This window comes from Sinohyriopsis cumingii, chromosome 19 (assembly GCF_028554795.1).
Source record: "Sinohyriopsis cumingii isolate HCF-2022 chromosome 19, ASM2855479v2, whole genome shotgun sequence".
In the NCBI taxonomy this organism is placed as follows: Eukaryota; Metazoa; Mollusca; class Bivalvia; order Unionida; family Unionidae; genus Sinohyriopsis; species Sinohyriopsis cumingii.
In genome coordinates, this window is record NC_142979.1 from 38,805,959 (window position 1) to 38,878,047 (window position 72,089).

General features: G+C 35.6%; 2 protein-coding genes across 5 annotated transcripts; one reads left to right on the forward strand and one right to left on the reverse strand.

The window, feature by feature from the left end:
* Positions 1-8,038: 8,038 nt before the first annotated feature.
* On the reverse strand, positions 8,039-38,830 carry LOC149775528 (tubulin delta chain-like). Of its 4 annotated transcripts, XM_089944220.1 has the most exons (7): positions 38,787-38,830; positions 36,975-37,147; positions 28,517-28,781; positions 24,370-24,925; positions 21,319-21,483; positions 15,242-15,362; positions 13,809-13,997 (listed from the first exon to the last, which is right to left on the reverse strand). In XM_089944220.1, the coding sequence occupies exons 3-7, from the start codon at positions 28,745-28,747 to the stop codon at positions 13,955-13,957; spliced, it is 1,116 nt and encodes a 371-aa protein (XP_089800346.1). In that variant the 5' UTR covers positions 28,748-28,781; positions 36,975-37,147; positions 38,787-38,830; the 3' UTR covers positions 13,809-13,954. The 4 variants fall into 4 exon arrangements, with proteins under 4 accessions (XP_089800343.1, XP_089800344.1, XP_089800345.1 ...); XM_089944217.1 differs by lacking the exon at positions 15,242-15,362 and having other exon boundaries at positions 8,039-13,997; XM_089944218.1 differs by lacking the exon at positions 15,242-15,362 and having other exon boundaries at positions 8,039-13,997; positions 38,688-38,791.
* Positions 38,831-38,874: 44 nt separating this feature from the next.
* On the forward strand, positions 38,875-57,550 carry LOC149775529 (uncharacterized). Its single transcript, XM_089943172.1, has 4 exons — positions 38,875-38,995; positions 42,093-42,223; positions 45,297-45,435; positions 57,102-57,550. The coding sequence occupies exons 1-4, from the start codon at positions 38,915-38,917 to the stop codon at positions 57,408-57,410; spliced, it is 660 nt and encodes a 219-aa protein (XP_089799298.1). The 5' UTR covers positions 38,875-38,914; the 3' UTR covers positions 57,411-57,550.
* Positions 57,551-72,089: the final 14,539 nt, after the last annotated feature.

The window sequence follows — 72,089 nt, forward strand, 5'->3', positions numbered from 1 at the left end:
TATAGTGAAATGGATTCGACAAAAGCTTTATTCAGCAGCAATCGTACTTTTGACTGGTGATAACATTCGTGAGTTTTCTGTTGCCACTCATTACTGGATCTGTGAAGAAGCTTTTACCAATAAAATAGTCCGTGACTATTGTCACATCAAAGCACCTACAGAGGAGCCGCACACAATGCATGTAATCTGCAGCTAAAAATTTACTCCAAGAAAACAAAAATCCCTGTAGTGCTTCAAAACCTGCCTGAGTATGATGGTCTCTTAATAATGCAAGCAGTAGTCACAGCATCAAACTCAATAACGAGTGTTATTTCAAGCAACATGGAAAAATACATGACATTTCGGCTGGGACAATTACAGTTCATCGATTTGTTACAGTTTCCTAATTCGTGCTTGGACAGGTTGGTGAGCAATATAATTTAGGAAAACTGCTAAATCACTCCTAGGTATTGTGCCCAGGTGTCAGCGCCTCAGACAGATGCCAGCGCCTCAGACATTGAGTTTTTAAAGGGAAAATTTGTTTATCCATATGAGTACATTAGTGATTGCGACAAATTGCCGAAACTCAGTTTCCACCCATTGAAGCTTTTCATTCATTGGTGTCAGGTGATGGTATTTCAGAAAAAGATTACGAGCACGCATATAAGGCTTGGTCCGCATTCGAATGCAAAACCAGGGTGACCACCACGATCTGTTTCTGCGCACTGATACATTCTCGCTCGAAGATGTGTTTGAGAAATTTCGTAACACTGTGCACGTGGACAAGCTCGATCCTGCGCATTACTTTTTATCACCGAGAGTGGCCAGGGATGCGTTTAGTCCAAAAACAAACTCGAGTTGGAATGGCTCAGCGATATTGACCAACATCTGCTTATTGAGCGATCACTTCGTGGTGGGATTTCTATAGCGAGTCAAAGATATGCGCGTGCAAATAACCCAAATATAGACAGTTATGACTTCACTGCCCCTCCCCAACAGTTACATCATATATCTATATCCCAATAACCTCTATGATCGAGCAATGATGCAACAGTTACCGGCCGGTGAGTTTCGGAAGATTATTCCATGATATATTGACATACAAAAGATGCACCCGATTACAACACCAAGTGACCACGGATTCGTCTTTGAAGTTGATCTAGTATATCTGGAACATTTACATGATGTTCACAACGATTATCCGTCCGCGCCAGAAGCTTTGTCGGTGCAGGGTACGTTTTTTTTGTCCCGGTATCAGTGCACAATCGCTGATGAATCCGGACTTAGATTTATGAATGCACTAAGCTTGTTGCAAGTCTTAGGATGAAACATAATTATATATTACACGTGCGAAATCTGCAGTTGTATCTACGACTGGGAATGCATGTAGGCCTAATCTAGATCCATCGAGAGTTTGACTTTTGCCAGCACGCTTGGATGGCCCGTATCTTGGGACACGAAACAATATTTTTTTCCGTGTCGTAAGAAATAGCCATGTAAAAAAAGTAACTTTCGGTGACCCGACAATTATTAAACTGTTATAAAGTACTATGATTGATTTTGTTATTATTTTGCATGTGCATATTTTCTGATTCTCCAACATGAAGTTAAATAAAGGTAAATACAGACTTCATAATTCGCGGGCCGGTTGAGTTTACCATTGAGACCATACTGAACTATAATGTACAGTACTTACACAGTACTAAGCGTGCATAGTGTCACTTAAATCCTTATTTATTCCCAAACATAGATGCAGATTTTACTTTATTCATTGTTTCGACCAAATTGCATTCTTCCAGATAACATTTCAGCTAGCCCTTAATAGCTGTTTCATTTACGTTGAATCATGCACTCATGAGTTACTCATTTTCAATGATATAAGCGATCCTACAAATTGATGTATTTAAAAAGGTATGCACGTTTATTTGATAACCATCATAATTTACATGTTCGCGAAGAGAGGTAGTACAAAAGGCTAAAATTCTCTCAGAGATCAACTTAGATCAACATCAATCAATTTTAGTTTTGTGTTTTAGCTGAACAAACATATCTTTCCACACAGTGGAAAGCTTGATGTTTCGGTGTCTCCTAAGTAGATAGTCGGCGAATTTATGTCATTTTGCGACAGCAGGATAGGCCAGTTAGTCATTAAAACCCATAAACCGGCTTGTGATAAGCGGGAATTTTGACCGGTAACTATACCAGTTTAACATAGGTATATACGGTATAAAAATGCCATGTGTTCACTCGTGTAAATTTCTTTCGTGGGAATTTTGAGCTATATCATATGCAGTTAGAGTATTCGTAGTGATCATTCTTGGGATTGAAATTAATTGTAGACGATTTTATTTTTCTGGTTTATTTATTTTTTTATTATCGTAGGGGTAAAAAATAACATTGATTTACGTGAATAATGTTTAAACCTAACATTCTATTTAGTGAAGATGCGAAATCTTTATACTAAAAAAATTATTTCGTCACAACAATAATTCACAGGTGATACAACATAACATGTAGGGCTTTCCTTCTATAGAAGAAATGTAAATCGAAGACATAAGGTAATAATCAAGAGTTCTCTGCAAAAATCGGAAGATATTATGAAATCGGGAGGTAGGCGTGGAGCGACCCCAAAAATCGGGATTTTTTTTTTCTTCTCCTCCCGGGGTGAAAGTTGACATGCATGGTGTAAGGTCGCTTACGTCAAACTACAACGCAGCTTTTACGGTATTAGCATAATTTTCGAAGCATTATTTCCGAAACTTTATTATTGTATTTTTGAGATATCATAAAAGTTGAGCACAATTGTACCCATGATTCGACTCCAATGGATGTATTTAATTCAACGCGTAATCAAACCTACAATGTACATGCGGTGGCGCCATTATGGAAATACGTTCATAACCCTAATTGCAAGCGTTGAATCTAACCGTATTGTTTGTTCGTTGTGTTGTCATACTGAGGTTACATTTTAATGAGTTTAGGTATTTACAATTTCAAAGCAAAGTAAAAACGTAATTACCGGGGCACTGATATCAAATGTCCAATACAATAATGCATAAACAAACAAAAATCGAGTCAAAATGGAAAGGTAGTGTTACAGGAACTCGCGATTGCTCAATTCTTGTCATCGTTCGATCAAATTATACACAAATCTAAATTAGGCAGAAAATACGAAAACAGAAAATTAAAAAAAACTTACTTTTCAAACAAGTTTATACCATTTGCACGCCATCCTCGAGATAAGTATACATGTATTTTTTTTTTAAATACTGGTGTGCCTAAATAAATGCATTTAGAACTTACCTCGTGCGTCTTGAGATGCCTCGGAGTTTTAAGTCGGCTTACACGCGGGTCATGCACCTTTTAGTGTTTATACCTGTTTAGTCTGAGGGTCGGTTTATACGCGAACGGGCTTATAAGCGATTATATATGGTACTTTAAAAAAGAAAAAACCTTTTGTCGTCTTCTGATGTACCTGATGGAGTAGTTATAAAATCAAACACAAGAAGAATTTTATATATATACACACGCGCAACTGCTAGAATTTCCACATTGGACATCATATCAAAACCATATTCATTTATGACCAAGTAGACATAAAAAGCCTTTGGTGAAAACCTGATGTCAGTATGACTTTCCATTCAGGTTGAGTAACGATAGGTAGATTTTCAAAATGGCCTCTGCTGCGGTCATAATGGACATCAGATCATTCACGAACATCTAGATATGATAGGAAATCTTTTTTGTTGTTGTGAAAATGGTGATATGACCATCCATTCTGATGAAGTAGCGATAGCAAGGTTTTCAGGATGGCTGCTTTAGTTGATAAACTGGAAGACTCATTTAGAACCCAATATACCATGGAATCAACGTGGGTGAATATTTATGGCAAATATCAAGGTAGTTTAGAAGGAGTAGCGATAACAAACACGACCAAACGGAGTACAAACAACAGAGGAGATATGACCGACATGTGACAAAGGGGCTACATATGAAGGATGACACCGAACCATCACAAACGCTCTTCTAGTCTATAACCAGTAAATCTAAAATCCAATTCAAAAGTTACATAAAAGTTATGGTTACGTGAAATGCCCCCAAAATTGCTACCATTTGTTATGTATATCTTTATTTTTGTGTAACATTTGGTACATAATTGCATCTATTTTGTGTTTCACTTTTAGCAATTAGACTGCCAAGGATCTATAAATCAGTGTTTATGATCCTTATATATATATATATATATATATATATATATATATATATATATATATATATATATATATATATATATTGTTGGGTCAAACAAAACCCAATCCAATTTGATTATGGAGAAATATGACCCATTTATGTCAAAGGGTTCTACATCACTTATTGGAGGCAATGATTCAAAATATTTTAGATCTTGTCACGCTTGTCGAATGGTAGGAAAGCACAATCAAAGATACCTATGGCTCATCTGCAACCTATTCCTGCATTTGACGAACCATTTAGCTGGATAATGGTAGATTATGTCGGTCCCATAACTAAGACTAAGTCCGACAACCAGTACTTTTTGACTATAATGTGTTCATTGTCAAGATATCCAGAGACAGTTCCTTTATGGAACATTAAGACTAAAACCATAGTAAAAAATACCGTCTTAAAGTTTATTTTTACACTGCTTAGCCGTCGCAAATCGTTCCAAACTTATCAAGGTTCAAGTTTTATGCGTAGAATTTGCAATCAAATTAATTTTGAATTAGATATCCAACAATTCAAGTCCTCTGCATACCATCCCGAAAGCCAGGGGGCATTAGAAAGATGTCATCATACTTTGAAGGATATAAATCAGTCATATTGCACTGATACCAGAAAAGATTTGAATGTGGATGTTTATTTACTATTGTTTGTTGCTAGGGAATCAGTTCAAGAGTCATTAGGAATTTGGTCATTTTGAACTAGTTTTTGGACATATTGTAAGTGGACCAATGAAGTCAAAAGAGACTTCTTTCAACAGAGGGTTCAGAGATTAACCTTCTTGATTATGTCTTTGATTTTAAATACAAGCTGTTGAAGTCTTCTGAAGCAGCAAGAAATAATTTTCACTCTACTCAATCGAAAATAAGGTATGAAAAAACAAAAAGAATTTTTCAGCTTGGTGATAAAGTTCTGAATCTACTGCCCATACCTAACAGTCCTCTTCAGGCTGGGTATCACAGTCCTGTACACAGTTAAAAAGAAAAAGATAAACTATATCATCAACACACCTGGGAGGCAGAAGCAGAAACAGCTTCGCCATATAAATAGGTTAGAGTATGTTGATAGAGATAGCTGTGTTAATCATTCAGTCAGTTAAGCTGTACCTGTCCCACACAGTGAGGATTCAAACGATGGCATGCAATGGGACTGTGGCAACTTTTAACCAATCTCCAGAATTTGGAAATATTAGAGAATCTGGACCAGAAACTTTCATATTTTCCCACATGAGAAGAGTGGATTGAAACAGTTGTTTGGTTTTTCATTTTTTAAATATAGGCACTTCTTTCCAGATTATTTTTTCCAGATGTTCCAACCTGAACAAATAAGATCTACCATGATAATGATATCTTAGATTCTATACCTGTAAAACTGCTAACTTAATGGACAAATTCTCTCAAGCAGGATGTTTGAATAAGGTTATTAAATATGTGGCTGAGAATAATTTTATTGAACCAAGTAAAGTAATTGGAGTTTGCCAATACCTTCTGTACCTGCACTGACTACAAAACAGAGTTACCAAATCAGTCTTGTGTTCTATTGTTAATTACGGCTTATCAGCCAATGCAATATCACCTAATGGTAGTATTAAGGTCCAGTTTAAATGAGTCTTTTAATTATTTTATATTGCTATGTCGGATGATAATAGCAGTGTCAATACAATGTCACTTGGTAAGAAAAGCCTAGTCACCACCAACTGTCATGCTTTACTCTTGAATCTGTTACATAATTTTGGCAAGCTGATACGACGTTTTCATCAACTCTGTAATTTCCTGTTTTTAAAATATAAACTCTTTTAAACTGCTATCAAATGTTGTATAGTGAAAACACTGTAATATAATTTTGGTCAACAAGTTGCAAATTTCAAACACTGCAATATAGGGTTTTCAATAACTACTCAATGCTTTGGCTTAGCCATGCAATTTCTTCATCTGTAAAAGTGTTACTGTCCTGCAAAAATATTTATTTCTAGCATGTTTACTTATCTCTATAAGCTAGATAATTAATTCCAGGATGCAATACCTTCATTTGAAATACCACTGTACATGTGCACCTTTTTCATGTTTACAGTGTTTGCCAATTAAATAACTCTGGTTGATAATTATAAGATTCTTGTATATGTCATCATCTATGAATGTCTATTCTGTTATTTAATTTACCTCCATGTCATTTTGATTAACTTGTAAAACTGTGATAGAGAAAATGAAATTGTTAAATATCTGTTCAATCATTATTCAGATTGAACACATCTTGACCTAGTAAAAATGTTGAAGAATAATTTGTTATCAGAGTAAACAAGAAATCTGAAATAATGATTTTATTAACTTTGGAAAGACTTGCATCACAACTGACAGTAGAATATACAATGAAATGTTGCCATCTACACTGCCCAGTTTATCTGATGCTCATGTTATGTGGTTTGTACCTGTTTGTAAATTTATCTCTTTCAAACTGTAACATGTACTTCTCAAAAATGTTTAAATGTTTGTATGTAAAGTAATCTTTTTTACATTTAGTATAATTTTATCCCATTATGTATATTTGATATATCGCCAAGTATGCATGGAGTTCAACCAAATTGCATGACAAGGAAAGGAGGCACTGCTTGCTAGTTGTTTGCTTTCTTATTGATCCTTGCACTAATTAGATCAATGATTTATCCAGTTTTGACATATCTAAAGGTATTATTTTATGCACATTATCCTTTATTTTGGATCATTCAAAAAGCATGTGTGACTTTGGCATAGTTCAGTATAATATTAACTTACACAATGTTCACCTACATGAAGTTGGCTTTTTTACCACATTTACTATGAGTCTCCGCTTTGCTTTCCATATTCACATTGTAATTCTTTATTTCTCTCTGTTTCTAATCTGTTAATTTCTGCTCTGTAATATCTTTTCAATCTCAATGACTTTTTGTGACTTGTCTTTTGAATTTTGCTGTGTTATCTTTTATTTCATTGATTACTTTTTCTTCCTTGCACTGGTGAAATATAATTGGTAATTATGAATTCCTACACAAATAATTACTTACCAAGTTAACATCTGAAAGGACATGCAATAGCATTTCTTTCAGCTCCATATTTAAATCATTTAAAATGTCTGTTGATGCAAGTGATATAGGGGTTGGATTAGTATTGTAATTTTAATTACCATAGTATCATATGTATAGTTGATTAATATGCAAAAGAAGGCCTTGTTGTAAAAATCTTTCTTTTTCTTTATGAAGGGATGTGTTAAGTATATTTGCTTTGTGTGCCTGAACTTTGTAATGAGGGTAGGAGTATGATCCTACCTGTCTATGTCATATTTTTATTGATATTTACTTGAATTTCAGTTCAAGACTTAGCCTTGATTATGATCGTAAAGAAAGATGGCAGGTGGGGGGGGGGGACCTTCCTCATCAGAAGTGTATAAAGAGCATATCTGATTGAATTTTCATTGTTGATAAATACATAAAATTCCTAGGGGTGGGGAGATAATTTGATCTCCAAAGAAAACATGAGGAAATTAGGGAAAAAACATGTACAATATTTCAGTAATTTTCATATATTATATATATGGCAAATATAAGCCAGTTACTAAGATAGCTAGTGCAAAGTGAGCTGTAGCTTAAGTGAGATGCCTTATCAGCTTGATGAGCAAAGCTGGGGACCTGGGGGACCAGACAGATGATGGAAGTACTGTTACTATAGTTTAAATTCTAAATTAGCAGTATATACCATGCTTTTCCATGCAAATGTTTGCTAACTAATAAGAGTATATTAGGATATTAGCCAGTTAACAACAACAACAAAAAGGAAAAAGTAGGCAGAAAAACAATTAATTTTTTAAAAACAATTCAACTTTTCTAGAGAGAACAATTTAGTGCATGAATAGACATTGTACAAAAAAATGATTTTGGTGTCCATGTTTACATAAAACTGGACTAAGAAGATTAATATTAAACACACATTTTATACATTTAACATTTTACCTGAAAATTAAAGGGAAAAAATCTGAAAGGATTTAGTTTACATTTTGATGAAGTAAAAAATAACCATATACAATGCAATCATTCTGAAGAAAGTATGAAATAATCATACCAAAAGCAATCCTACATATTTCAAAGAAAGTAAGAAATAATCATATAAAAAGCAATCATACATATTTCAATAAAAGTAAACATTAATTGTATGAAAAACAATCATATATATTTTGATGAAGGTAACAAATAATTACATGAAAGACAATCTTAAACCCATACATTATATAATTCTGTATTTAACAGATAGACTTGTGAACAGGAAAAAGAAACTGCACCAGCTCAAATGCTTTCACATGACATACAAATGAATTCTGACACAGAGCTCTGAAAATAAATTAATTTACAACTCCTTTATCATTATTTATTATGGTCTGTGAGCTTTAAAAATAAAATTTTATTAGGAATATATCTGATTAAAATCAGCTGATCTTTTAATTATTACATCCTCTTATTCAATCAATCCTCTGCTTACATTATTGTCAAGTGGTAAACAATATAACAATGTATTTTTTTAAACATTCAAACTCAATTTGTGTTATTTCCATAAAAACTGGTTGATTGTTGGGCCTGGGCCAACATGGGGTGTGTGTGCAAATAGGGATATATCCCCAAAGCTTGGGTAGAACAACACTTTTTAATTTATTAAAAGAAATTTTTTGTTTGAAAAAGAACTAGGAGAGGCCCGGTGTTTCTTACCCTGGGTCCCATGATCGCTCTCTATAGCCCTGTTTTGGGCTATCTGTCTCTCTCTCTCTCTCCCAAAACTAAACAAGCACAAGTCAATTATTCTTATGTACATGGTGTAAGGTTTAAATTGTCCAAATGACTAGAAGATTTAGATTTAAAATGTGGAGAGCATGTTAGGCAACATTCTGCAGTGAAAACATCTGAGATGGCTGAAATTTAGTCAAACTTGCCAGGTAAATTGAAGCTGTGAGGTTAAATATAAGAAAAACAAATAAAATTTGTGTTTATAATTATTAATGTCTATCATGAATATGTTGCAGTCACTCAAATGATATCTGACATATCATAAATACATACAGGTTCTAGTTTCCATGTTATAATCAATGTTAAGCAGTAATCAACTCCATCAATCTGTCAATTATCAATATGAGAATTATTTATTCTGTCCCTAAGTGATGATTAGACCACTTTTGTATAAATAAATCTTTAAAGCAAATCCATGCATAAAACTGGGTCCTTCATGGTCAAAGCAAGTCTTTTAAAATTGTCTACATGTAACAAGGAGAAACTTCAGTTTTATCTCAAGTTATTCACTATTCTGATTGATAAATTCACTGATATATACAATCACTGTGTGTGCTTACTAATGCTATCTGCAACTTTTTACATTTTTTTAAATTGCTGCCATCCATAAAAACCCAATTTTATATTCTCCAATCTATCAGCAAGAATCCTTTCTTCTACAACTCTGACTATTAAAAAGTTTCTTACATTTTCATGCAGTAAGAATGATTAGATGAAGTGTCATAAATAAATTATTTGAACTCAACATGGATAAATAAAATGGAATAAATCTCCTAAGTGGAAAGTTTCTGAATGATGAGAAATTACATTATCTATATGAACCAGTAATGTTTAAGCTGCACATGGTAGCTACGGTAACAAGACTTGAAGAAACAACATCTGGGGCATAATTAATCAACGCTGAAATAGAAACCTTGTTTAACTGCCTTTATTGGACCTCACCAGAGTAAAATGGTGAGTTTTGTGACAAGAAGACACCAGTGTGTCTTTCAGGATACATTAATCTTGAGATTACATTTGATTCCATCTGAAACTTGTAGACAAAAAGATATAAATGGTCTACACATGAGTAAATCTATTCTGTGTTCTGACTCAACCATCTTATGTAGCCAAGGTTCTGATATGATAACCCTATCTACACCTTGGCAAACTGAACATATATTTCTGTGCTTTGGATCTGTGAATTTCATTGGATGTGGGTGGCAAGTCACTGCATCCAGTCAAAATTAAGATGTTTAAATTTGAACACTGTTTCAACATGACAAAGACAAGGGGAGCACACAATTTGAATGGACTCATACATAAGCAATTTTCCACTTCAGGTCCATGTTGGTACAAATACCTTTCATTCAAATACACCTATAATGGCCTTCCACTTCTACATAGTCATAATTTCGATGTTAAACTTACAAAGTATCCTTTTTAAGTCAACTGCTTCCATCATTTCTGTACAATACACTACTGTTACAAGCTACTGGTTAGTTGGCATTACATACTAAGGGAGGCAACTCATGAAATCCAATTGATGTCATTAGGACAAAGCACTAAACTACTCGTTCAGTCTGTCAAGGTGTAGAGTTATCATACCAGAACCTTTGCTAGCAGAGATGTAACAGGATCAAATAAAAATATGGAAAACTGCACAGTTTAACAGTTCTTAATGCTTTGTTGATATCTCAGGACCTTTATCTGATGCAAATTCAATAAATGATAACGGACTTCATAATCATCAAATGTATATTTAAATATAAAATATGAACAGAATAAAATAGTCTAGGTCGTCACCTAAATGTTTGACTGCATCAAAGTTTTATACACCCTCAATAAAGTGCAGCATGTTACTAAAACACCAACCCAACAAATATTCAGATTCTAAAAAAGGAAATTGTAAAATAAAAAGCAAATGGCCAAGAATCATGTCTTAAGATCTGTTTGATTAAAGGATTAGAATACTGTTATCACAAAAAAGAATGTTTCATTTTTAATAATATTAAATAAAAATTTAAAATCATATCTTTGAGCCCTGATTAATATGCACACTGGTAAAGAAATTTGTTTTTATTAGGGGTAAAATATACAAGTAGAATGCATTATTATTATGCATTATTGTTTTTATTAGGGGTAAAATATACATGTAGAATGCATTATTATTAGGGGTAAAACATACATGTAGAATGTATCAAAAGTAACTGTACATGTAGAATGCTTCAAGAGTCACTGAGATGTAAGTTCTTCCACACTGCAGAATAAAGAACATAAACAGAGACAAACATATGCACACACACCATGACATTTTTGTAGAACAATATGAAATTAGGTTGTCACACAGAGAAGGAAAGCTATCCAGTATCACATTGAGATTTAAACAGTCTAGAAATGAGTCTATTATCTATGAACAAGGTAAACAAACTTAATATAATATGACCTTTAAGTCACATATCCTGTTGTTGCTATATAATCAGGGCTTGAAATTAATGTTAACCTGTGGTCAATGACTTTGCTGGTGAATGAAAAAACCCAGTCAATCACTGATTTGTTTGGAGCAGTGAAAATCAGCACCCGTTGCTATCATAACAGTTCACAAGTGGTACTGTGTTGGATGTTATCAACTAAAACTTAAGCTGGCATTGCTTGTAATGATTAACTGATCTGTTTATTGTGTTAAATGAGTATCTATCAACATGCTGCACTTGACTAGGTATAATGAGAAATGCACAAGAGTTATATATACATATCAATTACAATTTTGTAATCATTCACAAAATGGTCTTCATGCATGTGGAACTAGCCTAGTCTACTGACACCATGCACTGACTTCTATTCTGTTGATAAGCTAGAATTGGACAATTGGTAAAGGTGTGCTGACTGACCCAAGAAATAATCCAGAATTATAATGAGCAATGTCTTTAAATATTTATATAGTTTTTTTTATAAATATACAATTTGTTGTGAGGTCACCATTGTACACATATGAAAGTATTTGCAAGGGGGCATAGACATAATATAAATAGATGACAAGATCACAATCTAGGGAAGACACTAAGAAAGTGCCATACATGCTGAGCAATTTAGTATGAATTGCTGAAGACTGACACATAATTACAGAAATTAGTATTGTTATTATTATTATGATTATATATTATAAACAGGTCCATACGGGTAATGAGACAAGACTAAGAATAATTCATGAACAACAAAGCAATATAGAGGAATATTTGAATGAGAAACAAAAAGGTCAAATGTTTATGTACTACTGCTCATTTCCATCAACGAGAATGTTTATATCAGTTGCATAAGAAATACGTGTGACAGCTACATTACAGGACATAATACATGGCCGGTCTTCCAAATCAGAAAGGACATAAAGAAGAAGAAAAAAAAAAGCAGAACATCTCCAAAACAATCATCAAAAGTTATTATAGTACCACTGTTTCAAAAGATACCATAAAATGATCTTCAGATGTTAGTACAACTCTGATAAAGCCACCAAGTGGGTAGATTCAGGTTCCTGACTGCCTGTAATAACTACTTCAGACTGATGCTATCTGGGTTGAGTTTGGAAAGTTTTTCTTAAAATCAACTTTACAGGAAAGGCAGAGTGTATATTCGTATCATTTTTAACTTTATTAGAACAAATGAAACTCCTGTTTCTGTGCACTATTACATTTTTGTTCCATATTTTGGTTGTGTAGATTTTAGCATTTTAGTATTGAAAGATAATGTACAGACTGATATGTTTGCTAATTTACCAAAACCAAACCAATATGTTTTATGTCACCTGAGATCTTTACTAACAACTAATATCACCATAATCCATAAGCATCTTTATTCCTTTCCAAATTATTTTGATCTCACACAGTTTAAGCCATCTCCACAACTTCCAAATTTTAACAACAAACTTAGCCATGCCTGCAAAAAGAATCAATTTAATGTTGTTTTATGCTGATTGAGCTCTTTAGTAATCCAATTCTTATCCATTAATGCAGAGGTCTCAAAACTCAAACTACCCTGAGGGCCACATCATGGCATTTTCGATGGCCCATGGGCCATACCAACTTTGTTATCTCTAATGACACTTGTAATGTCAATGTTTTGTGTGCCACATGATACTGCTTGGTGGGCCACATGTTTGAGACCCCTGCATTAATATCTGTTATCCTTTCTGAATTATTACTGATCACACATAATAAAATTCAATGACTGCTTTTAGGTTAACATCAAACAAACTAGCAATTAATGTGTCATGTTTGAAGGGTAAGTCATTTTACATACATATTATCACAGGAAGTCTTTACAATAAATAAAGTACACTAGAAGTGAGATGTAAGAATACAATAAAACATTTCTATCCCTGAATCTTTAAAATAATAATTCTGAGAAAGTGTGAGAATTCAATGAGCAATGAGAGAGATAGGAGATACCCCTCATGTCTGGAGGAAACCCCTCCCAGCCAGAAGGTTCACATATAATACATTTTGATTCCTTTACTTCCTTATTTTCAAAAGAAAGAGAGTCCAAGTAAAAAATTTGAGAAATAAAATCTCACATGTCCACTTTCCTTTTTGTGAGTGAACAAAGGTGTGCTACAAAGTGTTATAGTTGGCCACCACTTGTTCAAGTGTCACAAAACTGTCTAAAAAGTCTTCTTCTGTCAATCCATGTTTGACATACTGATAAACATATGCCCTAGAGGAAAACATATTCCATGCCTTTCCGATCATGTGATTTAGTGAACCAATAGGTGAGCGGCTATTTGTGACTAATGATGCTGATTTTTCATAGTCATTGAATATCCGTGGTTGTTTATACACAGCTAAACCTGTATTTGGAAGAATCCACGAAGGGTATAGTTTGGGATCTGAGAACGCAGATACATCAATTCCATTAAGGTCCTTCCCACGCAGAAATAAGGCATTAGCTAGCGACTGATTATGTCTAATCCCAGAGCCATCTCCAAGATGAACTTGCCAGTCTATTCCTGAACAGATATAAAGTAAAAATGTGTAGGCATTTGAGGCATAAAACTATGAAGAAAAGTTGAGTCAAATCTAAACCAACCCTACTATTTTGGGAGATGACCTGTCATTTTAAACCTCATTCTAAATGCAAGGACTAAGTTTTGTTAATACAAGGAAATGACTTGAGACTTTTGGGACAATTATTTTTTGATGGTCTTCCAAGACATGTTATATATATATTATTTGTTTGCAAGTACAACCTATGAAAACCTTATGTCAGCAGTTTATATCAATAGAAACAAACTACAACAAACAAGTAATGAAACAGAGCATCAATATATAGAAGGTAAAAAAATCATAGTTTTTCTTCCATATCAACTGCTATTTGTTTAGTTCCTTACTGATTAACTTCAAATATATTTCCAACATCTAATATTGTAAAACCTATCAGATCTGTATTGTACTGGAGCTGTGACTTCTCCCTGGTTAAAGCACCGGACTCCTAACCAGAGCAGTGTGGGTTTAATTCCCACTACTGTATCAGCCTTGAGCAAGGTACTTCAATCCCATCATGATATAACTTCAAAGTGTTGATGTGCAAACATACAAGAAATAAAGAATTAAAAACATAATGCATTTGTTTTGAATTTCAAACAAATATGCATTTTTGTGATTCATTGAGTCTTACAATTAGTCAATATCATGATTTACATAACTGGAAAAGAATTGCAATCTCCTGCTCAATTAAAACTTACTAAAGCAGAAATGACAATTTTTGGCTCAGGTAATACATAACTTTTTCAGCATGCATGCAAATGGGTAATTCTGATGTGATATTGTAGACTTTAATAAAAATAATATTTTAGAAATGGTTCCTCCACTTAGAAACCTAAAAATAGCCCTTACAGTATGTCAGAGTCAGCCAAAGATCGTTAAAATTAAGAGCTGTTGTTATTAAACACCTTAAATGAGGATCCACATTCCTATTAGATCCATCTAATGTCTGTGTCTTTAATATGTTTGGTTTTCAATTCATGCATTGAGTAAAAAATGGATTAAACAGTTATTTATTTCCTTAGAAATGAGCCTTTTCAGGTTTTTGATTAACTATTTATATTTCTGCTGGATTATCACTGTAAAAAAAACCCACATAAATGAACATTTTCAGGTTTTTGATTAACTTTTTATATTTCTGCTGCATTATCAATGTAAAAAAACAAACACATAATACTTAACATCTACAAAAGGAATCATCTGATACAACCTTGGGACATTACAAAGGACATCAGGACTGGACATGACAAGGACTGTATTATCGGAGGCATTAAAATGCACATCAGTTTCAGGTGCGTCACTATACTCAGACTTTATGCAGCTCTTCATCCCTTGTTAGATAAAATGAACACTCCTTTATTGAAGAAAAAAAAATGCTCAGCTAATGAACTTTATTTTCCCTATATTATCATTTAAAAAAAGTTTATCCTAATTAAATTCCAGATATGCCCATTCCCTCAATTAAACAGCTGGTGCCACAGAACTTCCAGAAATTAAATTGGTAAAATATTTACATCGGAAAATAAACAAATTCTTAATAAAGAATATGCAAGTATGAGCTCAAATGGTTATTACATAGATATCTGATATGTAACTAAAATGATTGTGTAAGGAATAGTTGGTTTAGTTTATTTTTCAATACCACCTAACCCATACCCAGCCACATCCCACTGTTACATTACCAAGGCATGTAATCAAAACATACATAATTCTGAAAGAAATAATGATTTAATATAATTTAGAAATTTACAATTATGTAATGGCGCTTTAAAATACAATACACCACTTTCAAGTTGCAACTTTTATAACGCAGTTCAATGGTAAAAGCCTGACATCGGCTTTAAATACTTCCTGAAGTATCAATGATTATATCAAATACCATCTAAAATAAAACCTATAAAGATATATTATCTTCAATGAAACAACAGCATTAAAATACCTGCATTAATTTGAGATGTAAGCATTCTTTTACTGATATTAAAATGAAAACTTTAACGTTAGGGAAATGACCTATGACCCCAAACATAATGTAAAAGGTGTTTCATCTAATATTAACGTTAATTTGTATATCTATGCTACAGCCTCAATATAGGAAAAATAATGGGATTTGTTGTTGTCGTTGTTGTTGGGTTTAACGCCATTTTTCAGCACGATAGGCTATACATGGCGGCCAGTATTAATGGTGGAGGAAGAACCCGGAAAACCCCGGAAAGAACCACCGACCCACGAGAAGTTACTGGCAAGCTTTCTCACATGCCCACATTGTCTGAATCTTAGACTCAAACCGCCGCAGACAGAGATGAGATGGCAGTGATCCGTAACGAAGAGCGCTTTAGACCACTCGGCCACTCGGGGCCCCAATGGGATTTGTTATGGACCATTATAACCTTTATAGAATATCCTCCTTTCATATAAAATTAACATGTATTCTGAACCCTCTGGTACAGTAAGGTAATGAGAATGACATCTACAAAGACATGCCCACTTGCAAGACTTAAACTGTACCTCTGGTACAATAAGGTAATGAGAATGGCATCGATAAAAGACATGCCCACTTGCAAGACTTAAATTGGGCCCTCTGATACAGTAAGGTAATGAGAAAGGCATCTATAAAAGACATGCCCACTAGCAAGACTTAAACTGGGCCCTCTGATGCAGTAAGGTAATGAGAATGGCATTTTAAAAGACATGCCCATTTGCAAGGCTTAAACTGGGCCCTCTGATACAGTATGGTAATGAGAATGGCATCGATAAAAGACATGCCACTTGCAAGACTTAAACTGGGCCCTCTGATACAATGGTGGCGCTCACCAGATAATATGTACTTTTGAGAGAGTGATGTATGTAAGGTGAAGTAGTTCGCATTTAAAACATGCACAGTGGAGAGAATGTTTGCATACCTCTATGCTACATTAATGTAATGTGGATGATATTTCTTTTTGATATTGTACTTTTGGAAATTTTACATGATTTAAGCACACTGCTAACTAAAATGACTGCTCCCTTGTGTTAAAAAATCAGTCTGAATTAGTCTAAAGTACACTATACATAGCAGCTATTAAAATAGGGAAAATGAATTTTGCCAGACTAGACAATACCAGCTTCTGAAAGTGCAATGAATGAATTACCAAATATATAAAATGTAAAAAAAGTTATCGGCTCTTTTTTATACAATTGACCTCTGAAGTTCAGGAAGTGAAAATGACCAAGTAGAGCTAGCACTTTTTTGAAAGGTGCACATTTGAAGTAAGGCCAAGCTGTATACTCTATAACCCATAGTACACCCATCAATCATACACCAAAATAAAGGGAATTAAAGGTTCTTTGCAATATACCTAAGATATACAAGGTCTTTTTTAAATAGCCAGTATAACCAGTGAGGAAAGCCGGGGACATTCTTTTTCTTTAAATTCCTAACCCTATGCAAAATGCGAAACTGTATAGCGCCACCAATAAGGTAATGAGAATGGCATCTTAAAAGACATGCCCACTTCCAAGACTTAAACTGGGCCCTCTGATACAGTAAGGTAATGAGAATGGCATCTATAAAAGGCATGCCCACTTGCAAGACTTAAACTGGGCCCTCTGATACAGTAAGGTAATGAGAATGGCATCGATAAAAGACATGCCCATTTGCAAGGCTTAAACTGGGCCCCCTGATACAGTAAAGTAATGAGAATGGCATCTTAAAAGACATGCCCACTTCCAAGACTTAAACTGGGCCCTCTGATACAGTAAGGTAATGAGAATGGCATCTATAAAAGACATGCCCACTTCCAAGACTTAAACTGGGCCCTCTGATACAGTAAGGTAATGAGAATGGCATCTTAAAAGACATGCCCACTTGCAAGACTTAAACTGGGCCCTCTGATACAGTAAGGTAATGAGAATGGCATCTATAAAAGGCATGCCCACTTGCAAGACTTAAACTGGGCCCTCTGATACAGTAAGGTAATGAGAATGGCATCGATAAAAGACATGCCCATTTGCAAGGCTTAAACTGGGCCCCCTGATACAGCAAGGTAATGAGAATGGCATCTTAAAAGACATGCCCACTTGCAAGACTTAAACTGGGCCCTCTGATACAGTAAAGTAATGAGAATGGCATCTATAAAAGACATGCCCACTTCCAAGGCTTAAACTGGGCCCTCTGATACAGTAAGGTAATGAGAAGTGCATATATCAATGACAACCGTGCCTGCTTGCAACACTTAACCTGTTCCCTCTGGTATTTTTCTAAAAGGCATCTTTGATGACAACTGCATACATGAGACAGAACAGAGAGGTCAGCTTTGGACAAATCAGGAGATTGGCAATATTTGTTCTGGAATTTTAGCTTCAAAAGTAGATGAATTTTCAATGAGAATGGCACATTTTTCAAGGCAGCACATCTTTGACTTTCTTATTCTAATTAGGTCATCATGTGAGTAGTTGTCATCCATTTGCATGAGAACTTGTGTGTGATATCCAAGTCAAGGAACATTATATTTGCTAGATCTGAAAAATTATCAGCTACCATAATTGGGCGATTATGTTCAGCTATAATGTTGGCAGTGTCTCAATGTGTGCATCTTTATCCACATTTGATGCAGAATGCAAAGATTTCAGTGACGGCATATTTATTGTTGTGTTTAATATGCTTATATATGCTGCATAATCTCAATTCTTCCCACCATAGCAGATTATGTTGTTGTTGGTGTAGGGTTTAACGCCATTTTTCAGCACATGATAGGCTATACATGGTGGCCAGTATTAATGGTGGAGGCAGAATCCGAGAAACCCCGGAAAGAACCACCGACCCATGAGAAGCTACTGGCAAGCTTTCTCACATACCCACATTGGCTGAATCTGAGACTCGAACTGGTGCAGACAGAGGTGAGATGGCCATGATCCATAACGTAGAGTGCTTTAGACCACTTGAGGCCTCACCATAGCAGATTTTAAAATTTGCTTTACAGGAATGGAAGAATGCACATTCAGACAGTTAAACTTGATTCAAACCACTGACATTCCCGCTTACAACCATGATTGAAATTTGTATGATATTTCTGTCTGTTCTAGATTTTGATGTTTTAGCTTGAGAGATAATGCATGCTTAGACATCTTGACAAAAACTTTAAGCACCCAAGCCAAACTTACCCTGTTTTATGTTGACTGAGCGGTCTAACTAGAATTAATGAATCCCTTTAATCATTTTGGAGCACACAAAGTATAACCCATGTCAACAAACTTCATACACTGAAGACAACCACCCCAGCCAACAGAATCAAAGGAATGGTAAGTACTGTTTGAAATTAGCAAATAAACTGTCTTGCCTGCTTAAGTCTGTTCAGTCACATGAGCACAGACAGTATTACTGTAAATATGCTACACTGAAAGCAAGGTGTGGAAAAAATGGAACTTTTCATAATTTTTCTTAAATGAGATATCAGTGAGTGATGAAATGGGCAGGAGACATCCCTCATCTCTGGAGGAAAATCCTCCTCTCCACATGGTTCAACTATGCCCGCTTGCAACAGTTCCTTTATGATAAAGAGGCTTAATTCTAATTAATGTGGGACCTGCAAGAACCTCTTCAAATTTCATATTTTTTAGAAAAGGTAACTCTGTTGTAATGCTAATCACATATGCTTTAGATTATCATTATTATTCATGAAGGCAATGAAAAGCATATTTATCATATATGTTGGGACACCGTATTTGTTGGGACACCATAAACTAATTGTTAAATTAATATTTTTGTGAACTGGATGTTCTAGGACCCATCATTTGTCAAGTTGTACATTGTGGGACACCTTTTAAATCATTTCAAAATTATATCGGAAATTGCACTCCAACTGAAATTTTATTTTAAAGAATACAAAACTATGTACTTGAGATAAAATTTGTTAATCTACTGCAGCAGCATCTCATCAACATTCTCACTTTGTGAAAGATTACTGTAAGAGGCAACAGTTCTCTTGAAGTAGAAACTTCAAGAACTAAAGTCAAATTTTTTAAAAAATCTGTACCAGTTATGCTAATTTTCACACTTTTAACCCCCATCTTATCGTTAGTCCATCCAGTAATGAGATCAAAGTACACTAGAATTTCATCCATGTTAATGATCATATTGTCAGCAAAGTCATCTTCTTCTCTTCTGGCCTTGACAAATCACATGATCTTATTTTCTCCAAATCTTTTGTGTGATGCTGGGTCGTCGATGTCCGTGCATGAGGCACTATATTTTGTCACTTTAAAAATTGTTCTTTTGTTTCAATTTATTTAAAAAATTCCTGTGAATGCCAGTGGAAAGGAACCACATTTAGCTTACATATCTCACCCATCTTTATATATTCAACAACAACAAAAAGTCGGCACATTAAAAGAATCCAAAATCAGCTTCTGAGGTTGGCTTGCTTTGTAATATAAATATCCTTTGTCTTTGATAACTTGTCTACTTTACTGTCTAGTTTACTGCTCACTATCATTTGTGTTTATTCACCACCCAGGCTGTTATTTGCTTGGCATCTGCAGTTACAATTAATACAAACGGGCATTGATGTCTGCGGGTAAATAGTATACACAACAATAACTTGCTTTAATGATACTTTTTGTAACCCATGCTAGCAAAAAGATTGTCACTTGCACTCAACTGAATGTATTTTCAAATAATGATTTTTATTTGTGAGATACTGTCATACAGTTGACCTGGATATAATTCAATCCTGGTTATTTTGCAAATAACACTGTGTCATGCTTGAAAATCAGTTTGTCTTCATCCAATCAGTTGATTATTCACTCTCGTTTGTGATTTGTCTGGATCCAGTTTTTGTCCGGATAACATTCAAACCTTTGAGTACAACCAACTACGATTTGTTTCTCAATGTTCATGTCAATGAATAATGTGTTGTGTTATTGGACAAAAGTGATACACGCTACCATATGGATGCCTATGCTACATACACAGAGTTTGTGGAAATATTTTATTCTTTAATGCTCATGATAAAAAATGAATAAATAATAAAATAAAAAGGTTAGTTTATTTCATCTTATTATCGAGAATGCATTTTGTTTATCTATTTTATTGCAATGTGCAGTGGGGGGGAACACAAATTCAATTTTTTTAAATAAAGCTTCTTAAGTCTTGGGATGTATGACCGAAGTGAGGAAAAAAAATCACCAAAAGTACTAAGAAAGAATTACTTTTCCAACCTTTCAAGTTAATCAAACATCTGTCAATATGCTCTGTTCACACACAAACATAATTATAATATCACATCTAATTTGGCAGGCGGGTTACTTTACCTTCTTCCATGGATGCATCAGCAATCAACATCTGTCTGAGATGCTTGAGAAGTCCATGCCACTGATAGGTACAGAACTGCTTGGAGGTGTCCGACATCTGGGGAATGTTTTTGATTGTTAGCAGCTTGTAGTCTGGGTGTGAAACCAAGTGTTCGAGCACCTCTCCTACAGATAAGAATCATATACAACACAGACGTTAATGTTGCTTTTAACTTAATGTAAGTGATTAATTGTTATGTCTTCTTTGACTGTCCCATCTGCCCAGGATTTAGCATACATACTTTAATTAATGTTGTTAAATCAAGTTTAGAATCTGACTGTCCAGATAGAGAATCTGCCTTTTGTCATGATGTTACACTATAACTGCAAAAACTGAACTTATTTTTATCTTTTCTTTGTAGGATCGGCTAAGATAATAGTCATTTCGAGACCCCAAGACCAGCCAATCCTAAAACAACCTTCTTTCTCAGCAAGGCAGTCAAAACATTTCGAAAATTTAATAAAATGTAAAACAGTATTGTGTACTTCTATTGTCAGCATCAAAACATGCATTTAAAAAGTTCAAAAGTGTAACACTATATTGTGAATTTCTACTGTCAACATGAAAAAATGAATCTGAAAAGTTCAAAAGTATAATCTGATGCAGCAAAGGTGACATTATGTTCAACCACAATGCTCATAAAATACATTTCAGCTGTAATGTGCTGTGATATGATTTGGATTTTTAATGTAGCTTTAACAATTTTTCTGTCATATCGCTACAATGTCTGCAATGTGGCAGCTTATAGTCATGTCTAGCACTGGGGTATCGTGCTGCAGACATGTAGCATGATGTCCCACCCAGTCACATTTATCCTGACACCAGGTTGACCAGTCCTAACACTAACCTCTTGATGCTGAGTGCCAAGCGAGGCTGCTGTTACTATCATTTTTGTAAGTCTTTGGTAGGACTCAGCCGGGGATCGAACCCACGACCTCCCGCATCCGAGGCACAACCTCTCGCATCCGAGGCAGATGCTTTAACCACCAAGCCACCAAAGCGGTTTCAACTGTAATATCTTCTAGTTCAGTTTCAGAAATGGTGGTTTTAGAGCACATGGATGTCAAAGATTTCTTACTAAATCTCTCAATTCATTTTTTTTTCATGTAGCAGTGATAATCATATTTTTTTCATGTAGCAGCGATGATTGTATCTCCCTTTATGAGCACACTGACAAGATGTCTGATACATGTAATTGGCTCATTTCATGCCTTTTTATCTATGAATGGAATTATCTCAATATTGCTTTCACATTTCTGTGCTGATTGTTTGAACTTTTAAATCGGATGATTGTCCCCTGCACCTTCAACAGTGTTTTGTTTGATGGATGATATTGATAGATGATGTTTTAAAGTATAATTAAATGTTTGATCACGTAAGCATTTTTGCATGAAAAATAAGGGAAGATTAAAGTGTCTGCAGTTTCCTGACAAGTCCACTCTAAGTTCAATAGAAAAACTCAGAAATGGTCAAACCCAGACAAGCCAATATCCAGATTTGACCATGATGAACATATTTTTGTCCTTTGTGCTATTGTTCTGCAAGTCCAGAGTTTAATGGTCATTTCAGTAAGACTATCTGTAAGAATCTTGTCATCAAATCCAAGAGGTCAATTAAGTCAGCAAATCAACTCATCAATTTAGCAGATCAATTAAGTCAGCAAAACACTATTATCAAATCCAAGAGATCAAATAAGTCAGCAAAAATTATCATGAAATCCAAGAGGTCAATTAAGTCAGCAAACCAACTCATCAAATTTATCAGATCAATTAAGTCAGCAAAACATTATCATTAAATCCAAGAGGTCCATTAAGTCAACAAACCAACTCATCAAATTTATCAGATCAATTAAGTCAGCAAAATTTATCATGAAATCCAAGAGATCAATTAAGTCAGCAAAAATTATCATGAAATCCAAGAGGTCAATTAATTCAGCAAACCAACTCATCAAATTTAGGATGTCAATTAAGTCAGCAAAACATTATCATCAAATCCAATCAATTAATTAATTCAGCAAACCAACTCATCAAATTTAGGATATCAATTAAGTCAGCAAAACATTATCATCAAATCCATTAGGTCAATTAAGTCAGCAAACCAACTCATCAAATTTAGGATATCAATTAAGTCCACAAAACATTATCATCAAATCCAAGAGGTCAATTAAGTCAGCAAAAGATTATCATTAAATCCAAGAGGTCAGTTAAGTCAGCAAACCAACTCATCAAATTTAGGTCGATTAAGTTTGTAGAGAACTGTCATCAAATCCAAAAGGTCAAGATAAAGTCCATATAGCACTGGGCAGATGCGGAGTAAATCCAAATATATTTCAATTCTATAATACAATACTGGCAGCTTGCTGCCACCTGCACAAAAATAAAGATTAAGACAGATAGGATAAATATGATAATGATGTCAATCACTGCCCTGGAGGATAATTATAATGAAAGTCTGGAAGGTAAATAAGCATTATAATGAAATAATCTGTTATCATGTAGTACACTAGGCACGCTTATTGGTCAGGGACAGTTGTTAAAAACACGGCTTTTCTCAACAACAAAAATAAATTCCTAATAGAGAATTAGAGGTTCATCACAGTAAGAGACCAACAATTCATTATTCCATTGGTTAGGAATTGATTGTTTGATTTACTGATGTTTAATGCCACATCCGAACTTGAAAGACTATTTAATGCTAATGTTGTTGTTGTTGTTGTTCTCGGGTTTAACGCCATTTGTCAGCACAAGATAGGCTATACATGGCGGCCAGTATAACTGGTGGAGGAAGAAACCTAGAAAACCCAGGGAAGAACCACCAACCCACGAGAAGCTACTGGCAGGCTTTCCCACGTACCCACGCTAGCTGAGCCTTGGATTCGAACCCACGCAGGCTATTTAATGCTAAAGCAATAGAAGTAATGTGTCTTACCCAGGAAAACATCACGATTGCAGACCATCAAACAATTACTGTAAGTCTGGTGTACTAATCGCAGGGTTGTTGCAGCAACTTACCAATAGCATTAGATCTCCTGTGATCAGTAAATTTCTCTGTCACGGCTGGTAACAAAAAGCTGGCAAGCTTATGACATATCACATTATTAATGTCTTTAAACCCAATCTTCTTGATATTCAGAAGCTGTGTACAAATTTTGTGTAGATGATCATTCTCCATCACTAAGACAGCATCAGCACTTTGATATAAGTGAGACAACGTCAAGATTGCATTATAATTTTGTACAATAACTTCCCCTGTGTGGTATGGCCATACAACTTGATTTAGGATAAATGAATTTGGAAATTCATCCCTTAGACACTGAGTTATGTATGCACCGACTCCTGATCCAGTACCCCCAGCCAAGCTTGTTAGAGATAAGAAGCCACCAAGATTGTCACATTTTTCAGCTTCATGCTGAATCATGTTCATTACTTTTTCCTTGACCCTTGGTCCATGCACACAGAATCCATGAGCCCAGTTGTTTCCTGACCCACGCTTTTGGCTGAACTGCTGTTTTTCTGGATACACCCATTTTCCTGTCTTTTTGGCTTCAGTGCATATTTGTGCAATGACCTGAAATATTTGAATACATTCTGTAATAGATAATTTTTTATGAGTTTCTATGGCTCAAAATTACAAAACCACACAAATGAAAAAAGATAATAAAAACTAGAGTTACTTCCATGGCAATCTCCATGCTTTTTGTTATGTACTTTTCCTCCCCTCCTTCACACTCTTCCAACAGCCCATGCCCAGCTACATCACCTCTCCACGCAAGTGTCACTCCTCCTACATACCATGGCACTGATATGTGGACACTAAGCCTAAAATCCATGACCCAGGTATTCTGATAATTTGCTAATAGACCATGGCTCAGTTATCCTGACACTATTCCCAACAGCATATGACCCAGGTATCCTGACATTCCCAACAGACCAAGACCCGGGTATCCTGACACTCCCCAAACAGACCATAACCTAGGTATCCTGACACTCCCCCCCAACAGACCAAGACCCGGATATCCTGACACTCCCCCCAACAGACCATAACCCAGGTATCCTGACACTCCCCCCAACAGACCATAATCCAGGTATCATGACATTCCCCCAACAGCCTATGACCAAGGTATCCTGATACTTCCCCCAACATATCATGACACAAGTATCCTGACATTGCCCCAAAAGACCATGACCCAAGTATCCTGACATTCCCAACAGACCAAGACCCAGGTATCCTGACACTTCCCCCAACAGACCATAACCCAGGTATCCTGATGTTCCCTCCAACAGACCACAACCCAGGTATCCTGACACTCCCCCCAACAGACCATAACCCAGGTATCCTGACATTCCCCCAACAGACCATAACCCAGGTATCCTGACATTCCCCCAACAGACCATAACCCAGGTATCCTGACATTCCCCCAACAGACCATAACCCAGGTATCCTGACATTCCCCCAACAGACCATAACCCAGGTATCTTGACATTCCCCCAACAGACCATAACCCAGGTATCCTGACATTCCCCCAACAGCCTATTACCCAGGTATCCTAATACTTCCCCCAACATATCATGACACAAGTTTCCTGACATTGCCCCAAAAGACCATGACCCAGGTATCCTGACACTCCTCTCAATTAAGAGTTTAACGTTGTTTTTTCTGAGTTTATCGTGGTATAAACTGTCAGTTGCCGTTTCACACAGCAAATAACGCCCAAAGGGCATTATGTAAGCTGTGTGAGTTGGCAACTGACAGTTTATACCACGATAAACTCAGAAAAAACAAAGTTAAACTCTTATAATTGAAATTTCAATTATTCGTTATGTTATTTTGTTTGCATCATTAAAAACAGAAATCTTAATTGAGCGTAGTAATACATGTTTGGAGTTTTCTATTACGTAGCTATTTATAGCACTTGGGCTTGTCCTGCTTGATTGCAATAAGGTCATCATAATACCAGCTACTGGCATTGCAATTATCAGACCATGACCCAAATATTCTGACATTCCCCCAACAGACTATGACCCAGGTATCCTGACACTCCTCTCAACAGACCATGACCCAAGTATTCTGACAGTCCCCCAATGGCCCATGACCTAGTTACTCTGACACTCCCCCCCATTAACAACTATGTGGTCTTAAACTAAGTAACAGAAAGAAGCAAAATTTATGGAAAGCTTTGATTACATTTATGATTTATATCTGCTTCATCACCAGTTTAACTGAATGCCGTTCAAACAAAATAGGGCATCATTTATTTGCCAATGAATTGCAGGTGCTTAAATACACACTCAATAGAACAAGGTTTCTTTGTAGTCATGTATGAGTAGCATTCTGAAGGGAAGTCCTTTTTACAAAATAAGGGTTAAATAATGATAAGGGTTAAATAATGATAATGGTTAAATAATGATAAGGGTTAAATAATGATAAGGATTAAATAATGATATGGGTTAAATAATGATATGGGTTAAATAATGATAAGGGTTAAATAATGATAAGGGTTAATAATGATAAGGATTAAACATTAATTGGTCAGACTCACTTCTAGCCTGTTTACTTACATCTAGCCTTTAGCCATTTTGCTGAATGGTCTGGTTAACCAGAATATCAAAAGAGAAACCATTCTGGGAGTAAATGAAGCACATCACTGAGATGCTTTACAGAGAGAAACAGAATGTCCTTTTAAAATTTCATGTGTATTTGAACTGGAAGCTTTGGTCCATGAGAGCCCTGACAAGATGATGTATCATGCCGCCTCATCACAACAGCCAATCAAAACACTTTTCTTGTGTGGCAGAGATCTGATGAAGCCATGAATGAGGTCTGGTTGAATACAAATCTGCACAGAACTGGAAAACTCAACTTTCTATCATGACGGACCAGAATGTGTGTGTGTGATTTGGATTTTTACGTAGCTTTAACAATTTTTCAGTCATATCGCTAGGATGTCTGCAATGTGGCGGTTTATAGTGAGGTCTAGCACTGGGGCATCATGCCGCAGACATGTAGCATGATGTCCCACCCAGTCACATTATCCTGACACCAGGCCAACCAGTCCTAACGCTAACCTCTTAATGTTGAGCGCCAAGGAAGGCAACTGTTAGTACCATTTTTGTAAGTCTTTGGTTTGACTCAGCCAGGGATCGAACCCACGACATCCTGCATCAAAGGTGTATGCTCTAACCAGTAGGCCACCAGAGCAGTCAGACCAGAATGCATTTTTATCTCGCACATAATAACTTAGCACAAACAAATTTTTTCCTACACAATATTTAAAAAAATTTAAAAAGAGACACACGGATATTTTAAATTTTGGGGCTGACACTCCTAGAATTGGGAGCTTTTCATTGTGAATTGAGTATTTGGGGGACTTTCTAACACAGGCATACAGATGTGGTTTCAAGCCATGTAAATCTTAACACTTGAAATTTTGGTTCTAATTTATTTTCAGCTGTTATAATATGAAAGACAAAAAGAAATTAATATTATAAACTAAAGTTATCAGTAATTATATAATTTTGCTCTTGTTTTGCAGAGTATTTGTCTTTTAAAATAGATGTGGTGGTAGAAATAGCTGTTGTTGTCATGTTCTTGATACTACAGTTCTTCTCTCATGAAAAGACCAAGATAATAAGTTTATCAAAACGTTGGAGGTCAGCGCTTGTTAACAGACAATAGCAGACATAATACTAATTGGTAAACTTTTGGATGACATCAGATAAATAGTACTGTTTACTACCTGTGTGGGGGCCCATGTGACCGAGAGGTCTAAAGTGCTGACCCTTATCGATGGATACCTTGGCACCTCTGTCTATATGGGTTCAAGTCTCAGACCAGTGTGGTTCTGTGAGAAAACTGCCAGTAGCTACTCATGGGATGGTGGTTCTTCTTCTACCAGTTTTTTCTGACCACCATGTATAGTCTTGTGATGAGAAATGGAGTTAAACCCCAAAACAAAATTATTTTGCTCAAGTGTAGCATGTGTTCATCTATGGCGCAAAAAAAGTTCTCAATACTACCTCATTCACTAGACTTTACAAAAGTGTACCAAAGACCAAACATCCTGTGAAATCATCTTGTCCCCTGACAAATCTACTTGCACTTAACATAAACCTTTAATGCTAGAACCTGGTATAAAGAAGAAGAATATAAGTACATGACCTTGGGCTCCATGTCCACCATCACAGCTCTGGCTTGTGGAACATCAAACTTGCCACCCTGTGACTCTGTAGTGAAAAACTTGCTAATAACTTCCTCTGTGTACTGTTCATTTCTTGTTGCCGACACTTGAACATTTGATGGTTTTGCATGAACATCCTTTATGAATGTTGTGAAAAGCTCACCTCCAATCTGATTACCACACTGACCAAGCTGAAGTGTGATTACTGACATGACAGAACTGCTTAATAAGCAAACAATGCAATATCTGAAAAATACAATGACAATGTTATTAGACTTGGGGGGAAAAACATTATGTCATCAAAACTATTTTTCTGCAGTAGTAGTAGTAGGCTGTATAACACTGTAAATTTTTCTGCATTATGCAGAATTGTTATCATAGGGATATACAGATCTATAATCACTGAGTGGATGGGGGGGGGGGCATAACTGAAATTATGTTGCAAAATGTACCATTTCTTTCTAAACAATGGTTAGACCAAACAAAAAATTAATGTGTGTTTCCGGTTATCTAACTGTCCCTTTTTCTCACTGCAGATCCTAGCACTTTATCCCCTCATTGTAAAAAAAATCACAAAATCATTTACATTAAATATGCACAATGTCTAAAAACCATTATAATAATAAACCATCAACCTACCAATCTGTAAAACCAGTGCAATAGGAAAAAAAAAATTCCTTGGTTTCATCTTAAAGACATAACCATGACCTACTGTTTACATCTACACGCAGACAATCTCATCAGGAAGCTGATGAATATAGCCCATAATCTTTATGTTACTGCCCACATCATTAAATGTCTGATATAACTACACAACGCAGCCCTGGTCTTCAGTTACGATTATTTTAAGTAATGGAAAATCAAAGGGAAAAGTGAACCATTTGTACAGCAAATATCACTTTAAAAATTTAAAATATTAAAAGTTTCTATAAACTTCAAGTTTGGATCCAGTATCTATAGTTTCATTACAATGATTCACACTTAAACAAGCTGCTGTTTTCACTGCTATTCAAGTAACCAGGTGATAAGCATCCTGGGTGTGGAAAAATAACTAGCTGACCAGCTCCAAAAGTCTTGATTTTATTTATATTAATTTTTTTTAAAAATCATAGATCATCTAAATTATGTTTAATTTTCATAACTCCATTGTCTCCATGACCCTTCAGATGATCCAGGAAAATGTATGAATAATGGTCAGTACTAAGGGATTTGCATCATTATAATGATTACAGTATAATAACAAAATGTAGCACAAAAGTATCAACTTATCTATATTTCTCTGCATGGATGTATCATGCTGGTACTTGCTGTGTACATGTATGCTTTCATTTGTGCTATAGATTATGATGCTGCTTCAATTCTGGATTTTATTCCAAGCATTCCAAAATGCATCGAGAATGCACAATGATTTAATAGCAACCACCTCTCATGTGATAACCTAATTTTGGGGTGCTCTCATTAGCACAAGCAGAGGGATTTTACCAAAACAAACCAGTTATGCTGGATCACCCAGTACACTTTGGGCTCCATTATCACAAAATTAAATTTCAAACCTAAGCATGGGGGAAAAAAGGAATTGAAATGAAAATGAGGTGGTGCTGTGAGTGGTGACTAAGGTGTGTGTGCGATTTGGATTTTTAATGTAGCTTTAACAATTGTTTACTCATATCGCTATGATGTCTGGAGTATGGCAGTTTATGACTAGCACTGGGGCATCATGCCACAAATATGTAGCATCATGTCTCACCCAGTTACATTATCCTGATATTAGGCTGGCCAGTCCTAACACTAACCTCTTAAAACTGAGTGCCAAGTGAGGCAGCTGCTAGTACCATTTTTATAAGTCTTTGGTATGATGTTGTTGTTGCTGATGTAGGATTTAACGCCATTTTTCAGCACACGATAGGCTATACATGGCAGTCAGTATTAATGGTGGAGGAAGAACCTGGGAAAACCCCAGAAAGAACCACTGACCCAAGAGAAGCTACTGGCAAGCTTTCTCACATACCCACATTAGCCGAATCTTTTGTATGACTCAGCCGGGGTTTGAACTTGCAACCTCCAGCATCAATCTCACACCTTTAAGGTATAAAAAACAGAGGTATCTTGGTATAAAAGCCTTCTGTTATTTGTGATGTCATGTACATTAATACCTTATAATCCCAATGATTTCAATACTTGCTCAAGGAATACAATCAGAATATATGATTTAAAATATCCAAAAGGAGGTGCAGTGTTCACTGTATTGTTACCACAATGACAATCTTATTGAAATCAGATCTCCACAGATCTGATGGACACCTATAAGAGGTAATGTCCAATCTGATGGACACCTATAAGAGGTAATGTCCAATCAGATGGACACATATAAGAGGTCATGTCCAATCTGATGGACACCTATAAGAGGTAATGTCCAATCTGATGGACACCTATAAGAGGTAATGTCCAATCTGATGGACACCTATAAGAGGTAATGTCCAATCTGATGGACACCTATAAGAGGTAATGTCCAATCTGATGGACACCTATAAGAGGTAATGTCCAATCTGATGGACACCTATAAGAGGTAATGTCCAATCTGATGGACACCTATAAGAGGTAATGTCCAATCTGATGGACACCTATAAGAGGTAATGTCCAATCTGATGGACACCTATAAGAGGTAATGTCCAATCAGATGGACACATATAAGAGGTCATGTCCAATCTGATGGACACCTATAAGAGGTAATGTCCAATCTGATGGACACCTATAAGAGGTAATGTCCAATCTGATAGACACATATAAGAGGTCATGTCCTGTTGACTTTGTGGTTCATCAAACCAATCACAATTTTTGAATTTCTGAAAGTGATACATGCCAGTTGGAACATATTATTGCTAAAAATAATTCTCCCCAATGAGACATTCAATGCCTTAGGAGCCATCCAGTTAGGACATATGCATGGAGGTGGATGGGGGTTAACCCAAATGCATATGCTTGCGTATGGATGTGGGGTCTACTGATAATGTATGTACGCAAAGGAAACGGGGGGAGGGTGTGAAACCTCGATAACAATTTGTCCAATACGTAACCTGTTCGACTGGGTTCAGTCAGCATTTGAATTTTCATAGACACTAGACAAACTTTTTAAAGTTACACAGCTTATTTCGTTGATGCAGCCAGACGTTCAATGTCAGTGGACTATCTGTTTTGTTAAACATGTTAATATTATTAATCCTTGATCGTTTCTGCATGTTTTAAATATAGGCTGTTCTATAGAATGGGGGGGGGGCATCAAACGTATGTACGCAGGTGGGGTGTGTAAAAAAAAAAGTATGCATGTGTACAGGGAGGGGGTCATGCTTTGCCAATTTTTGTGTACATACTAAATGGATGGCCCATTATCTGATAAACTACTAAAAATAAGCTAACAGGGAATTCCAAAGGACACCAAAACAATAACTATTATCGACATCTGTCACATTTCCACATAGGACTGTGGAAATCTGATTTGAATCAGATTGTCCAAACTGATATTTATGTGCTAAGTTCTCTATGCAGATACATGGCATGGCCAGCCCTCCATAGCAGTGTATTTTCTAGGAATACAGGTCATTTTCGCCCCAAACCAATTTTGCCTGAATGTTTTGGCCCACTAAGTCAATCAGGAAATTTGGCCCACATATGTGGGTCATTTCAGCAGTTTAATATCGTGCACGTGCAATTTAATATAGACAGCATAGGAAAAGTTCATGGAGATTTAGTAATGTTGATTAAGAACTTTTGTGATGTGCATATGAATAAGAAGTGTTGGTGTTGTTTGTAGTTATATTTTATCTTAATTTCTAATTTTACATTTTGTTCAAAAGTTCTGTATTTATTATGTATTTGTGTTTGTGTGACATATGTATTTATTTAATTTATATGAACAAAAGAGAATCTGACATTTTTCTATTTAAAACTATGCAAATATATGTTTCATTTACACAAAATGTCATCTGTTTCTGCCTTAAACAGAACACTAATTAGCTGCAACCTCTTTAAGTTAATAATATTCAAGGGTTTAGAGTCATTGTCTTCAACATTATTATAAGTCTTAAATACAAATAAAAGAAGACAATGTCACTAATTCATTTAGACAACTGGCTGCCAATATGTAATGCTTGTAATACTTATTGGTTTTTTTTACTAGAGCGTGGAAATGTACTTGCTATTCCAGAATTGGTCCACTACATACAAATATAAGAATGACAAATAGTTATTGCCACTCCTCTGTATTCTGAATTGGTCCACTACATACAAATATATGAATGACAAACAGTTATTGCCACTCCTCTCTATTCCTGAAATGGTCCACTACATACAAATATATGAATGACAAACAGTTATTGCCACTCCTCTGTATTCCTGAATTGGTCCACTACATACAAATATATGAATGACAAACAGTTATTGCCACTCCTCTCTATTCCTGAAATGGTCCACTACATACAAATATATGAATGACAAACAGTTATTGCCACTCCTCTCTATTCCTGAAATGGTCCACTACATACAAATATATGAATGACAAACAGTTATTGCCACTCCTCTCTATTCCTGAAATGGTCCACTACATACAAATATATGAATGACAAACAGTTATTGCCACTCCTCTCTATTCCTGAATTGGTCCACTACATACAAATATATGAATGACAAACAGTTATTGCCACTCCTCTCTATTCCTGAATTGGTCCACTACATACAAATATAAGAATGACAAATAGTTATTGCCACTCCTCTCTATTCCTGAATTGGTCCACTACATACAAATATATGAATGACAAACAGTTATTGCCACTCCTCTCTATTCCTGAATTGGTCCACTACATACAAATATAAGAATGACAAATAGTTATTGCCACTCCTCTCTATTCCTGAATTGGTCCACTACATACAAATATAAGAATGACAAATAGTTATTGCCACTCCTCTGTATTCCTGAACTGGTCCACTACATACAAATATATGAATGACAAACAGTTATTGCCACTCCTCTGTATTCCTGAAATGGTCCACTACATACAAATATATGAATGACAAACAGTTATTGCCACTCCTCTGTATTCCTGAATTGGTCCACTACATACAAATATAAGAATGACAAATAGTTATTGCCACTCCTCTCTATTCCTGAATTGGTCCACTACATACAAATATATGAATGACAAACAGTTATTGCCACTCCTCTCTATTCCTGAACTGGTCCACTACATACAAATATAAGAATGACAAATAGTTATTGCCACTCCTCTCTATTCCTGAACTGGTCCACTACATACAAATATATGAATGACAAACAGTTATTGCCACTCCTCTCTATTCCTGAAATGGTCCACTACATACAAATATATGAATGACAAACAGTTATTGCCACTCCTCTCTATTCCTGAATTGGTCCACTACATACAAATATAAGAATGACAAATAGTTATTGCCACTTCTCTGTATTCCTGAATTGGTCCACTACATACAAATATATGAATGACAAACAGTTATTGCCACTCCTCTCTATTCCTGAATTGGTCCACTACATACAAATATATGAATGACAAATAGTTATTGCCACTCCTCTCTATTCCTGAATTGGTCCACTACATACAAATATATGAATGACAAACAGTTATTGCCACTCCTCTCTATTCCTGAATTGGTCCACTACATACAAATATAAGAATGACAAATAGTTATTGCCGCTCCTCTCTATTCCTGAATTGGTCCACTACATACAAATATATGAATGACAAACAGTTATTGCCGCTCCTCTCTATTCCTGAATTGGTCCACTACATACAAATATATGAATGACAAACAGTTATTGCCACTCCTCTCTATTCCTGAATTGGTCCACAACATACAAATATAAGAATGACAAACAGTTATTGCCACTCCTCTCTATTCCTGAATTGGTCCACTACATACAAATATAAGAATGACAAATAGTTATTGCCACTCCTCTCTATTCCTGAATTGGTCCACTACATACAAATATATGAATGACAAATAGTTATTGCCACTCCTCTCTATTCCTGAATTGGTCCACTACATACAAATATATGAATGACAAATAGTTATTGCCACTCCTCTCTATTCCTGAAATGGTCCACTACATACAAATATATGAATGACAAACAGTTATTGCCACTCCTCTCTATTCCTGAATTGGTCCACTACATACAAATATATGAATGACAAACAGTTATTGCCACTACTCTCTATTCCTGAATTGGTCCACTACATACAAATATAAGAATGACAAACAGTTATTGCCACTCCTCTCTATTCCTGAATTGGTCCACTACATACAAATATATGAATGACAAACAGTTATTGCCACTCCTCTGTATTCCTGAATTGGTCCACTACATACAAATATATGAATGACAAACAGTTATTGCCACTCCTCTCTATTCCTGAATTGGTCCACTACATACAAATATAAGAATGACAAATAGTTATTGCCACTCCTCTGTATTCCTGAATTGGTCCACTACATACAAATATATGAATGACAAATAGTTATTGCCACTCCTCTCTATTCCTGAAATGGTCCACTACATACAAATATATGAATGACAAACAGTTATTGCCACTCCTCTGAACATGCATAAAAAGGTATGCATAAAAAGGAATTGAAAATATCTTTGTTTATGATTAACTTACTCATAATCCATGTGTGATAATGAAAATATTTCAGTAATTTAATACAAACAAACTCAACCCCATTATGTGTTTGCCTGTTAATCAGTTATAATCTGTTTATTCTAATATTCTGGTACTAATTTAATAAACAGTAATTGTTACACATGCTCAATGTGCCCAATAAGGCATCTGAATAACATGATAAAATGTCAGCAATATATATTTTAAAACAGTTGTCCATTTAAAATTTCATGAAAAAAACAGTTGGTTTTTTAATCTCCTTAAACACGGTGTCACGTTCATTAATGTGGGAGTTTTGAAGTTCAGTTTGTAAGAGAAAACAATCGTAAGAGAAAACAATCATAATGCATAAGAAATTTAAATGGGCTGAAAAGAATACAGCAAGAATAAAGCATAGCAAAAATGTGATCTGCTTACGACAGAAGCATTGTATGTGAACATGTAAGTTATATTTCCATGATTTAATTTTATAACAAATAAGCATTAAATTTCTGCTGACCAGTGTGTTTTTACTATCATTAAAGCATTAAATTTCTACATACTGTGTGCCAGTGTATAAACTTAAACTGTAGCATTAAATTTATGGATAGTGTGTGTTATCTGTGATGTCATAGCTTCATTGTGGTTGAGGCTATGAATTGTTCCTATCCCATTCAATCTAGCAAATAAAACTATTGTCAAAGACAAAAAGATAATATGACTTAAAATCTACAACCTAAGTACAATTACGTTCTTCTGGAAGTTTGGCGAATGATAAAGTTATTAAGCCTATATTAGGTAAATTATATTGGTATGTTTACCCTAACAGTATTTTGTCCAATATGACAGATAACAGATCCTCACAGCATTGCATTTTCCAAATAAAGTTTGCTATGCCATATTTGGATATTCTATGATAAATTATTCAATGCATGCTACATTTACTACAATATGTTTGAGGTTAAAAAAAACAGCAATGTCCTTATACGGCACACACAAAAAACTGAGGCTGAACATGAGACAATTCAAAAGAAAATATTGGATAAAGAAGGTAAACTATATTCTACACATATTTCAAAGATGATATGTATCTAGCAATTCTAAAATTAAATAACAGGACTCTTTAATTCCTTTCAGTTTATATCAGGAACATGTTCAAAAGTTTTTACATGTTAAAAAAGCCCCGGGTGTGAATTACACCTGGCTGCTCCATTGATACTAATATTAAGAGCTGTGAACATTTTAGAAAAATTCTACTGAAAAAATCAACCTTAGTGATGGTTACACAAGTACCCAATCAAATGGGTGCAAAAGTGTACATTTTCAGTGGCTGAAGTGTAGTAGTATATTGCAAATCAGATTTCTCAGAAGGAGTGACTTGTTGTTAGTGAGTCAGAGTTGTATTTTGAGAAGAAAAGAGAGAGACAGAGAGAGAGAGAGAGAGAGAGAGAGAGAGAGAGAGAGAGAAAGAGAGAGAGGGTGGGGTGGGGTGGGAAATTAACAATTGTGTAAAACATACATGAATTATTGAGTAGAATATGTTACAAATAAATTAACAACTTGTAATTTATTCTAATTAAATTCAATGAAATCCACCATGTATCCAACATCAATTCCATTTATATGAAAAATCCATGAACTCAATTACAAGACACATAGTAGTATAAAAATAGTTCAGAATAATTTAAATTCATAATACCCCATATGTTAATTCCATGTGTCTTACAAATTAACAACTAAAGTTAAGACCACATTGTATGCTATAAATGTCACCATAAAATGCCATCTGGTACAAAGTCCAAGAATTCATTGTCTGATAAAGTTCCGAAATCCTCCATCATTGTCTAGTAAATCATCATGATCTAGTCATTGTAAATATCTTCAGACTCCCTTTTCTTGGCTTCACTGTCACACGAAGGTGCTTATGTAAAGACTGAGCTTGGGCTCTGTAAAAAACATTTTGATCATACAGTTTGTGAAATCAATTAAAGGTTGGAACTTAACACATGTCAGTTGTGTGGCAAGCTCAAATATTCACCCTCTTTTACTTGCCACAGAAGCCAGTATTATTCGTGGCTTAATCAAAGGGTTATTATGTGAGAAAACAGGATTAGAGATTAAGGTCAAACGTTTACGAGAAGATGAGGAACTCTACTTGGCAAAGAACAAGTACAAGTCTTAGTTTTACAGCACTATCAAAAGGATTGTCAACTTTAAAACAAAGTGAGTACTGCCTTTACAAGCCAAAGGCTTATGGGGCCATGTGCACTTGTTACCCAGGCTATTATTACCCAAGTACCAATTTACAGCTCTACTAATGTAAACTTACTAGGCCTCTGTGTGTGTGAGTGTGTGTATATGCTTTAAATGCAGCATTAAATTTCTGCATAGCGTGTTCTGGCCAGTATGTGTATAATTTAATTATAACATTAATTGCTGCATATTGTGTTGGGCCATGAATGGGAAATTATATTGCAAATTGCACCATTTCTTTAAAAACTCTGTCCAAGACAAGAAGGATATGCTTGCTTCCAGTCGGTCGACTGTCCCTCTTTCCTACTGCCAACTCTAGCACATTTTTCTACCATTAAAAAAATCAATATAATATAATATAATATAATATAATATAATATAATATAATATAATATAACATACCTTAATTTTAAAAGCAGCACAATAAGAAACACATATGGGGAGGGCTTATACTGATGCATAATCCAGTAACAACTAATATTGGTCAACCCTTTTCATTAAAAATAATGTTTAATTTGTTTTTCCTTCATCACTGTGACAATACATCAGCAGTTCATCTGTCACTATCATCACTGGTATTTTATCAGTATTAGTCAACAAATATTGATATGTTAAATGTTAAAATGCTGAAAATATGTTGCATATTTCACTTGTCAGTAATCACAATAATTGGATAGATATTGGTGCAGCGTTTGTACATCAGTAATTGTATAGATATGTACAACGGCATTTGTAAATCAGTAGCTTTTAAAGCTACGTTAAAAATCCAAATCACATACACACACACAAACACAAATATATATAACAGTTGATTATATTAAAGATACATTGAATTTAGCATCATTATAAAAGCAACGCAATATATTTCGATGAAAATATATGTATTCGAATTTCAAGTAACATTCGTTGGCATCCGTTAGTCTCGAGAGACAAGTAACATTAATCTTCTAATAAAGGTTAAGTATTAAGTATGGCAGAAACGTCCAAGCTGAATCAGAGGGGCTCGTTACCAAGAAAATTAAGAGTATCCGTCAATGAAATGAGGGCTGGGTGGGTCCAAACCTAACAATATAAAACCCATCCAGCCTCTATTCATTGACGGATATTCTTAATTTTCTTTATAACGAGTCCCTGTGAACCGAATCGTCCTAACCATAAAGTAGTGTTCGGTTCGAATCGTTCCCATGCCGAACTGCTTTTAGAACGAAATGACCCTGCGCCAATTTCTAGTACCTTCTAAAACAACATTTCAATCCTTTTTATAAAAATGTTGCATTCTATCATTTTTCTAGGGAGAATAAATGTACAAAATAATATCAAAATATTTTCAACCTTTCTCAAGTGTTTTGGGATCAAATGATAAGGGAGACTACTCTTATTGAGCGATGACTGGTTAAAGTACTTTTATTATATAGATCTTTAATAGAAACGATACTCTATGCCAAGTCCAACTATTCGATATGTCTACCTGCATGAAGTGCTTAAGGGCAGTGCAAATTAGCAATTTGCTCGTTAGACCAAACAGTACATGCTATTTCAAGGTATAATAACGAAGAAGTTATTAATTCTCTATTTATTTCTGTGGTAGTATTTCGTTCTTCATTCTACCAATTAAGAATACGTTTGTAATCATTTGACCAACGCACACTCTGTCTCCGTTTTAACTGTTAGGAGTCTGACCTTTTCTCGCGGTGCAAGGGACAGTTTTTATTCTCAAAGTTGATGTTGCATACACCTGCCTCATATAAAAATTAATAAAATAAAATAAAATATATGAGTACGGTCAAAAGGTCCATATAATATCTTTCACTTGGCAGTGGAAACTCAGAAAAAAGTTAATGCACTCTAGTCTTACAATATAAGACCTAGGCCTTGCTATTTATGTTTTGAGCGTTATGTGATACGTCTTACATTTTAGGACTAGATGCACCCTAACCCAGAATTTAATTTGTCATGTTCGAGGGCCATTTTTTTTAGAACATGTGATGCTCACAATGTAAACACAAGCCATTTCTCTAGGTGATAATTTTGAAAAACATTGTGTACTTAATAGCTGGATGCAGTTCAAAATAGTTGTCATCAAGGCAGTTTTATATATATATATATATATATATATATATATATATATATATATATATATATATATATTCTACCTGACTTGCACCAGCGTGTCTACTATTATAAGCTTCCTAACCGACTATTAGTATTTCACAGGCCACATACTAAGCAGTGACTACATGAGGTGTACATGCCTCACATCAGTTTCAAGAAAAACACAAGCCAGAAAGACCAAATTCACATATATATCTATATCTTTAATTATTCCACAGTAATAATTCAAAAAGTCACACATTCAGCGAAGAACATTGGCCAGGGACCAATTTATCAAACTTTCCCATCACCTCAATATAGTAGTACATATAAAGTTATTTCATGTTTTCACATATTTTCGTTGTATTGATAAAACAGTTGATGCCAGTGGCTTTAGTTTATAGCATTTGTGATACAGCAATACTTTTAGCACATTAACACTATGGAAGTTGTTATTGTTGTAGGGTTTAACGCCATTTTTCAGCACATGATAGGCTATACATGGCGGCCAGTATTAATGGTGGAGGAAGAACCTGGGAGAACCCCGGAAAGAACCAACAACCCACGAGAAGCTACTGGCAAGCTTTCTCACATAGCCACATTGGTTGAACCTGAGACTCGAACCCTATGAAAGTGTGTTGATGCATCAGAACATTCAAGATAGGAATTCATTTGGAACAGCGTTGGAATTCAATTGGAACAGTTTATACTTTTGGACATGTGACAGAACTTCTTGAATTATCAGAGATTTAGTTCACAATGCTGTTAAGTTCTTGTTAAATTTTCACTTTGTATCATATGGAAATAAATTATTTGTTGAATTGTATAGTTTGAAGGGTTCCTGCGTAGGTCTAGAATTTTGGAAAAAGTCTTAAATTTGAAAATTGCTGTTCCAGGCCTTGGGGGTATATGTTTTCACTGTCTTCTGAATTCACTTGAAAAAATGTGGGCATATCACAAATTTGTTTAATTCAGTGTACTATAAAAAGTGTTATATTTTTAACATGTTTGCAAATTCCCAAAGTCCAGAAAATTGTAATTTAAATTTTCAATCAGCTTTTGGAATAATATCTTAAAGTTTATGAGTGGAAAAAAAAACAAAAACATATGTAATAATGAGGGTAAATCCAAAAATTTTACAGTTCTCCTTAACAATAAATGATAAATAATACCTTGAGCATATGGCCTTTTAAGTGTTCAGATCAATTTAATAAATAATCTAAAAATAGAATTATGAAGTAAATATATTTATTTGATCAAAATACCATTATTTGAACAAGATTTAAGAAAGTGAAATGTAAGCAGAGCTTATGTTGGTTAAAAATCTTAATTTGGAGCTAAAGTATCGAAAAGACATTACCCATGAGCAGTGAAAAAATGTACATAAACATAAGGAATAGTTTCCAAACTTGTTCCAGCTGGCTAAGTTAGCTATGTAAATGCCCCATCATCATGTGCATATCACCATAGAACAATATTCATATGCTGGTGAGGAACAGATTAACTCAGAAAAATCAACAGATTAATGCGTACGTGAATATGACTAGAAGGAACCTCTTTTAAAGATTTTGGTGTCATTAGGACTATAACAGAGTGTAGCTGGAAGAAAGATAGATGGATATTGTAGTGTTAGGTATATAGTAAACTATGATCATTTCCTTCTCATCCCTCCTTTTTATTCTACTCCCCCTTATTTTCATAACAGTTGGGTACCCCCTCCCCCATTAGGTAAAATCCTGGCAGCATCTCTGAAGTGAAAGCAGTGGAGTTGCAGAAGAAAGTATAGAAGCTAAAGGGCAATGGTAAACATCTAGGTTACAATGACTTTGTTTTTAAATATCATTTTCCTTTCATATTACATTTATTTATTTCTGTCTTGGTTTTGTATTTGTTTCTTGTATTTCAGTTACTAACAACAGCAGAACACTGGATACCAAGAGTAGTCATTGAAAACTGAAAACTTGTCATTGAAAAGTCATTGAATTTCAGCTCTCCTGATCTGTATTAACCCTGTTTCATGAATTATTTCATTAATTAAGTTTGTGTTGTGCTAGTGAGTATTCATTTTAATTTCATTGGATTTTATTTAATTTGACATCTTGGACCGATCCTTTTGTGTACCTGTGTGGACCTGATATTTAAAGAATGCATGGACATTGTGTTTATAAACCTTGTGGGAAGAAGCTGATGACTTAAAGCCTGGATAGAGCCTTCCAAACTTAAAACTAAAGCATCATGTTGGCTGTGCAGGTCAAAAAACTTGCCACATTATTAGGTTTGGAAAATTTTATTCTTTTGGTCTGGAAAAGGTCTTAAATCTTTTTCCAGATTTGTGGCAGGAACCCTGAGTTTGTTAAGTTTTGCTCTTTTCTGATACCATAGAGTCATAACATATCAGTCTCATAATATGGAGCAAGATGACACTCATTGACCGATGTTTGAGCTCTTCTTTTGAAATTCAGTAGATTCCAAAAATTGCTTTACATTTAACATGATCAAATTTTTGTTGAGCTGTGGTATATATCTATTAATACCTTTTTTCTTCAGATTTTAAAAAGAACTGCCTTTTTCAAACGCAAAGAAAAGAAAGAGGAGAAGAAACCAGAGATTAGAAAACCTCAGTTGAAATTTGATGGTCCTCTTGCAAATGATGCTGTACAAATTTTAAAAAAGAGAACGTAAGTCAAAGGATGCTTTGAAATTGTACGCCTCATAGGAAATTTTTATTTCTCTAGATTTTGTAAATACATGGACTGTTTTGGTATGATCGATGAAAGCAAGTGTATTAGACATTATTTCTTATCATTACACATGGACTTGGAAAGGAAAAATGGGAAGTTATATTGCCATTTTTTATCTGGGATACAGATTTTTTGTGATACTCTGCATTCGTCTCAGTGCTTAAAATATTGGATAGACTGTTGCCTGGGTTTCTTTTTTACACAGGGCTGAAATAAGTTGACCGTCAGCCTTGTAAAATAAAGTACACTGTCTCTGATTTGTGCCAGTTTATCTTACAAAATCGTGAGTGACAAATCTTTTCAGAATATTAGAGATAGCTTCAACACTTAAGAATTAAAAGGATAAAATGGTTTTACCTTGAATTCTTGGAAATTCATTTCACCAGTGTCAATCCCTTCGATTGACTCTTGTTAAAAGATTTTTTACCCAAGTTTATGATATTGCATGTGCAGATCTAGTAGGAAGACTTTATATATAACAGAGGTTGAATCGTGACAGCATGGTCTTTGTTTGGTTAGGAGAAATCCTTTGCATGTATACCTGTGACAAGATAAACTATCAGCAGTGTGAATCCAGTTTGCTAGAAGAACACTTGCTTGGGCAAGTTTCTTATACCTCTGCCTGTGGCTGTTATGTTTTCATGTATGAACAAGATCTATATTAGCCATGTAAAAACTTAGAAAACTTGCCTTCTGTTTAAATGATAATAAACCACATAGTACAATTTTTTATTCGAGTTACTACCTTTTTTTTGTTTTTTAAATTAATACAGTGTATGACAGAATCTTATGAATGCAACTGATCTTGAACTTTTCATGGATCTCTGAAACTTTGTACATATGTTCATGACTGAGTATTGTTATAGTTATGGCCCTTTTTAAGTTATAGTTGAATGACAGGTTTTGAATGCCTCCTCATCCAGAAGTCCTTGAATAGTCCTTGTATGAACTCTGGGTCATCATCAGCAGACATGCATGTTAACTGGTCATTTAAAGCTGAGTGGATGTATGAACTCTGGATCATCATCAGTGGATATGCATGGTAACTGGTCATTTATAACTCCCATGACTGTATGATCTCTGGGTCATCATCAGCGGACATGCATGTTAACTGGTAAATTAAAGCCGAGTGGATATGAACTCTGGGTCATCATCAGCGGACATGCATGTTAACTGGTCAGTTAAAGCTGAGTGGATGTATGATCTCTGGCCAAGTAACTTAGAAGCTTAGGTTTTGAATTACCAAGTTGACAAATTGAATTCTCTGATCTTAAACACTGAAAGAATTGCCAAGTAATGGTGTCTTATTAGTGAACACAAGGATGCCAATGGTCAGCTGAAATACAAACTGTTGTCCAGCACCATGAAGATAATGTTTTTTGTTCCACATTCAGATGCAGGTTATGAGAGGGTATTCTCAGTTTTTACGGAAAACCACTAAAAATCCATATCATCTGTGAAAGCAATCCTGCTAATAAAAGTGAAGGGAGGAGACTACTTCAGTAAGGAATTTGACCAGAAGTTTCTTAGAAAATGCAAAACTGCTACATACCAGTCACAATGGTAGTTATATAGAGTAAGTTGGAACTGTAAAGGTTGTTAAATCATTACTTGTTGCAAGTATTTTATATTTTTTGTCCTTACTGAAAATTTGTCCAACATACTGAAAACTATTGACTACCTTACAGAGAATGTCTCCCTAGAATTGGCAAGTCTGTCGCCATAATAGTTCCCTATGCCACAGCCTGAGTTGCTCTACATGTAATAAGAATCATTGTGATCATTCCCACTATACCAATCCCATTGCCAGTCGGTATTGTTCTACAGGTAATCAATATTTGCCTGATCATTCCCACTATACCAATCCCATTGCCACAGTCAGTGTTGTTCTACAGGTAATATTGCCTGATCATTTACACTATACCAGTCCCATTGCCACAGTCAGTGTTGTTCTGCAGGTAATCAGTATTTGTCTGATCATTTACACTATACCAGTCGCATTGCCACAGTCAGTGTTGTTCTGCAGGTAATCAGTATTTGTCTGATCATTTCAACTATACGTCCCATTGTCACAGCCAGAGTTGTTCTGTAGATAATCATTATTTGCCTGACAGTCCTATTGGCACAACCAGAATTCTACATGTAACGAGTATTTTCATGATCATTCTCACCATATTAGTCCCATTGCCACAGCCAGAGTTTTTGTACAGGTAATAGATATGTTCAAAATTATTCTGGCCATACATCATGTAGTTCTCAGTGCCACAGCCTGAGTTTTTGTACAGGTAATAGATAAGTTCAAAATTATTCCAACCATACTACATGTAGTTCCCAGGGCCACATCCTGAGTTATCGCATCCGGAATATCATGACAGTTGTTTTTTAATAGATTATTGGCTCCTTTAAGTGTTTCAGTAGTGTCTTTTATAACTTTACTCCAAAACATTAATGATGTTCTTGTGTTTACAGTACTGTATAAGTCATAAACGGAATAACCATATTAACTCAGACATTCTTGTTTACAGTTAAAAGACATGACAGTTTTAAAGAGATACATTGAAGCTGACACAATCTTTTTTATTATTATTATCATTTCTCTGTTATTTTGTTAGAACTTTAATGTTTCAAATGTCCAAACCTTTCTGCATCCAAACAGTCAACTTCTTCCTTAAGTCTACACTTTTCTTATCTGGCTGGCAAAAGGGGAAAAAACAGTACAATGAACAGAAAACATCTATGGGTATTCCATGCCAACAAAGTAACTTGAATTTTAGGTTTCTGGCCATTGATATAAAGGTATGTGATTTAGACATTGAATGTTTAATGGTGCTTGCATTTTTTAATGGAACCACATGTACATCTGATACTTTACAAAATAAACCTAAAAAAAAAAGCAGGAAAAAAGCTAAGCATGAAGTATAAAAGAATATGTCATTGAGAATAAAGAAGACGGGTATTACTTTCTGTTAAAATTATTGGATAACTAAGCAATTCAAACTTGCCATTTCAGTTCTATAGAGACTGTGAAGGCCTATAATCCTCCAGCTGATGTGGAGTCTAGAGTTCAAAAGGCAGCTATTGATGTGCTGGGTGGAGATAAAAATAACTGGAAGAAAATGCCCCTGGAAGATAGAACTTTGAAATTTAAGGTGACTTAATGTCAAGATTTGGCAGTTTCATTTTGGTTCAAGTCGTGAAGAGCGGTTTGTTATTGTTTTAGTTAAAAGTTTTCATTTGCATACACACTGATGCCTCATCTTACAAACGTTCAGTGAAGAAATGTTTGTGTTAAGACATATGAAAACATTTTCATTGTGCGTAATGAATTTTTGCAACAACTAAAACATCCTAAACTGGTAATGTGTCAATTGCCCTACTTGCCCACCATCACTTGTGCATCCAGTAGCAGTCTTCATACATGTACTTTACTGCATTTGTATACACTACACCAGTGAATCATTGCATATCCTGTTAATTTCAAATTAATTTATTTTGTTTTGGTAAATAATTACACATATGTATATTATATTTTTACCTTCCTTTACCATGATGTATATTCTGTATGTATTATTACAGGACACCTATCTCTAAGTAATGCCTTTGAATTAATAGGAAATTCATTTTCATGTAACTAATTTTCAGTTAAGAAAAGAATTTCAAGGAAAGCTTCCCATTTGTAATAGTGAGGAGTTAGTGCATTACCTAAGTCTATTGATTTCTTCTTCAAATACATTACCTGATCATAATACCTTAGGAGAACTACTACTAGCTCGCAAATCCAGCCCTCCCAGATTAAAATGTTTTAGCTATAAAGCTAAACATTATCAGTCCACCTTGGGGGCATTTAGATAGGGTGATCTCCCCATTACTGGGATTGCACCAAATCCCATGAAATCATCAGTTAATTCTTATTATACCAACTGGTATGATCTCTAATGACAGAGGCCTTGCAAAATTCATAGAAGCAATTTGGAAGTTTACTGACTTAAAACAAGTTGGAGAAGTTTCATCTTCAAAAGGAAGTATCCTTTCTGCTCTTTCTATCATTGATGACAGCGTTTCTAACTTTTCAGTGTCATAACTTTGCTGTCTTCACATGTTTAGGCACCCTTGGAAGTACCTGCATGGGTCACAATGATGTCCCTTCACACTGCCATAACTGTATTAATAAGTGCCGGTCTGGTGCATGATATAGACAAACAGGATTCCCATGCTACTGGAAAATCAGGGGGGAAAATCAGGAGAAAGTATATATTTTTTCCAAAACATGAAAAGCCCTTGAAATTTGCGAATGTTGATAAAAGTCGGGGGAAAACCCCAGGAACATTTTGCCACCAATTGATGACAGAAACAGTTACATAATTGGGCCATGTGATGATGTCTGGACTTAACGGGAGTAAAATGACTGAGTTCTAACCATTATTTAACGAGGCTGTTGTATAGATCATTTGGGTGCTTGCTGTAAACATTTCGTGTAGTCAGTCCAGACACTTAGTCGGTTAGATTCATCAAGTAGATTAGTTCTTCCACAGACAACTTCATGTCTGTATTTAATCTTAAGTAGAAGATATGAAGACAAGTTTAGTGTCACAACAAGCAAACATGTCTGCTGCATGTATCTAGGAAAATTTAAAAGATAAATTATACAGGTTATCATCACCAATTCTGTTTTGACAACTTTGGTTATCAAAAATGTATTGTGATAAAGCTTATTATTTGGTAGTTAATATGGGAACATGGTGTTAAACATTATTTTCAATAGTAACCTCGGCTACATTCTGCCTCTGTGGTGAATTTTAACACCAAACATTGCTAAATATGTAGAAGTCTACCAACATATTCAAACAAAATTATATATTGCACCAGCTGATGACCTTATTTTTGTGGACCAATGAAAGAGCATTATTCCATTCAGTGCATTTCACTCTGCATGATATTGGTAGAAAATTGATTTGTTTCCTGAGAAATTGTGAGTATTATAACCATGGTATCTTTAACCCTCAGCAGACCAGATGAAACTAAAGCATGAAATTTGACCTGGTACTCTCCATTAGGTATTATTTAATTGGTAAATTGTACGAAATGATACAAGTCCACATTGTCAAGGAATTAAGTGCAACTTGTATTCTTACAGCAACAATAACCTCTTATCAAATTGCAGTAAAGAAACAAAACTTAAAATCGTGTTTGGGTTCATTTGTGCAAACGTGTGTGCCTGTGTGCGAGAGAGAGATGAAGCAAAATTTTGTCAATGTACAAGACTGTATTTATTTAGGGCGGTTTTGATTCATAGCTGTTGTAAAGAGAAAAAAGACTATTTTCAGTTACCTGATGATTATGATAATCCTATTGTACTACAACCCTACTATATTCCATCATCAATTAACACTGCTAAATCAACAGTTCATTCTTGTTTTAATTATGATATACATTGTTACAACAACCACATGGCTATGCAGTGTTATTTACACAGTAATTAAACATACTTAGTGCTTTGGTTATTTCAGTTGAAACTAGATAAAGGGCAAGAATCAACAGAAGAGGTCAAAACAGTGAGGATGTCAGTAGTAAAATGAGGCCGTCTTTAGGAAATGAAAGTTTGTCATTGTGCCATTGAATCCATTGTCCATACAGCAGATGTTGTAAGGACAAGTGATCATACGCATTACTTGTTATTCATACTCACCAATATACATAACAATAGAAGGGTATATCATGGAATAGATTTGCAATAAAATGTTAATTATATCCAAGTCAAAACAGTACAAGCACTTAAAAGATAGTATATGTATATATACAAATCAATTTAACATAGTCCATGACTTTCAAATTTACTATAGAAAGTTACAAGGTTTTTATATATTTTGTATGACTATAATGAAATATTAATACTAGTTGGTCTGTGGTCTTCACTTTAGCATGTACTGAGATATAATTTTTGTTGGATAAGAAAACATCAAAGGGTGTCAGAGCTCATTTTAAAATGCATGTGGTGTTTTGTTATGGTGACGGACTTTAAAAGGAGAATTAATTAACGATAATATTTCAAGATACGTTCTGTGAAGGCCTTTGTCCATTTGTTAATAAACACCATTAGATATTGTAATGACAATAAGAGAGCTTATACTGCAATTATTGTATATTCTCACCAAAAGTTATTAATTTTTTTAAAAACAAAATGGCAATACGTCATTTTCGATCTTCCAGTGAATTGGGAAGATATGCCATGATGACATAAGAATACAACAAGTGATTTGGGGTTTTCAATATCACGTTCAGCGCACCTTTGCCCTGAGTTTCTTGTTTTATGCACACAGCACTTTTTGCACTTGGTTGCCAGCCTATGTGCATTCAGTCAGATCTTTCATGCTTTTGGGTTCATAATGGAATGCAACAATGCCATCCATTGTGGAGATGTAGTAATCAATATGGTCTTACAAGAGGCATGACATCACATCACTCACATGGTTTCCAGAAAGTCCTCTGACTTGCGTACATAAACTACTGGCTACAAAGCAGCTGGCAAATTATGTCTTGGATTGATACATGGTATCACTCATTACCCCTCCATATTCTCAGTCTCTTTATCATCAAGGACAACTCCATCCTCCTCCTATCTCAACATTTTGGTCATTTAGGTCTGAAACTTAATATTGAAGTAAACAGAGCACATCATCCCCAGAAATAAGAATTGAATTAGTACAATGGTCGATTCCTTGCCTATACAGAACATTCCACCCACTATGCAGCAGTGGATGTCTTAGTCCAGTTTTGCCTTCTCTGGCTCCTGTTACAATGATTCTGTGGTCCAAATGGAGGCCATATTTTTGACCATTTAACAATGAACACATTATGTGTCTCCATCTCAAAGGTAGGGAAACCTCACTTTACTCTGGCTTGGGATACATCTGCAAGTACAATCTCTGGCAGTCTTGATCTGTATGGATGCAAACATGGATGACTGGGGGGAGCAAGTCTCCTACCATTTCAGGATGCAAGTGGAGTGTGGCCTCATCAAGATCATTATTTACATATCAAGATTCTCAAGATGAAACCATTCCAAAAGCTTTTCATTGATGGCTGAGAACCTACATGGGACTGGACTTCACATCCTGTTTGACATCTTCACTGTGGTGACTTATCTTAGATGTCAAGGATAAACCAAGTTCTCATAACTTCATATTCATGTTTGGGATTTTCTAAAGCAGTGTCCTGAGTGACAAATCCTTGTCCAAGTACAACATAACCTAGGCTCACTAATGTATTGACAGACTGATTGTCCTGCAGGAACCAACTAATGCCAATGGAATGGCCTCTTCATTCCTGTTTTCACTCAGCAGGTGCCCAGTGGATTCGACCTGTGAAGGGCCTATTGGCCACAAGATGGAATGCCAAAATCCCATCCTTTTGTCTCACCGGTCCTGGATCTAGAAGTCCATGGTAATCTTTGCTCTTGTCTAGATTGGAATGAAAACATGTATATCACCTCAGGTTTTGAAGATGATACAGGAAGCAAAATAATCAGTGTCTCCACCTCTTGATTATTCCAAGCAAATGGAAAATCTTGGATCAACAGAATCACCAGGAATTGAGATGTTCCCTCACCAGCCCAGAGTTCCTAAACCTGTATGTCTGGATCTTATTAAAATATGCCCTTACAAACAAACAGTTCTTACAACTGGTGGTGGATAATCAAACAGGAAAGATGGCCTCTCCACTTTAAAGACATACAAAGGCAATGGAATATATTCAGACATGAACATTTTATACCACAGCATGCATCCATACCTCAATAGGTAATTTCCTGTGGTGGGGCTTCGGGTGGCTGAGGGATCTAAAGTGCTTGCCTGCCTTTGTGGATTGCTGCCATCTCTCCTTTGTCCTTATTGGTTAAAGTCTTGTGCATGGCCAATGTGGGTGTGTGAGAAAGTTTGCATGTAGCTTCGCATGGGTCTTTGGTTCTTATAGGGTTTTCCCCCCGTTCTTCCTTCAAAAGTTGTACTTGCTGCCATGTATATCCTATTGGGTGTTGAAAATGGCATTAAACCCACAACAATAACAACAACTAACTTCCTATGACTCTTGAAGAGAAATAATTTAATACCAATCACAATTAAAACCTACCATTCCATGATAACTGATACCCTGCATTGTCTTGGAAGAGAGGATATCAGACAAATCAAAGACCTATCTGGTGTTCTGTTCATTTTGGATTACATGTGTCTAGTGACTTTGGTTACTTGTCTATGTGGAATCTATGATAGGTTGAACAAGACACCATTCGAAATATCTGAAGCTTTATTATGTCACCTCTCGTACAAGTCCTGCAACCTCAGTGCATTGGTGAATGAAAGGCAGAATTAGCTATTAAATGCCCTGTTGGTGGACCCATCTGCATACATTTCTGATAAGATGTGTCAGTATCACTCATTATAGCCTCTAGTGCCATTATCAAGAACAGGCTACCATTCATGTTTAATCAGACTTTGGTATTCAGTTCCTGTATACTTTGGACACTGCATCTCAAGGTAACCTACAGGACTTGTGAGTTTTAAACTGGCACTTAAAGAAGACCAAGCTGTTGTGTTGAGGTAGATCACACCTCTTCTATCCTTCATGGAGGGAAACTATATCAACACAGACACTTCTGTCCTGGATAAGGTGGATTATTCATTGTTCATATCGGAATTAACCCCACACCGATGAATTTGCTTCACATCTTGGCTCACTAAGCTAGGACAGTTGCCACATACATTGCACATGAACAAAACTGTTTTCTAATTTATTTTAGGTGTCATGGGATAGATATGTGAACACACTTTTTGAGTTTTTGTCTCATAGGTCTTTCATCCCAAAAGGCTCAACTTTATTGGGTGAGACCTATAGCCTTGGTGCAGAAGTTACCTTCCTGCTTCATTTGACAGCTTCATAACTACACAGCTTCTTGACTTCTGGATTTGCAGGAGGGAAACATTTTCACTTTTGAAGCCACTCCTCGACATACAGAATCAGTTTTCCACTTCGGTTATCTAGAAGTTGTCTTGCATTCTTTAATGGAGTGGAAATGGTCTCTGAGGTAAGGGGATGTATCACCCTCCACCTCTTAACTATTCTCCTAAAGTATTCTGATTAGGTAGTGTATTTTTATTTGAAAGTTTCTTCCTAGTAAAATATGTGCCTTGGATAATACTGACCGAATTGTAATACACCTACACCCTCCCCACAGTGTCATCCATATAGAAGGCATGCTTTTTGCTCAAGTTGAATCTGATGATTTCACTGGATTTTTTGGCCAATCAAAGTATCAATATGAGATCATTCTAACTGCCACCTAAGTGGGCAGATAGATTTTAGCTCTTTAGCTAAAAGTTTTAATCAGGGAGGGCTGCATTTGCGAGGTAGTAGTAGTTCTCCTAAGGTATTATGAGCATGTAAGTATTATGGAAGAAACACTTTTTGCTAGAAAAAGTAGTAAATTATAATGCCAGTTAATTTCCCAGTTTTCTGTAAAGGTTACAAGTTTCATGGGTTTCATTTTCACTGCAAACAACAAATTGAAAGATCCAAACAAATAGTGATCTTTCTGTGGAAAGAATAGGAAGCCTCCCTAAATTAGTTAACTTAATTATCAATAGAAAATGTCATTTGTTTGCAAAACCACAAAAATAGATATCAGTGAAAATAAGTGAATTCAGAGTAGTTGGTATGAATAGTTTTGAAGCTAATTCATTTTACAACACACTTTCTCACTCTTTTGATAATGGGTTCAAGATCACAGTGATAGAAAATTTGCATTATTCTCTTGTCAGAGTTTCTTCATTTTTAAAATGGTCTTATGTAAGCATGACTTTTGCAGCATACTACAAAATGACTTAATGGTTCCACCTAAGGGTGGGGTGGGGGTGGGGGTACAGAAGGCACAAAGCAATATTGTTTGCTCTACAACCCTAAAAATATCAAGAAAGTTAGCATTCTTTTTGCACCTTAGATTGAGATTAATTTTGATCACTACACAGCTTTCTCCATAACTCATACCGAGATAACCCATTTATGGCATGGGGCTGGTGTGGATTCTGTTTTTGTTTTTTTCTTCTAGAAAATGCCAAAAGAATAACCCATGCTTGTTGAAAGTGAAGAAAGTCACAATAAAATTGGTAAACCAAACCCTGATACACCACTCACTTGATAAATCGTGCCCTGATAACTTGAAAACCCACTTATAATGCAGACTCAGGCATGGATCCTGTATTTTTACCCAGAAAATACCCCAAAATTTTCCTTGTTTATTGAACTTTAAGAAAATTGTGATCAAAATTGGTAACTGAAACTTTGATAGATCACTTGTTTTTTCGTCATAGTTGGTAGATAGGGCCTGAAAATTTTGATCAACGTTATGAAAATATGAACTTTTAATAAGAAGTCATATAATCTGCTACATTATCTTTCCAACTGACATTCTTAGTATACAGCAATTAACGATATTCAAGGAAATTTTGATCAATGAAAATGTTACTTACACCTAGTGGAGGAAGTACTTTATTAAATACCAATTAAATAATTTTGTATCTAGTGAAATTCGTTTTAATTTTATCTTTTAGTTATTTTTATGTGTAATCACCATAAATGCAATGTGTCCTCTTGTATTTAAATGTAACTATGTCAGTTCACCATAACAGCTCTGTCCACAAGCTTTTCCCTTGTTACATCTTAAGACTTTAATAAACAGTAGCAAAGAAAAAGTGAAGACAAGTTTTCTAAAATTTAACAAATAATTTATTTCCCTGGAAAAAAAAACATGTAAAAATGAGGAAAAGAACTTGACGCTTTTAAGAATCAAATCCAAAAGTAATCTAAGAATAATCCAAGAATTATTAAATTAGAAGTCCTAATAACAAAAATGTTCTAATGAATTTGAGTTCCTGTCCCAACAAAAATCTAAAATGGAAGATGATGATGTATGCTATAGCTAGTATAGTGCTGTTGTGTCTTCATTTCTAAGTTGTTCCATAGACAATAATATTCTGGTGCTTGAATTGCAATAAAAGTTAAAGAAATGTTGTCTTTGTCCAAGAATACGGTATGAGCACTAAAATATTTCCAGGAAAACGAATTAATGTTTTAGAATCCAAATAATTTGAATAGAAATTAGATTGTAACTCCAAACTGGTCACAACAAAATGAACACCTTGACATCAAGTGTTTAAATGCACAACTAACTAAATTCTCTTTAGACAAAGGTTTTACAGTAATTTGAGACGCAAAACAGATTCCTGCATTAGGGTCAACCCTCCGGTAAAACCAGAATTTCTAGAACATCGTAGAAGCTATTTACATATCTAAAGTCACGTTTTCCAGTACAGCCTTGATCTCGTTAAATGTATCCCACAATAAAAATAATTTAAAAAAAGTTGTTTACTCAACTGTTACTAATTTTTAATCAAGGTCAGGAACTAGGTCACCATTTAGATACAAAGTTTTATTTTTAGGTGTTGATGACAAAACAGTCAGGTCAGACTAATTTCTGGAAAATGTCAAATTCCAGTAAACAAAATTACATTGCTTTAACTTGTAATAATTTTTTTTTTAAACTACAGACAATTAAATTAAATACAAATTAAATTAAATATACAAAACATTCTGAAAACCTAATTTAGTGCTGACTGTGTTTTGGTAGCTAACTTGTGGAAGTATTTGCTCTATTCTTGCACTGAAGCAAGTTCCAACGTTTGCATTGAAGATTAAAATTCCTGAATTGGCACTCAACGAAGATCAGAATTTTCACTGTTACTTGCACTGAAATCATGGTATCATTAGTTTAGTAATAAAACAGTTTTACAAAATTGAGTTTCACCATTGATGGTTGTTTCTCAAAATAACTGTTTCTAACTTCTGAAAAAAAGGAATCTTTTTTAGTTGAACTAAAAGCAATGATGAAATACACAATATTTTGTAGATACACATGTACATGATGTATTTTGAAACATTGTTGTAATGTTTTTCACTATCTTTCAGAAATTGGTTATCTTGAAAATAGTGGTAATTTATTCCAAAAAGTGAACAATTTCATTAGCAAAAGCTGTTTATGGAAAAAATTTCCAACATGATTATTAAGCAATTGTTCTGCCATTAAAGAACACCACTACCACCCTCTTCCCTGGTTTTCTCAATGTCATGCCAGGATGGCACCTCCTTTTTCACTTTTTAGCAGTCTCATAACTCGTACCTTCGGATTTTGTCATTGTTTTTTAACCTCCTTGTGCATGAGTTTTCAAGCAGGAAAATTGTGCTGTCTGATGCAGACAACTGATGAAAAAGACTGCTTCTCTGTGTTGTGAAATGAACTTTATGAAGCATATGGTACACTAACTTTTTCTGGCTGTGAAATGCAGGAATGTGTTTCCTTTGTATAGGAATTTCTATTGCCTCATTGCTTTGAAGAAATTGTTAAAAATCAAAACTAAAAGAAAGGCATCAGTTAATTTTTATTAACTTACCTACGGCATTCAGGAAGTGGATATAGCCCATTAGAGTTAGCAATTTTCTCCAAGATGAACATTATAATAAGACCCAGCTGTATAATTGGAAACCAAAATCAACACCATGTTTGATAAAATAAAGAAAAATGTATATTCTTTAAACAGTTCCATTATGATAAAAAGCATTTCTCTTTTTATATGAAAAAAGGATTACCGTTGTGGAAAATCAGAGGGATACCTCTTTTATTAAATTTCATCTCTGCAAAAATGCAAAACCAGTTTGAGCATGGCTTTTACAGCATAGTCTGCTTCACAGTTGTTAAGTAATTCTGAGGGTGGGACAGATATATGGTGAAGTTGCAGATGCTTGTAGCAAGCATAAACGAAGAGAATCTTGACTGAAATTTCATTATATATGGTATCAAGGTACACTGTTCAGTCTAAAGCAGATAGCAGATCAAAATATATTTTTCCATGTGCTCCAGAATTTGACTTAAACAAATGCAAAGTATATTTACTTGAGGTGTTAATAAAATAGTGAAAATGAATTTTGCCAAAGTGGACAATACTATCTTCTGAAAGAGCAATAAATGACTTATATGATATAATTAAACTATACAGGTTATTGGCTGGGTTTTTTTTCTTCAGTTATATCTTATGTCTAGGAAGTGGAAATGAGAGGGGCACATTTGAAGTATATCCAAATAATTACCAAGACAAATTATGCTCATCAATCATACAGAAAAAATGAAGAGGATTGAAAGTTCTTTTCAAATATATAAGGTCCTTTTATAAAGTTACAAATTGATTACCATTTAGTACAAAAAAATGGGATAATTCTTTTAATTTAAAAATCAAACCCTGTACAAAGTATGAAACACCTGGCCATATGTGAGCATACAATAATAATAATAATAGTAATGACTTGATTTAAAGAGGGTAACACAATTAGCTAAGAACTAATCTACCTTAAGGCTCTCATCCTTTGACAGCAGACTATAAATTGGCCAGATGTGAGCATAGCTTTGACAGTAGACTGTAAAATGGGCTAATTTAAGTATGGCTTTTGGTTGCATTCCTGAATTTTACAAATTTGCACCAGGATACAAATTTTTAAAGAACATGTATCCTTCTGATTTTCCAAAATGCAATCAATCCATGTTATAAAAAGGGGAATGTGTATATCCTAGGGTAGGTTTAAGGATATGACAGTTTTCTTTGTTTTGAAACCTGAATGATGGGGTTGATTTTACAGTACACAACTAGGCTTACTTCTACTTATAATGTGCATGGCAGTATTCACTTCCTGAATTTCATGTGTACTTTCAGAAAATTTTAATGCAAGTGCTGTGAAAATTCATTTCTGTATATCAAGGACAAATTTGATGTATTGTTTTGTATCAGGTATATTTTCACAGGATCCAAAAGCTGTAAATTTAATCAGCACTCTGCTTCAGACAGCACTTCAGTTTTCTTAACAGGAGTCAAAGTTAAGTGTTAGTAGGTAAGTGACTTAAATTAATGTTAACTTTATCAACACGTTTTGACCGCTCTGGTGGCCTAGTGGTTAGAGTGTCCACCTCCGAAGCAGGAGGTCATGGGTTCAAACCACGGCCAAGTCATACCAAAGACATACAAAAAATGGTACTAACAGCTGTCTCGCTAGGCGCTCTGCATTAAGAGGTTAGTGTTAGGACTGGTCAGCCTGGTGTCAGGATAATGTGACTGGGTGGGACATCATACTACATGTCTGTGACATGATGCCTCAGTGCTAGACATCACTATAAACTGCCACGCTGCAGACATCATAGCGATATGACGGAATTTTTTTTAAAGCTACGTTAAAAATCCTAATCTCTCTCACACACACACACACACACACTCAACATATTTTGAACCTTTGAGCAAACAATTTTGCCTTATGCCTTGCCTTTTTTCAATGATGTTTAAAAACCGTGGAATGAAATCCTTACAGCATATTGTAAAATGGTTCATTGTGAGCATAGCTACAGACTAACATATCAATTTTGACAAGGTAGTCTGTCGCTGTGAATTTGGATTGGGATATTTTAAAAAAAGAATTCATTGTTTAAATAAAAAGAAAAAACATACCAGAACTAAGACACTATTCTGACCTGCATCTTGATAGCTTTATTCTTTCATTATGCATTTATTTATTTCTGATATAAAAAGAAACGAGAACCATATTTACCACAGAACACAACTAGTAAAATCCCGACAAAGGTCATAGTACAATGATGCCAGTAGAGACAGAACTAGTTGCATAACTTCCACTTTTTTCACTTTAACTTACTCTCCATCTATTTTTTTTTCTTCAGTTCCTTGCTAAATTGACCAAAGAATTTGATCATAACATCCCAAACCAAGAACTAAATTCCATGCAGAATGTGGAAACAGCACTGGATTACTTCAGAACACAGGTCCATGACACAAGTGCATATGAGGACCTCAGTAAGTTAGACTTGCCCAGGAACTTGCACATGAATCTGGAACCAATCAGGTTTAATCCAGAGACAGACACTATCTACGGCGGAAAAACGGCATTTCCTGGACGGCCAACTATCGTTACAAGCATCAAATACCGGAGGAAATACAAGGGCTGTGAGAATAAACTAAAGGATAAATGACACTGGAGGAGGAAGAACAGCAGTGAGAATAAACTGTAGGTTCAATAACCCTGCACGGCAGTTAGAAATAACTGAAGGCTAAAAGAACATTTCAGTTTTCATGTTTCATATAGTTATAATTAAAACATTCAGAAAAAAGATACCTTTTGTTTTGACTGTGTAAACATGGTGAGATATAGTGGTCACTGTTCCACAGCTGGGGTAGTCCTACAATGTAAAACATAGCACATGTTGGTTTTGTTTTAGTGCTATGTCTTACTATCCAAATAATGGCCTTGTATAGCATATTCAATAGAGTAGTCAAAGTTTCAGGAGTATCTCACACATTTGGCAGCATATATTGACACTCTTCCACTAATTTATGTGTAATTAATATACTTACTGTGTTGTTGTTATCCTGGCAAAATGAAAATATGACACTAGCAAATGGATGCACTTTCATGTTCCATTTGAATTTGTTGCAGTGCGATGGTAGTCAGGGTATGCCAAAGTATGTTTAAGTAGGTTCATGAAACATTGCTTTACAGTTCCAATAGCATAACATATTTTTATTCGTTTTGTTAAAGAATAATATTTCAACTTAACCTGATTTCGGCTTTCATCGCTTTCCAGTCATCTAAAATGTAGGCCAAGGAAACTTGAAAATGGGTCCATTTCTATTTGTGGGAATTAGAATTTATTAGAGAAAAGACATCAGAGTAAGTAAAGTCTGAATAAAACATTATGACTTTACTTTGTAGAAAAGTGCCATTATTTATTTGCCAGAACTATCCAGCATTGTACAAAGACTGCTATTCACTTTGCAAGTCAGTAATGTTTGTACTGTTGACTAGATTTGAATCTTGCATCTAGTAAGAAAATGGGTCACTTTTTAACATACTTCCTACGTGAGCTATGAGCTGTGAGCTCTGGAAAAAAGACATTTTATTTTTTATAATCACATTTAGCTCTGTTTGTTGGGGTTTTTTCAGTGTGGGGGGGGAGGGCGTCTAAACCTGGTGGCCAGTTGAGTATACTTGCATTTCAGTGTCTGTTAATAATTAAAGGCAAAATGAAAAGAAGTTTAAAAGTTTAAGTACAGAGAAAGTCTTTAAACTATAAATTTCTCATCCTTTTTGATGCTCAATAAAATTATTTTCTTTAATAAAATTTAAATGAATTTGACAAATTTACAGCTAAAATCTGATGAATTACAAACTCTGTGTGTGAGACAGAGTTTCATAGGGTAGAGAAATTTAAACTGCAAACACATCTTCATCAAACCTTTGCTTATGAATAGTAAGAACAGCAGATAGAACATGGTGAAATATTTGGAGATGTTAAATTTTAAGAGGCAGCCCCCTACCAATATACCATTTCAGACAACTGAAGTTTATTTTCAAATTGTTATTGTTGATAATTTTAACTGAAAATATTTATTGGATATATTTATTTTTCTCAGTTGTGACTTATATAATATCAAATTTAGAAAATATACATAAATTGCATTTGAATGTAAAATATTTTCATTATTAGTTTCAGTAATGTATTTTCTCAATCTGCTATACTGACTGAAGGTATACAGTTAGTCAATTTACACAGTAGCACCCATCATAAATTGTTTTACAGCCTATATGATAGCAAGTTCTTTGTTCAGATGCAGTATCTGTTCTGCATGCATATAAGGGGTGGAAAATAGCTATTATAGCAGTAGCCAAGGGGGGTAATCATTGGATTTGTAATATAGGGTTTTTGGGGCTCAATGTCCACCTGGGCCAGCCATTGTCACCTGCTTCAGCATATCCTTGGGGAAAGGCACATAGTTCACATTTCTTTGGCCAATGGTGTACATAAAGTGCCAGTTAGAAACTGACCAATAGCAGCTGTTTATTCAGTACATTTTTGGAAAGAATTTTAGTAATATTTTTGTGTCTGTAACCTTAATGCTGGTTTAATACATTACAATACTGTTGGTTAAACCACAACAACAAAACTCCTGACCTCACCTGAATAGTTGAACAACTGTAAAGTTGACAGAAAGTATGTGTGTGTGTGTGTGTGTGAGTGTGTGTGTGTGTGTGTGTGTGTGTGTGTGTGAATGATTTTGACTTTTAACGTAGCTTTAACAGTTTTTCAGTCATTTCGCTATGTCTTCAGTGTGGCAGTTTATAGTGATATCTAGCACTGGGACATCATGCTGCAGACATGTAGCATGATGCCCCACCCAGTCACATTATCCTGACACCAGACCGATCAGTCCTAACACTAACCTCCTAATGCTGAGCACCAAGGGAGGTAGCTATTAGTACCATTTTTGTAAGTCTTTGGTATGACTCGGCAGGGGATCAAACCCACAACCTCATGCATCTGAGGCAGATGTCTAACCACTAGGCTACCAGATTCATTGACAGATAAGTAAAATTGATAAATATGTTAATAACAGATGCCGTATAGAGTATCAATAATGATATCCACAGCAGACTAAGAAAGCATGCAGCAATCAGAAATTTGACATTCTGATAGGCAGATTTCTCATGTCTGTGCTGTGCAACACAGGTGGAACAGAAATCAATTTTCTGACAGTGTTATTATTCTTGTTCTTTTAGGTGTCAGCATTGGGATTTTTCATCTAGCTCCTTTATGCACAGTAATGAAATTTAATGGGTTTATTTATTTTGTACAAATCTTCCTAGGTAAAAGTAGTCCACAATGATCTACTATTTATGATACAGCAATTACTTTAACACATTAACCCCTAGCAACGGGCTAAAAACAAAATGAATACTTAAGAAGTTCATTTATCATTGACCCACTGTTCTTACACAGCTCCCTGGAAATCAGTCATGTGTGCTAAACATGAACTTCACATCGAAACCCATTAGAAGTTCGAGCCTGTCTCATGATCACAGATGATAGTCATCGCCCAGGAACGCATTGCTTAGTAGTGTACTTTCTCAACTTCTGAAGTGCGAAATATTTGATTTCTCTTGATCACTTCCTCCACCTTTCGAGAAGAAATGTATCCTCTGTTATCGGTTTAGGCGTTTACAAAAAACAACATGAAAAAATCGAAGACAACAAGTTTTGTAAAATTTATCAAGTAATTTATTTCCCTAGAATATCTAGTGAAAATGAGAAAAAGAACTTACGGTTTTACGAAGCCTCCTGACATTTTTCATTCCAATGAAACTTGGTTTTCTTGCTCAATAAATTTGTCAGCAGTTAAGCAATTATGAAAAAGTTAACAATATTTCCGATAGTATCCAGCCATACCTAAAATCACGTTAGTTTCTTTTTACTAACAGGTACAGGGAATTCAGAGATAGCCTTGACCTTTGCATATATAGGTTTAACTTGTCCATGTCCCACGATATGTCCTAGAAATGTTACACAAGCATGGCAAAACTCACTTTTTGGATAAAATAAAGTCAAACTTGCATCAGTGAGTCTGTCAAAGAATTTACAAATCGTTACTAAATGTTCATTCCATGTGTCATCATAGCTGATGAAATCATCAATGTAAGCATCATAATTATCAAGACCAGAGGTAATCATATTCATTAGACATTGAAAAGTACTTGGCGAACACTTCATCCCAAACGGCATCACTTTATATTGATAAAGTCAATATGGAGTCACGAATGCCTAGATTTTCTTAGCTCTTTTTGTCAGTGGAATTTGCCAAAATCCTTTCAGAAGGTCAAATTTGGTGACATACTTTGCATTTCCGAGCTTATCAATGCAGTCATCAATTCTTGGTAATGGAAGTAAATGTGTTTTAGTCACACTGTTCACCTTCCTTTAATACGTGCACATACGAAAAGTTTTATCTGGTTTTGGAACAAGTATACATGGTGAACTCAGTCACTTTTACTGGGCTCTATGAAATCGTTCTCTAGCAAATACTGATTTTCTTTTTTCAAGTATTCATGTTTGAGAGGGTTCATCCATGTTTGGATGTTGTTTCACAAGTGTGGACTTAACAATTTCAACGTCATGGTAAATTTTGTTTGTTCTTGTAGGAACATCTGGAAATAAGTGCTCATATTCAAGTAATAACTGCTTAACTTCATTCCTTTCTTCTTGTTGCAAATGTGACAGTTTCTAGTCCAGATTATTCATAATTTCTAAATTGCGAAGATTTATTACTCCAATATCAGTAGAGTCCGATTGCATTCCTTCGCTTAAATCCTCACTGAGCGGGACTGGTACAACTAAATTAATTGCATGATTAACCTGGCTATCTCTCTCAACATGCTCGTTTAAGATATTCATGTGGCAAAGTTGTTTATGTTTTTGCCTGCCAGGGGTATTTTTGATATAATTTAGATAATTTACTTTCTTGTTAACTGTGTAAGGACCACAATACTTGGCCTGAAGAGGATTTTGTGGTATGGGCACGAGAGCCAGAATTCTATCACCAGGCTGAAAACTCCTTTCCTTTGCATTTTTATCATATCTTACTTTCATTTTTGACTGAGTAGAGTGCAAATTAGTTATTGTAAACTCACAAGCCTTTGACAACTTATACTTAATATTAGAAACATAACCGGGAAGATTAATTTCGGTATCTTCATTAGAAAGAAGTTTCTCATTTAACAACTTCAATGGTCCATGCACAGTATGTCCAAAAACTTGTTCAAAGTGACTGAATCCTAAAGACTCTTGAACTGATTCCCTAACACAAAAAAGTAAATGAATGCCTTCATCCCAATCTTTACCTGTATCAAAACAATATGACCGAATCATATTTTTAAACGTTTGATGAAATATTTCTAAAGCCCCTTGGCTGTCAGGGTGATAGGCAGAAGATTTGAATTGTTGGATGCTTAATTCGTACATAACTTGCTGGAAAATTCCAGACATAAAATTTAAACCTTGATCAGATTTGGGAAGGCCAAATTGAGTATAAAAAAAAAACTTTATCAAAGCTTTTACTATTGTTTTCGATTTAATATTCTTCAAAGGGATTGTCTCTGGGAATCTTGTTGACACATACAAAATAGTCAACAAGCATTGGTTACCTCACTTGGTCTTCGGTAAGGGACCAACACAATCTAGCATTATTCGGCTAAATGGTTCGTCAAATGCAAGCGTATGTTGCAGATGATCATTGGGTATCTTCTGATTGGATTTTCCTACAATTTGACACGTATGACAAAATCTACGGTATTTACAAACATCACTTTTGATTTTTGACCATTATCTTGGATCTTTTTGCTGTTCGACGACAAGTGATTGTCGTTTGTCACTCTGATTAAAATAAAGAGAATGAGTAGTTAAAAGAGGATCACTGTGATGAATACCTTTTGATTGATCCAAACAAGGAGTGAAAGTGACCTCAATGAAAGCCTGACCAGTACATGTGTCAGCTAAAGGAATGCTTTCCTGATCAATATCATTCTTAAAAGTTTTCTTTGCTATAGCTCTAGTAGCTGCACAAGATGGGTATAAATCAGGGAATTCTTTTTCAATAGGATCGACTTTCTGATCGAAGCAAGGCTTGTCAGTTACAAGTGGATTAACCACAACCTTATCTCCAGCTGGGTCGTTGCCTAGTAATAAATGATTGCCCTCAACGGGTAAAACATACACATGTCCAACTGTTTCCAACTGTCACGGGTAATGAGACTAAGTCTGATGACAAATTTACACAATGAAAAGGAACATTAACAAAGCCGCACTCTACCCCCTGAATAAAAACATTTTCATTAGGATAAGACTTCTCAGTAAAAGGTAAAGTACCTGACAATAAAAGACTGAAAAGCTCCAGTGAACCTTAAACTTTTAATAGGGATGGGATTGGCCGAATCATCCAAGAGTGATATAGAACCCTTCGACATACATGTTTCATAATTCTCCATAATAAAATCAGACTAGGGTTTATGAGACCCAACAAATGTATTGCTTTCAATACTTGACCGTGACCTTAACCTCTTAGAAATAAGAGCAATTGGAATATGTCTGTCTTAATTCTAATGCTTATTTTTCAATTTGTAGCAATCAGAAATAACGTGTCCTTTCTTCTTGCAACAGGTACACGTAGGAAGAGGTAAGGATTCTTGATCAAGCTTATCAGAAGCTTGATTTCTAACAGTTGTTCCATACTGAAATTTAGAAATGCTTGCATAAGGCTGAAATACTTTTCTACCGGAAGACTCTTGAGCGGAAGACTTGTCTACAAAAGAAACTTTATGAGCTGAGAAACTTTATGAGCTAAGAAATACTCGTCAGCAGTACGAGCAGCATTTTCCAAAGTTTCGACCTTGTGCTTGTCAAGATACATCTTAATGTCACTAGGACACAGTTCTTGAACTCTTCAAGTAATACAAATTGTCTGAGATTTTCGTAATCTTGATCAACTTTCTTGGCTAAGCACCATCGATCAAATAATTGTATTTTTTCTCTTGCAGATTCGACATGAGTTTGTCCAGCTTCCATTTTATAGTTCCTGAATTTTTACCGAATTTTTGGCCATTTCAAATTTTCAACAATTTTTTCAAACTTAGAAAAATATTTGTCTACTTCTTTTTCTTTTAAAGGGGGCAAGCAGCAGGGAAGTTCTACAGACCAGACGTTCCAGACCAAATAAAGCTTCCTACGAGAACTTTCTCCGTAGAAGCCTCAGATTTCAAAAATAAGCCTTCCTACGAAAAATAATTTGCGTAAATTCACTTCCGACTGCAATTTTTTGTGTGCAAAATCGATGATTCTAGACAAGGAAAAAAGGGGGGGGGGGAATTTATTCTGGTGTCGATGAAGTTTGCGAAGATTTGGCTGCGAGTCTCATGAATAAATTTGATCAAGACCGATTCGATATCTACTACGCGGATCGTGAAGATTAATCGTGATAAAACCATGCGGCGTTGCCTGGGCGCGGCTGAAGAAAATTTTGAATTTGTTTATGTCCATATCGCCGTTGCACCAAGTCTGATGAATATTTCTCAGCGTGTGAGTATCGACGCCATTGAAAACCGACAAAATGTTACAATTGTCCCTAATTACCTTTGGAATTTGCGTATATCGCTGCGTCACGTAAATCACATCGGTGTTCTTGTGTCGGCCACGCGAGAATATCCTAGCCGGATTAGTTTGCTTATCCAGCATAACATCATCGAATACAACAAGATTATTAACATCGCCATCTAAATTTTCCACTGATGGAGTTTCATTGATGTCTGTGATGAATTCGATTGTGCCTTCGTCGGTATTGTCGCTAAATTCCTTTAGCACTTGATAACATCGCTGATCATCAACGGACGGTGCAACCAAATACAATTTGTCCCATTTTAACCATCGCATTATCAAATTTAGCAACAATTGCGTCTTTCCAGAACCAGACGGGCCAATAATTATCATCCTTATCGAATTTGGTAATACCGCGTTGTGTTTCGCTTGCTCGCGTTTCTTCGTGGCCGAAAAATCAATTACATTCATGTTACTAGAATATTATGGATCTATATTGTGTTAAGTGTCGCACGCGCACAGCTACGATAAATCCAACCGAAATCGTCACACGCAATAACAGGAACGCAATTACAGGAGAATGTGAAGTTTGTAAGACACGTAAATTCAAATTTGTAAAAAAAAAAATAGAAGAACCGGAGGAGACATTACCGCCTCCATGAAAAATCTACCTGGGCTGCCTTGGGCGAAATATCCCGGAGAAAAGCATTTGCCAGGATACAATTACTGCGGACCCGGAACAAGGCTCGATATAAGACTCAACGATAAAAATCAACCAAATCCCGGCGAGGATCCAGTAAACGCCATCGATAACGCGTGTTACTATCACGACCTCGCGTATCGTAGCGGGGATTTACAACAAAGACATCTCGCTGATATTAGGCTAATTCATGCAATAGACGCGATTCCTAACAAAAAATTCAAAGAAAAATTGGCAACCTGGTTGATAAAAGGCGCGATGAAAGGTAAATTAGTACTCGGTGCTGGTAAATAATAATGGAGCAAATATATTATTCTCCGCGAGGATTCTGGCGAGGAAAATCAGCAATAGCCAAACTTGCCAAGGCAGCAAAAGTAAAACAGTCCGTTGCTGAATCGTGGCTATCGAAACAGGCAGTCTGGCAAATATATCTTCCTCCGCCTAAAAAAATATCGTACGCGAGTTTCACCGTCAGTGTCCCTAATGAAGTTCATCAAGCTGATTTAATGTTTCTTCCTCACGATACCGTCGACGGAGTCACATACAAATATGTGTTGACGGTTGTTGATATCGCAAGCAGATACAAGGAGGCGGAACCGTTATCGAATAAAACAGCAACGGAAATTTCAAAGGCGTTTGAGAAAATTTACTCGCGATCTCCATTAACATGGCCGAAGCTTCTCCAGGTTGATCCAGGACGAGAATTTCTTGGCGCGGTTACTTCATTGATGAAGAAGAACAACGTGAAAATTCGACGTGGTATTGTAGGTGTTCATCACAATCAAGCTATCGTTGAGAGATTCAACAAAACGCTCGCAGAACGATTATTCGGATATCAGTACGCGCGTGAATTTATTCAAGATAATCGATCTCATGATTGGGTATCGAGGTTGCCTCATGTGATTAACGCACTAAATAACGAGACAACGAGAACAATAGCAATGAAACCCGCAATTGCAATTACAAAAACAAATATACCCCTAAAGCGAGATTCTACTATTCCACCTGTGCTAGGTAGCGTCACGGTCCGGTATTTATATAAAGAAGGAGAAGCCGAAGGAGGAAGAAAAAGAGCAACCGATCCAAATTGGAGCGTAACAACACATAAAATATCAGCCGTAACAAGATCATCGGGAAGACCAGCAATTTATTTCCTAGATTCACTAGCGCCACAACGCGGATTTACCAAGGAGGAATTACAAATAATACCGAAAGATACTCAACTACCGCCAGCGTCATTAATGTGAAACCGAATTCTACCTAACTGAGATAATTTTCTTACTCTTGACACGGCTAAATACACTAAATTTGACCAGGAAATTCTATCATCGACAATCCAAACTTGGCCATCCACGGTTAATCCCTGCGATGAATGTATCGTTGTTGCGTAGCCTAATTTCCATGGCGATCTTTCTGCGTTTATCGCGTCATTAACAAGATTAATATCAACAAGAATAATATCGTTCAAGACCAGGATCTTTTCCTCTCCGCAGGGTAAAGTAACACTGATATTTTGTTTTCTGGTATCAGCGGGCCTGTAACATAACGGCACCTGCAATGTTGGAAATTTCTCGCAATGCAGTTTGAATAACATTTCCTGAATAGTATCGCGAACAATTTTTCTGCTAGCAACAATCAAATGATCGGGACGCCACAAATTTAGAAAAATATCCATCGGAGTCTCGTCGATTATTCTTCTCATCACATCGCATTGAAACTTATTCGGTTGTAATCGAATTATTTTCTTAAATTCAGTCAGTAAAATATCATCGGATCTATAATCAGCGTCGATTTCCTCATAATAATCAACGAAATTTCTGAGCCATTCGTGAGGAGATTCACCATCAATCGGATCAGGCTGGCCATGATCTCCGCACATTATCACGGCTGTATTTTTCCCCTCCAGCCAGATCAGGAACGATTTTAATACAACTAAATTTACTGTGCAAATTTCATCAAATATTATAATTCTGTTGATATATTTATTTCCCATGCGAGCCGAATCCCATAATCCACCGCTGTATTTGAAATAACTATGATACGTACTAGAATCAACGCCGCGTTGCCTTATTTCTCGCGCTAATCTGTGAGTTGGAGTCAACACGATCATATCAGATTTCGCAAATAAATTTATCGCTCGCGTTGTTTTACCGCTACCACCAGGACCATTCATGTAAACGAATTTGTTACGTGAAATTGGATCAAATGCGGATGCAGCCGTCGATATTTCCTCAAATTTATCTCGATGAAATTTATCGCAATCTTCGACATCGGCGTCCTCACAATAATCTAGGATATCTTCGTTTTTTATCCTCCAAGTGCCCCAAGAGCCATCGGCGATTAAATTATCTAGCCTATACTGATATTTCTTATCGATATAAAACGAATCCGTTGCTACCCTTACCGCGATATCAGAAAATTTGTTTATCATCGACAGTAAATTTATACTCACATAAGCGAGCATCGATGATCTCAAATGCGTATACTGCGCTGATTCTCCGTCAAGGTAACTAATTACTGTACCTAACTTTACTCCGTCAATGATAATATTCTCTCTGTTACAGAATATTCCACGCGATACCGTATCGGCAATAATAAAGTCCATTTCGGCATCGTTGATAAATAACCTAGCGTGTCGATGTTTATGATCAACGGATCCTCCTTGAGTAAATTTGCCAATTATTTTTCTTCCGATATCTTTCGCGTTTTCACAATCCGTCGGTAGCCACACTTCAGTTTGTTTTCTATACGATATAATCGCCTCGCTAACCGTCAACGATATTAACATTGACGAATCCAGCATATACCTCAACAACACTATAGGGACCCAACGATGCTGCGATAAATGCCGACCAAACCAAATATAACAAATTTTATGTAAATTTTCAGCAAACTCGAATGAAGTAACATAAGCGAATCCGGTCATGACAAAATCGGGTAACGGTGCGTTAATTGCTACCCTTGTCATTTCGTTGGTGGGATGGCCGAATTTAGCAAAATAATTCGCACAATCGCCATATCCAAGGAAACTTCCAGGATAGCACGCGCTCATGTCAACGGAGATCATATCTTCGAAATAATACTTGGTATTCCACAATCCGCCATGGCCATACTCGATACAACTAAGTTGAATATCAGTGAGAAATTCGTTTCTCGTAGGTTTCCACGAGTTTCTTTCTCTGGCAGCGTGAGCAGCAACAGACGGAACCGTAAAACAATTCGTTAATAACTGATCAGGATTTGACGAATATTTCACCGCGATATTTTTCATAGATTCATGTAATTTTTCATCTCGGTAAATATCTCCGCGCGGCAATATAAATTGATCGTATTTTTCTTCGCTCGAGAATAACCAAACTGATATTGGATCAGACGCGGCTAATATTTTGATATATCGGAACATGGCATCGGAATTGTCTTTTGCGCCTTCCACGGGATAAAATTTAACAACCCGATCTCGTGGAAATATCATTACCGACTGCGACCACGCATGTGAATTATGATCAACAATTTCGATTGGTACTCCTCGAGATCTATACGGCGACGAATATAATATTTCTCCCGATAGCGTTTTCACGGTAATAGGAAATTTAAGTTTCTTACTCAACACAGCAACATCGTCAATCGATGCGCCATCAACAACTGTCTTTGCCCATGAATTAATTTTATCCAACTTCAACTGAGTCAGGCCAGATCCACGATGAGCGTTTTTCATGTGCTCGATAACACGCTCGGCAACGCAATTTATCATCGGTGCTTCTTTCATCGCGGGTAGATTTTTCATGTCAGGATTATTATTTAGCCGATAAATTCCATAAACAACAGCGCTAGATGGATACGCCCTAGCATAATAAGGACCGTCAATTCCCAATAATAATCCTGGCTTCGAATTTTTATCAAAAACAACATTTTTCTTACCGCCACGCACGGGATCTCGTTTATCGCGAATAATCCAAGTGTCGTCAGGCATTTGTGCAATAAATTTTATCCCAAAGATAAATCGTTCTTCATTGTGTTCGAATTTTATGTGCTCAATTATCTTCTTGGCCCGTTCTAGATTCATCGTAGCATCAACAGAGTTAGTTTTCCACGTTGACCAAACATGAATCGCTCCATCATCGAGGAATTCTCTCTTGGCACGATCGACCTCAGGAATGATATATTCTGCCTCATCAAGATCAAATGTATCCATTATTATATTTTAGACAAATATTTAAATTATAATATGCAGTGCAAATGGATACCAATCGGATCAACAAAATCATGCGACAAATCCTGCAGAGGTGATTATTGTGGCGCTCACATATATGCGATTCGACGAGGCAGTAAAGGACCACAGCGGTGCTTAGTTTGTCAAGTTGGCACTCGAGGAAAGACTCGATTGTGTTTATCCTGTGGAGGAAAGAATTATCGGGAATTACGGCGATATTACGAAAAAGATCCTCATCGGTGATAACTTGCGAAGAAGATTATATTAATCGATTCAAGGCAAATTACGATTTAGACAAATGGAATATTGTATATGGAACTGAAATCGACGATTCCTGCAATGAAAATCACGCACGAGTATAGATCTCATCCAACGATCGAGGGTTACGAGGCATCATCGGATGGTGTTGTCAGAAATATCAAAACAAAGAATCCTGTTGGTAATATTGATAACAATGGATATCTCAGATTTACCGTCAATAAAAATAATAAAAGAAGATGCGCAAAATACCTCAACCACAGATTCATATACGAATGTCATCGCGGACCAATAAAAATTGGACTTGTCATCGATCATATTGACGGAAATAAACTCAACAACAAGCTATCTAACCTCCGAGCAGTGTCTCAGAAGGAAAACTGTAGATCCGGCAATGCTGGTGGTACAAGATCAGCTAAGGCCGTCAAATCGATAAATCAAGCAACAGGCGAGGAGATGATATTCGAATCGATGACTGCAGCTGCGAAATATTATGAAATTAATTCAGCATCGGTGCAATTTGCAGCAGAAAGAATAAGAGCGACTTTTTCCTACAATCTTGGCACTTGGCTCAAATTCTCCTATATACCAATAATATTCGATTCGGAAAGTGACGAAGAATAATTGAATATTTACAAAATTAATATAACATGGATGAGCAAACCATAAGCAATATTATCGAAGCTATCGATGACCTGAGAAAAAAAAATATAAATCTCCCATCGGAGTTGGATGCGAATAAAATCCGATCCGAATTCGAGACGATTATTCAAGGAAAACTCGAATACAAATACACGCTACCATCCGAATACAAATTAATAAAGAAAATCCAAATCGCGATGTATCAATCACTTTCGACAGTCAGCGATGATCGCGTCGAGGATTTTGTTAAATTATCTACGCTAGTGGAAAAAGCTAGATTGATTTTATCAGAAGCATACGAATCAAGAAAAATTACAAGCTCGCGTGTCAGGCAGCTAAAAAAACTTGTCGATGAAAGTAAGGCCAAGGAAATATCTTCCTGAAGATTTCTGCAACAAAAAAAAATAAAAATTAAAAAAATCTTCCAATTTTGAAAATTTCCCTGGATTTTATTTATTTTTTTGGCCTATTTTACTGAAATTATGCAATTTTCTTTATTTTGACGGGTATTTACCCCACCAAAAAACATAAAATTATATAAATTGCACAATTTGACGGGTATTTACCCTAACGGATTTACGAAATTATATAAATTGCACAATTTGACGGGTATTTACCCCCATCAAAAACATAAAATTATGCAATTTTCTTTACCAAAATAATTTATTTACTGAAATTATGCAATTTTTTACTAATTTTGAAAATTTCCCCGGATTTTATTTATTTTTCCCTGGTAGATAGATTTACGATTTGAAAATCTATGATTTCACCAGCAGATTGATACTAACAGTTTCCCCGCGTATATCAAGCAAATTTCCTTTCTGATCCGTCAGTTTGAAATTTATCCTTGACAACAATCGATTATGACATCGCAGATAAAACGGATTCACCGGCTCTTTTATTATCAAATAACCCGGAGAGGCGCTAGGTGAAAACGAATACAAGATAAATCCCTGTTGCGCCTGATTTGACTCTGACGAATCAACATTGTAGCTACCCTCGACAACATCCGCGTGAAGATAAATCGCGATAACTTCTGTTATATTAACGATACCTGGCGAGATATGCCGCCCCTGCCCGGCGGGATCATTATCGTGTCTGAGAATCGATTCTGATTGTATTTTTTTAGTCCACGCGGCATATAACTTCGGAAATAAATCATCGATGGTATCAGTAACAGATTTTCTCATTTTATCAACATCATAATCGGGAAATTTGAAATTTGGTAGCGTTTCCTCGGTTAAACTAAATACTCTCATAAATTTTTGTTTTTCTCCTGAATTTTTGATCAACTCGAATTTGCTAATAGGAAGAACATAATCGGCAATTGATATATCGTCGATTATCGCCCGAATGAACATGTCGTGATAATATTCAACATCATTCGCGAGTTGATTTAAAATCTTCACGCGTTTGATAATTTCGCTACATGAGCCCGATTTATTTAGGATGCATTCATGAAATGATCCCCGCAATAAATTTAATTGTATTGTATGTTCTTGAATAAATTCGTCGAGGGTTCTTCTTACCAAGATACCGTCTATGGGGGCTATTATCATGTTAATGTTGGTAGCGTCGAAGATTTCCACGCCGGGGGGGATTTTGGGAAGAACCAACCACGAGAGAATTCTTTCGTCCCTAAAAGTAAAAGCGAACATTACCCAGTTAAATTTGTGGTTATTTATGAGGTTGATGGCGCTGTGGATCAGAGGCTTGTGTTTGTTATCTTCTCTCCATACTTCGTCAGTGGTAAAATCTTCCTTTTTTGGCTCCGGTTGCTCTGGAGGAGCTTCCTCGTGCCAACCTGGAATAATAATATCTGGTTTTTCTGGTTTTTCCAGAGGTGCGATTTCAGGCCAACCTAATATGGTCCTAATCGATGATTGGTAAATATCAACGATATATGGCGATTTCACTTCTATCA

Coding starts and splice junctions, on each gene's coding strand:
- LOC149775528 (XM_089944217.1), bottom strand. CDS start 28,747: ATGTCAGTAATCACACTTCAGCTTGGTCAGTGTGGTAATCAGATTGGA. Junction 24,926..28,516: donor TGGTGGACATGGAGCCCAAG/GTCATGTACTTA, acceptor CAAATATTTCAG/GTCATTGCACAAATATGCAC. Junction 13,998..21,318: donor TGATGCATCCATGGAAGAAG/GTAAAGTAACCC, acceptor ATATCTGTTCAG/GAATAGACTGGCAAGTTCAT.
- LOC149775529 (XM_089943172.1), top strand. CDS start 38,915: ATGTCTACCTGCATGAAGTGCTTAAGGGCAGTGCAAATTAGCAATTTG. Junction 42,224..45,296: donor CAAATTTTAAAAAAGAGAAC/GTAAGTCAAAGG, acceptor TTGCCATTTCAG/TTCTATAGAGACTGTGAAGG. Junction 45,436..57,101: donor ATAGAACTTTGAAATTTAAG/GTGACTTAATGT, acceptor TTTTTTCTTCAG/TTCCTTGCTAAATTGACCAA.